Source organism: Trachemys scripta, chromosome 6 (assembly GCF_013100865.1).
Source record: "Trachemys scripta elegans isolate TJP31775 chromosome 6, CAS_Tse_1.0, whole genome shotgun sequence".
NCBI lineage: Eukaryota > Metazoa > Chordata > Testudines > Emydidae > Trachemys > Trachemys scripta.
The window spans coordinates 14,396,045-14,468,133 of NC_048303.1; the positions used below are offsets into that span (position 1 = coordinate 14,396,045).

The 72,089-nt window shown below is 45.5% G+C and overlaps 1 protein-coding gene across 1 annotated transcript; it reads right to left on the reverse strand.

The window, feature by feature from the left end:
- Positions 1 to 20,679: 20,679 nt before the first annotated feature.
- Positions 20,680 to 51,645, reverse strand: MEX3C (mex-3 RNA binding family member C). The gene is made up of 2 exons (XM_034774113.1): positions 50,712 to 51,645; positions 20,680 to 23,804 (listed from the first exon to the last, which is right to left on the reverse strand). The coding sequence occupies exons 1-2, from the start codon at positions 51,397 to 51,399 to the stop codon at positions 22,579 to 22,581; spliced, it is 1,914 nt and encodes a 637-aa protein (XP_034630004.1). The 5' UTR covers positions 51,400 to 51,645; the 3' UTR covers positions 20,680 to 22,578.
- Positions 51,646 to 72,089: the final 20,444 nt, after the last annotated feature.

Here is a 72,089-nt window from a genome sequence, read left to right on the forward strand (position 1 = left end):
CGCATGCGGAAGGGAACTTTCCTTGAACTTTGTGAGTTGCTGTCCCCTGCCCTGAAGCGCAATGACACCCGGATGCGAGCAGCCCTGACTGTCCAGAAGCGAGTGGCCATAGCCCTCTGGAAGCTTGCAACGCCTGACAGCTACCGGTCAGTCGCGAGCCAGTTTGGGGTGGGCAAATCTACCGTGGGGGTTGTTGTGATGCAAGTAGCCAAGGCAATCGTTGATGTACTGCTGCCAAAGGTAGTGACCCTGGGAAACTTGGAGGCGATCATAGATGGCTTCGCGGCGATGGGATTCCCAAACTGCGGTGGGGCCATAGATGGAACTCACATCCCTATCCTGGCACCGGACCACCAGGCCAGCCAGTACATTAACAGAAAGGGCTACTTTTCCATGGTGCTGCAAGCACTGGTGGACCACAGGGGACGTTTTACCAACATCAATGTCGGATGGCCGGGCAAGGTTCATGACGCTCGTGTTTTCAGGAACTCTGGTCTGTTTAGACGGCTGCAGCAAGGTATTTACTTCCCGGACCACAAAATAACTGTTGGGGATGTGGAGATGCCTATAGTCATCCTCGGGGACCCAGCCTACCCGCTAATGCCCTGGCTCATGAAGCCCTATACAGGTGCCCTGGACACTGAAAAAGAACTCTTCAACTACCGGCTGAGCAAGTGCAGAATGGTGGTGGAGTGTGCTTTTGGACGTCTCAAGGGGAGATGGAGAAGCTTGCTGACTCGCTGTGATCTCAGCGAAACCAATATCCCCATTGTTATAGCAGCTTGCTGTGTGCTCCACAATCTCTGTGAGAGCAAGGGGGAGACCTTTATGGCGGGGTGGGAGGTTGAGGAAATTAGCCTGGCTGCTGATTACTCACAGCCAGACAGCCGGGCGATTAGAAGAGACCAGCGGGAAGCGCTGTGCATCCGGGAGGCTTTGAAAGCAAAGTTCCTGAGTGAGCAGGGTAACCTGTGACTTTCTAATTTTGTGTACAGAGAAGCCTTCACCCCACTTCCAACACACGTTTCAAAATAAAAATAGTTCTACTTTGTTAAAGCACACCGTTTTCTTTAATACTGTTTTCGCGGGAATTTTTTAAAACTGGGACGCAGACTGTGGTGCGGAGCGGGTGTAGTGTAGTCGCGCGAATGCAGCTTCTCAACTCAAGGACTGACAGGCTCCGCTGCGGTGGGATGGTTCTTTCAACGGAGCCTGTCACCCCTCCTGATACGGACTGTGTGTATGGGGGGTCTATGTGAGTTTGTGGCAGGGGGGGGACGGTTACAGATCCCCTGCTGTGTGGCTCTGTGATCCTGCCTAAGGACCGCCGCTTAAGATCTCTAACTGCCCTCCCCTGACACAAAGTCACAGAGCAACCCACCCCCCACCACATAACATGAAAAGAACCTCCCAGACTAACCAGGGTAAGTAGTCACTGCATCACTGCACTATGTATGTGCCCTGCTGCTGTGCCTGCCCCCGACTATGTACCCTGCCAAAGGTGACTGTCCTGTCCAATTACCAACCCCCTTTCCCCCCCCCCCTCCAAAAGAACATGATGGAAACAGTAGTTAACAGAAACATATTTTTTATTATCAACTACACATGGGACTGGGAAGTGAAACTTGGACGGGGGCTTGTGTCAGGCGGGAAGGAAAGAACTTGTCAAACTTTGGGGAATGAGAGCCTTCTGCTGCTCGAGCTCTCTGCAGGGGTGGAGTGAGAGTTAGCAGGGACTCTGCCGCCTCTCCTTCTGTGCACTTTGGGTGAAGGGAGTATGGGACTTGGTGGCGGGGGAGGGCGGTTAGAGATGGACTGCAGCGGGGCTCTGTCCTCCTGCCTCCGTTCCTGCAGAACATCCACAAGGCGCCGGAGCGTGTCCGTTTGCTCCCTCAGTAGTCCAAGCAGGGTTTGAGTCGCCTGCTGGTCTTCCTGACGCCACCGCTCCTCCCGATCCATGTTGGCTTGGTGCATTTGGGACAAGTTCTCCCGCCACTGGGTCTGCTGTGCTGCCTGGGCTCGGGAGCAGGCTATAAGCTCTGAGAACATGTCCTCCCGTGTCCTCTTCTTCTTATGCCTAATCCTCCCTAGCCTCTGGGAGTGTGATGACAGGCTAGGTTGTGAGACAGTCGCAGATGGGGCTGTGGGAATGGGAAAAAGGGAGTGAATTCCTCAGAAAGATAAATGTAGTTGTGAACAAAGAACATAGTCTTTCTCTGTGAACAGGACCATGCACAGCACCTATCACATGCGCACTCAGCACAAGGTCGAATTCTCGGCCTTCGCATTCAGTGTCTGGGGTTTTGCAGAGCACTTTCGAGAACCCTGTCAGGACAACGGAATTGCTCTTGCACGCAGACATGGTAAGCCGTAGATTCGTGGCAGCTTAAAACTTTAATATTAGCAATGGCCTCATTTCACATTGAAATCAATGTCGGTCCCTGCTGCCAGCAATCCGGCAAGCAGGAAGTCTGCTCCTGTCCCACACCCTCGCGGCTGTCCCCGGGAACGATCCCTTTCGGCTGACCCTCTCCCGCCTCCACCGCGTGGCTGCAAACCAGCGGTTACAGTTCTGTAAAGGAACGGTAAAGCAGTCCCAACACTAACATTCCCCTACCTCATTCAAAGCAGGTCATCATGAGCGACATCACCCTCATGAGGATCTCTGAGAGCGACAGACAGAGAATGCTCCGGGAAAGCCTTCAAAGACCAGGGCCGTATGCCGCCATGCTGTGCCAAGCAATGATTCCGGAGTAGTTGCTAGTCTCGTGGCGCGGCAACGTGTCCTACTACGGAGGACCCAATAAGGCCGCTCTCCCCAAGAACCTAATGCAGCGGATTTCAAATTACCTGCAGGAGAGCTTCCTTGAGATGTCCCAGGAGGATTTCTGCTCCATCCCCGGACATATAGACCGCATCTTACTGTAGCTGCAGTAGCAGGGACTAAACAGTAGAGCGGCTTGGGCAGGACAATCATGCAAAACCGGACATTGCTAGATTTTTTTCAAATAGTTGCACTGCCCATGACTGAACCGTTAAGTTAATCAAACTAATCATGAGAAACCCATTTTTTAAATTGTTAATAATCATGTTCTGTTACAAATAAATGTTTAGATGTTTACAACACTTACTGGATGATCCTTCACCAGATTCTGTGTCCGGGGTAACGGCTGGGGAGGGTTGGTAGGGGATCTCTGTAAGGGTGATGAAGAGATCCTGGCTGTCGGGGAAATCAGCGTTGTGAGCGCTGTCGACTGCCTCGTCCTCCTCATCTCCTTCCTCATCTTCCCCGTCCGGTAACATGTGCGAGGATCCGGCCGTGGACACTATCCCATCCTCAGAGTCCACAGTCAGTGGTGGGGTAGTGGTGGCGGCCGCACCGAGGATGGAATGCAGTGCCTCGTAGAAACGGGATGTCTGGGGATGGGATCCGGAGCGTCCGTTTGCCTCTTTGGTCTTCTGGTAGCCTTGCCTCAGCTCCTTGATTTTCACGCGGCACTGCGTTACATCCCGGCTGTATCCTCTCTCTGCCATGTCTTTAGAGATCTTCTCATAGATCTTTGCATTCCGTCTTTTGGATCGCAGCTCGGAAAGCACGGACTCATCGCCCCACACAGCGATGAGATCCAAGACTTCCCGATCAGTCCATGCTGGGGCCCTCTTTCTATTCTGAGATTGCACTGCCATCAGTGCTGGAGAGCTCTGCATCGTTGCCAGTGCTGCTGAGCTCGCCACGATGTCCAGACAGGAAATGAGATTCAAACTGGCCAGACAGGAAAAGGAATTCAAATTCAAATTTTCCCGGGGCTTTTCCTGTGTGGCAGTTCAGAACATCCGAGCTCTTACTGCTGTCCAGAGCGTCAACAGAGTGGTGCACTGTGGGATAGCTCCTGGAGCTATTAGCGTCGATTTCCATCCACACCTAGCCTAATTCGACATGGCCATGTCGAATTTAGCGCTACTCCCCTCGTCGGGGAGGAGTACAGAAGTCGAATTAAAGAGACCTCTATGTCGAACTAAATACCTTCGCGGTGTGGACGGGTGCAGGGTTAATTCGATGTAACGGCGCTAACTTCGACATAAACGCCTAGTGTAGACCAGGCCTCAGTCCCTCAATGTAATGTAACACACGGCATAAGTACAAGAGCATATCCATGAGTGCTTCACTCAGTCACTGATTAACGCAAGCCATCATTCAATGCCAGCACAGTGTCAGCAACCAAATCATTTGGATTAAAAATAAAGTGGCTTTCCCCAAGATGGTGACAGGGTTTAGGCTGTTATTAGATATAGATTCATGGCCTAGAGCAGGGGGTCTCAAATATGCGGCCCCGTGGGGTTCTTTCATGTAGCCTGCCAAGCTCCCCCCGCCCCTCTGCCTACCCTGTGACGCCGCGAGCCCCGCACCACTCCCTGAAGCGGCTGGAACTATGTCCCTGCAGCCACGGGTGGAAGGCGGGGGCTCCATGCTCTCGCTTCCAGGAACTGCCCCCCGCAGCTCCCATTGGCTGGGAACGGGGAACTGCAGCCAATGGGAGCTTTGGAGGAGGTACCTGGAGGAGCAAGAGCAGCACATGGCACCATTTCCCCCTGCCCCCCGGGACGCCGGCTGCTTGCTGGAGCGGAGCGGAGCAGAGCGGGGCCAGGGCAGACAGGCAGGGAGCCTGCCCTGGCCAGGGTGCACGGTGCTGCCACCCCGGACCTGCTCTAGGTAAGCAGTGCCGGGCCGGAGCCCGCACCCTGCACCCCAACCCCCTGTCCAGAGCCCCCTGCCACATCCCACACCCCAACTCACTGTCACACCCCTCACCCCTCCTGCACCTACACCCCAATTCCCTGCCCTGAGCCCCCATCACACCCCGCACCCCTCCTGCACCCCAACCCCCTGCCACATCCCACACCCTCCTGCACCTCAACTCCCTGCCCTGAGCCCCCTGCCGCACCCCAACCCCCTGCTGCACCCCTCCTGCACCTCACACCCCAGCTCCCTACCCTGAGCCCCCTGCCGCACCCTGCACATCTCCTGCACCTCAACTCCCTGCCCTGAGCCCCCATTGCAGCCCTCCTGCACCCCCTGGGAGCAGGGAGGGGCAGAGTTGGGGTGAGGATTTCGGGGAAGGGGTTGGAATGGAGGCAGGGAAGGGGCAGGGCCTCATGGAAGGGGTGGAGTGGGGGGTGGGGCTGGGGGCAGCAAGGGGTGTGTGTTACTGATGTGGCCATTGGGCCAATGCACTAGTCCTCATACGGCCCTCGTGGTTATTTGAGTTTGAGACCCCTGGCCTAGAGGAAGTTACCAGTTCATTAATAAGAAAGGTAAAGATTTTGAATGAAATCAAAGAACAAAGGCTGGGATCCTCAAAGGTGTTTAATCCCAATGAGATTAATGAAAAGAAGTGGAGTCAGGCACCTAAACATCTTTGAGGAGTTGGGCAAAAGATGTCTGCAACAACATGCATTTTTCTGACCTGGGCCATATACTGTAAGCACTTACGTGTGTACACTGTGAGTGGCTCCATAGTGCTCATGTGAACAACAAGAACAGCTGCTTACATTGCAATAAGAAGGCAGCACTGTTGCATTTGTGTGTAGATACAGTCTGGAAGGGAACAGGCTGAGCTGAGAGGAGGGAAGGATCTTCGTCTACTAAGTAGCGATGGACTCAAACTAATACTCCAGCTCAGAACACACTGAACTTTGGAACAGTTCCATGCCAGACTCAACCTTCACCGCTCACAATAGCACATCTGCTACAAGTCAGCCCATCTCAGCTGATTGCTAAGATTTCTATGAGCATCTTACTTAATCCTTCGGCTGCCAGATGTGTGGGTCTAGATCTGGGGATGGGACAGGGACCCTTGTTTGATTATTATAGACCCATAGCTTCTCATGAATGCTGGGATGGAAGGGACCTCAAGAGGTTAGCTAATCCATCCCCCGACGCTGAGGCAGGATACCTAGACCATCTCTGATAGGTGGCTGTCTAACCTGGTCTTAAAAACCTCCAGTGACAGGGATTTCCCAGCATCCCTGTCCTGTTTTAGTTCTTAACTATCCTGAGAGTTAGAAAGATTTTTCCTAACAATCCAACCTAAAACTCCCTTGCTGCAAACTAAGTCAATTATGTCTTGTCCTGCCCGCAGTGGACATGGAGAACAACTGAGCACCATCCTCTTTGTAACAGCCTCTTACATAGATTGCTATCCGGTTCCCCTCTCAGCTTGAGCAGCACATGACTACTCCATTTGCGGAGGCCACCTGTGCCTGGACTGTGGCCCCACTCCGTGGCCTGCTCCCCGCTCAGCCTCCTCCCCCCAAAGCCCCAACCAATGCCCCACTCGACCCCCCCCCTTGGACCCCTGCCCCCCTGCCAATCGCACCTCTTTGCTCCCTCCCCCAGCCCCCCCCCCCAACCTGCCTGTTGGCCAGCCAGCTGCTCACATGCCTCGGGGCGAAGCGTGGGCGGGGCCACAGCCAGGGGGCCCACCCTTTCGGCAGCGGCATGCTGCAAAGGCAGCAGGGAGGCTGTTTGAGGAGGCTTAGCCTCCCCTGGCCTCTTCTCCCTGCTGCCTCTGCCCCTCCGGCTTCTTGTCTCAAGACTAAACGTGCCAAAGTCTTTCAACTTTTCCTCGTGGGTCCTGTTTCCTAAAGCTCTTCTTTTTGTTGCTCTCCTTTGGACCCTCCAGTTTGTTCACATCTTTCTCTGGCTGCCCAGCCACTGCTTAATTTGCACTGGGACTTAGCCCCCGCCCCTCTTTCAATACAAATTAAGCACTGCAGGGGAGGGGGAGGCAGCAGGGCCCTGAGGGGTGCGTGGGAGCCCCTGGGAGCCAGGGGTGAGGGAGGGTGGTGAGCCCACAGGGGCTAGGGATGATGGGGGGGGCACACATGAGGGTCAGAGCCAATGGGGGCCACTGTGACCATGAGGGCTGGGGTACCAAAATACTAGTTTTCCCAGGATACCATTTCCCCTAAGGCCGACCCTGGGTAGCTCTTAACATGGTCTGGCTCCAGCTTCCGGCCTGACTGAGGGTAGGGGCTCAGGGGATGCGGGGGTAGAGAAGAAGCAGGGCCCTATGGCAAGGGGTGGGGGGGTGGGTGCAAAAGTTCTTGGTGCCCAGGGCCCCAAAGAATCTTAATCTGCCTCTGACTGTAGATGCAGTTATATCCGTATAAATGTGCTTATACCAATATATTTCCCCAGCTCTGCTACTGATCTGCTGCGTGACCTTGGGCAAGTCATTTCCCCTCCTTGTGCCTCAGTTTTCCCCTCTGCAAAATGGGGATGATGATACTAACCTCTTTTGTAAACTGCTTGGAGATCTACTGATGAAAAGTGCTACATAAGCACTAGGTATTATCATCATCATCATACCAGTATAAGGTACCTTTATTCTGATACTATTGCAGCCATGCTACAAGTTGTACTTGCATAACTATATTGGTTAAAAAATCAGCCCCTCCTACCCACCGGTGCTATTAGTACAAAAACTGCGTGTAGGTCAGGCCTTCGGAGCACCCATCCCACTGATTTTCCATGAGACTTGTGCTCCTAAGTCATTTTTAGACCCTTTGAAAAACATCTCTCCCGCTGTCTCTAATTTTACCTGCTCATAGTACACAGTCCCGGCTTTATCTGGCCTACAGGCAAATGCTACTTTCACATGAACTAATTCCAATTAGCAAACCAGAACCAGAGACCGGACAGTGAAGACCAACATTCTAAATCATACCCATGCTTTTATTTGTTCCCACCGCACTACACAAACATCCACACCCACACAAGGAATAAATAGTAACGCTATTGCCATTCACAAGTCAGAAAATGAGAGCAGCACTTTCAGCATGAACGCGTCTGCTTATAAATCTGGACTTGGGAAATGGAGAGGTTGCTAGGCTATGCTATTATTTAGACCTAATTAAACTCAAATGCTCAAGCCTGTGGCTAGGTCCAACATGAGAATATAGACTTCACGGGGACTTGCTTACTTTAAACGCTAGCACACAGTGGCGAATGCAAAGTGGAATAAGTATTACTTCAATTATAGAGAGAGATTATGAAGCTGCTGCTTCTTCAGGAATACAATAATTTATAGGCATCTGGGGGCTAATCTGATTATCTTTACGGCTGCTGGAAATTCTAATTAACTCTAAATCATTTTTTTTTTTTTGGCAGCAGGCCCCATGCATCCATGTATGTGCTTATTTCATCTAAGATCCCTCTGTCCCATCATACTCCGCCAAGCTAGCAGGGGCTCCCACCGCAGCACCTCATCTTGGACAACGGCTGCCGTTTCTCTGCCGTGATGTGGCACCGCTTTCCATTCGAGGACTGCAGCGTAGAGCTGGCTGACTACGGCAAGAAGTGTCCACAAAAATTCATGCATTGATTGTTGCCTGTTTTGTATGATTTTGCCCTCTCCCAAAGGTTTGGATTTCCACCTCAGCGCAGGACATCGGGACATTTTTGCCCCCACGTTCATACTTGTGATAGTTGAAGAATCAGGAGAAAGTGCTATTCAAAAGTTATTGATCAGAAGATTAACTGGGAGAGGTCTAAGTCCCACCTGTCCCTGGCTGGCTTTACAACACACCTATGAAGTAAGTGAAATATCACGGTTTTCATTTATAGACAGGGAAACCCAGGCTAAAATTAAGGGATATGTTTATGATCAGACTGCAAGCCAACGTCACTACGAGGTTAGAACCCGTCTCGCCTCCCTGTCCCATACGTAGTCCTTTATGATAGCTAGGGAACCCAGGCTGAGTGATGTACATGTGATCATAATGCAAGCCAATGTTGCAATCAGAGCTTGATAGAGAATGGAACTCCATTTCATGGAGGAGTTTGAGATTTGGTTTCATTCCAATGGAGAATGTTGAAATCTTTGGTTAAATGGAAATACTGTCCTCCAGCCAGCTGTATGGTGAGTCCCTGCTCTGGGGCAGTCTGCCTAGGGAGGTGCTACCCCAGACTGGGGGACCCTGGGAGCCCAGGCTGCTAAGGAGCAATGATAAGGTAAGCCAGGACTCCCAGAGCTTCAGGCTCTCAGCTCCATCAACCCATGATGCAGGCTGCTGAGAAGCTGGGCGGGCAAGCTGGCAGCAAACCAGGCAGGGGTCCATTAGAAGCATCCCGTGTTTGCATTGGAAGTGTGTTGAAATCGACAGTCCCAGGCATGTTTCAATTTTGACTCATCGGCAAATTCAGATGAAAAAATGTTTAGTCCAAATTTTTCTGACTAGCTCCAGTCACAGCCAGGATGAGAACCTCTCTTGGTGCCCTGTCCTGTAGCTAATCCGCTAGATGACAGACCCTGACTCCCTGGAGCCTGACGTTCCCTGTCTGGCCAATGGTAGCAAAGCCTAATTAACTGAAGCTTGTGAAGTGCTGTATAAATGTGCAAAACAGCATCAAGGAATGGAAGTTGGGCTCTTCTGCATCGTATCCCTGTGCTGTATTTCCAAGTTTGAGCTTTTGCCAACATCTAAGTAGTAAAAAATAGCATGTGTCAAGTTTCACAGAAATTTTCCCAATGTCTTTTAATATTGCTCCAGTTTCACAGAAGTTTTGTGAACGCAAGCAGGGACATTTAAAAAAACAGACAAACAAAAAAAACCCCACACCCCCTCCCCTCCACCAAACCTAACAAAATAAAAACTTCCCATGCTGGACAGTCCACCCAGCTCACTCTATAAACATTAATTAAGTATTGCCCAGAGGTGAGATTTAACTCTTATTCCCATTTTACAGATGAGTAAACTGAGAGAGAGAGGGATTCAATAACTTGCCCCAGCTCTCACAGGAAGACAGAGCCAGAAGCAAAATTCAGCAGTCCTTCTACCCCTATGATCTAATCACTAGACCAAGTCTCCTCTAGAAACCTTGTAAACCCATTGGCTGAAGAGCAGTGAACCCAAAACACCACTGCTACAACCTGGGTACAAATTAACCACCTTGAATCTGAATAAAACTTCAGCTGCGTGGGGTAACAGAATTTATCAACTGTTCCTAGGCTCATTTTAAATATAGGCAGGTCATACAGGTCTAAAACCAAATGGAACACAGAACTGCTAAAGATGCAGATGAAATTGCAGCAAACACTACAACTGCCTTACTGGGTCCCCTGTAAACATTCAAAAGATGAGAGATTTAATGAATGTGGGTCAATGTTGCAGGTGCTTAAAACAAACAGGAGACCCACACATGAAGTGTCATTTGTGGTCCTTCACCTTAAGTTTGAGTCCATTTTGCAGGAGATCCCAGCCCTGCATATTTCAGATAATTATCTTAAGAACAAAATTTAGATAAGTCCAGTGTTCTGCTAAGATTCTGGAAAGAAACAGTCCCTTACAGTGAAGAACAGCTGTCTTCATTAACCACTTGGGAGCTGCAGCCAGACATTACACTGGAGCTGGGTGAAACGTGAATTGATGTTTCTCGGCTGTGAGATTTGCATAACGTCCATGGCCTTGCAGCACCGTGTGAGCGTGCTCGCGTTTGTGAAAGATGGCTCCATTTTGCGGGTTGTGAGGACAAGGAGTTAGCTCGGAACAGATTGCCTGAGTAGACTGATTGCCAGAAGACGAAAATATGTTGACTTGAAAGCTCTGAAGATTCTCTGGCACTGAGCAGAGCAGACACCTGTATTCTATGGGGACAGCAAGAGTGGAATAAAGGTTTCTTTGTTACATAAAAAGCTGTGTGAACTGTCTGCCTGCTGCTTTTCATGTAGGTTAACCCCCACCTGGAGAGAGAGTTTTGCACCGGCACGTGCTGCACTGGGGTAAGCTGCACCAGTGGAAATCAGTTTGCATTGCAGTGCAGCTGTACTGGGATTTATACCAGTGTAGCCAGACTGATGCAAGCCTCCCCCCCGTGTAGACAAGGCCTACAGCACAACTTTACAGGTGCAGTCCTCTTGCCCGTAGGGAGCAAAGAATCTTCCCATGTTTAAGGAAATAGGTGATGTGTGCCTAGGTTCAGAGCTTCCAGACCAAGCGGCAGAGTGTCCGTGTCATTACACTAATATTACTGTCCATTAGCATATACTGGAGGTTACCACCGTAGCCATCCCTCCTTGCATGAAGTAACTGTTGAGCCCATCCCACACATAGCAGCATCTTAAAGACTGACATAGCCATGCACAACTCCTTCTCCCCAAGGAGGATACCACATTCTGCAGATACACCAGTTTGGAAATGTTCATAAAAACCTGGACCGTTAAGATTCCACTGTGGTCAGTCAACCAGCCATCCTGAACTGAAAGCTGTCCTCCTCCCCAATCCAATAGTATTCACAGATGGGGTAGATCTCAATGTATTTCGCAGACGAAGCATTGTCCCTGTTTTACAGGGGGCAAAGGGGGGAAAGGGGGGGGACTTGAGGGGCAGGGGGCGCAGGTCGCCCCCCCCCCCCCCCGGGTCAGTGGCAGCACCAAGGAATAGAAACCACGTCTCCTCAATCCAAGTCAAGTGCCTGACCATTGAATCATGCTGCTTTTAAATAAGGAGTGTTCATCAGATAAAATACATTGAGGCAACAATCACGCCTGCATATGATTTGGTCATGAATAAAACATTGTAACTGTTCCCTAAAAATGCCTTTTGCCCCATGTCCTTCCCCGGCCCAGTTATCCTTTATGTTTCCCATAAAGTTGTTCTTTGTCTGCCTGACACACAGATGAGTCACCTTACTCAGTACTGACCATCCTGTCACTTCCTTTATAGTTGCCATTAGGTGGTTGCAGCCCATTTTAGCAGTTGAGACAGAAACTCCTCCAGGTACTGCAATACAGCATCAACTACTTAGCAAAAAGCCTCTTTGGGCAATTGCTTATGCAGCATAGGTGAGTCACTGGTGAAACTGCTGACTCCAAAATGCTTCCCCCGCAGACACCCAGGTTTCAGTCTTCTGCCCAGCATATTGTCCTTTCTGAGGCTGCACCACGCCCTGGAATGTGTTAAAGCCCGTACAACAACTACTAAGGGAAGCCCCATGCTGGCTTATTTAAAAAAAAAAAAAAAAAAAAAAAAAAAAAACACAATTCGGTCCCGGACAGGAGTTTGACTAGCACGATCTTTGCTTGAAGTTATTTTTGATACAAGAAATGATATAAACCAAATCTGAGATAGACGTTGATGAATATGCAAGGGATAAGAAGTTGCAATGTCTACAAACAGTTACCAGCAGGTTAGCAGCACATGATAGGATTCTGTTGGAAATACGTATTACACTTTCAGGAATTATTGGCAGTGTTGTCTAATGATTAAAACACAGGACTCCTAGGTCCTGCCACAGACTTACTGTATAATCTTGGATAAGTCACTTAGCTTTTCTGTGCTTCATTCACTGATCTAGGTACTTATACACACCCAGCACCAAAGTATCAGAACACCTCACAAGTATTATCTTCACAACATGCCTGTAAGACCAGGAAGCACTCTCTCTCTTTTACATACGAGGAACCACATCACAGAGATTGAGCAACCTGCCCAATGTTGTGTTGAATGTTAGGTTGAGTTATTTAGGCCTGCTGCCAAAGTTTTGCTGGGCAACACAAATGAGAGAGGGGGGAAAATGGCGATTTTTAACAGTTGGCTAAACTTTAATGAAGTTTCATTAGATTTCTTATCTCTGAGGGTTTTCTCCAGATTTCAAAAGCCTACTGCAAACCATGGAGATGTTAAAGCTTCACACAAAAAAAGGTTGAAAAACATAATGGAAGCATTGGGCAACCTTAATATAGGGGTGTCGCAGATCCATAAGATCTGTGCTGCATCCCAGTTTTTAAACAGTCCATTGGAGAAACACCTTCAGTGTGCCAAACCCCCGAGGGGGCTCCACTTTTCCTTAAGGATAGGCCACATGGCTACACTGCCTTCATGACTGAGTCTCTGGGCTGCAGCACTCGTTTCACACTGTGAACGCTGCCCAGCAAGTCCTGCTGGGATCGTCTCCTGTTCAGACACTTTTACACGCTCCAGGGACCAATGCACCTCAGTAAGTATTTGCAGTGACCCCAGGCAGCCTTTTCAAAACAGAGGAGGATTTATTAGTCAGCTGGAACAAGGCATCAGGCAGTTCTTAGCTTAGCACAGAGAAGCAAAAGCTAAGACATAGTCCATGTTGGCCAAGCCAGTTCTCTTGAGGCGTGCTGCTGAAGGAAACACCTTGGTTTCTTCTCTCTGTCTCTGTTCCTTTGTCTCTCAGTCCCAGGGGAGGTCCCGTGTCTCTACACAAGCCAGCTCTTGTTCTAGCCTCCTGTCACCTCTTGGTCCCTTATCTTCCACCTGTAGAGTTGACATGTTCTACCCGCTGGAGTTTCCTGTTTGCAGGGGTCAGTTGTTCAGTCACTGCGGTTCCCATGATCTTTCTGGATCCCCCAGTGATGCGGGTGGACTTCAGCCGGTCAATTAACAACCCATTCAGACTACCCCAGACAGTTACATGACACAAACCCCTCATGCCTCTGGCTCTACCCTGAGCGCAGCTTTTTAACCCTTGGGCAGCAATCCTTCATCAAATAACTCACGGACGTGCATAGGACTCTCAAAAATAGTACAGAAAATTCCCACTTCAGCACAAGGAGTCTAACTACCAGCTCCCTTTCTAATTTACTCTGATGGACGTCTCACACACGAGCATCGGTTTAGTCCACATTGGCTGCTTGAGGTTTAACGTTCTATGCAGTTATTTGTATCGCCCCATTAGGGAAGATAATTCCCCTCACCCTACTGCCTGTACATACTCGTTTTATTGCTTAGTTTGTCTTGAAAGCAAAGAAAATTAGTTCATAGTCTCTTTATTATCTTCACGTTAGAAACAACACCCCCCCGGGTACCATAAGGTAAACTAATTTAGTCCAGTTTATTCAAGCATTAATGAGGAACTAGAAATACCCTACAATAAAACCTTGAAGATGAAATCTGCATTAAACCACATGCTTACCCCTACTCGGCAGGTTCAGGAGTCTCCTCATTGTAGCGAGAGGGCGAGTGTCATCAGAAACGTGGACCCTTTCCCCTGAGATTACTGAGCCAATAGGTCTCAAATCTAACCCAGGGCAACACAGGAGACATAGATCACGCTGAACTACAGTTGCTTCCCTGCTGTTCTCTCTGAACTACAGGCAAAGCTTCATTCCTCTCTGGCACAAAGCCAAGGCTCAACTCACTCATTTTTTCCACTCTCAAACCACCAATCACTCTTGAATGTCTTGACATATGTATCCAATATGCACCCTGCGGCCCGTGTCAGCTCTAACCTGCTTGGTGCTCACACTCACCAGGAAGATTCTCTACACAGGTTGTTGGGTAAAAACCTCTGATGTGTATTGACCCACTGCCTCCAAATTACTTATGCATCTTTGGCCCCGCTAATTTTATTCTTTTCTGCCCTAGCCCCTCCTCTCTGAGTGCAAAGGCACTTTATGGAGTCTTTTTTCACCTGCTGCTATTGGAGCAAGGGGTTTCCGTTGGCGAGCTGGTAAAGTGAGCTCCACTCAGAGACTGACTACACCCCCTTCTGCTAGGCGATTGTGCATGAATAATCCACAAAATACACTACACAACTGACCAGCTCCTCAGCTAGTGTCAATTCTTCAGAGCTCCTTTGCCCTTCAATTGAGCTAGGACAGTTGGCAGAAGTCAAAGGTCTGACCTATTATGTGTAGCATATTTAAGGCTGTTTATTTAGCCTCTGCAAGCAACAGAGAGCATCTACTGAATGGAAGCTCAGTCCGAAAAATCCTCCCTCCACCTACCTGACTAGAGTGACCGTCAGATGGATGATGCCGTCTAGAGTTCTTCTGAAGCCATTCCCTGGGAGAAACAGCTAGGTGGTTCTAATTCAGCCATGTTCAATTCCAGCATAATACTGCTTTGGGCTCCTACATGTTCAAAACGGGGAAGTTTTGGTGTCCCGTACTCTTCCCTTCACAGGGGATGTGGAATAGAACCCAGGACAGGCAGTTAGTACATTAAACAAGAGCTGGTAGCGTACACAAAAACTGAAAACATTTTAAGTGCATCTTTGGAACAAACCCATTTTTTGTTTTTGCGGATGATACCAAACTGGGAGGGATTGCAACTGCTTTGGAGGACAGGGTCATAATTCAAAATGATCTGGATAAATTGGAGAAATGGTCTGAGTTAAACAGGATGAAGTTTAATACAGACAAATGCAAAGTGCTCCACTTAGGAAGGAACAATCAGTTTCACACATATAGAATGGGAAGAGACGGTCTAGGAAGGAGTACGGCAGAAAGGGATCTAGGGGTTATAGTGGACCACAAGCTAAATATGAGTCAACAGTGTGATGCTGTTGCAAAAAAAGCAAACATGATCCTGGGATGTATTAACAGGTGTGTTGTGAGCAAGACACGAGAAGTCAAAGGGTCCAGAGAAGAGCAACAAGAATGATTAAAGGTCTTGAGAACATGACCTATGAAGGAAGGCTGAAAGAATTGGGTTTGTTTAGTTTGGAAAAGAGAAGACTGAGAGGGGACATGATAGCAGTTTTCAGGTATCTAAAAGGGGGTCATGAGGAGGGAGAAAACTTGTTCACCTTAGCCTCTAAGGATAGAGCCAGAAGCAATGGGTTTAAACTGCAGCAAGGGAGGTCTAGGTTGGACATTAGGAAAAAGTTCCTAACTGTCAGGGTGGTTAAACACTGGAATAAATTACCTAGGGAGGTTGTGGAATCTCCATCTCTGGAGATATTTAAGAGTAGGTTAGATAAATGTCTATCAGGGATGGTCTAGACAGTATTTGGTCCTGCCATGCGGGCAGGGGACTGGACTCGACCTCTCGAGGTCCCTTCCAGTCCTAGAATCTATGAAAAATGTGAGCAGGTTTGTTTTGTTGTGTTTTTTTAAATAATGGGGTATAAAAGGCATCAGGCTGAACCTACCTAAAGATTCTGGAACCACAGATTAATTTGCACGCAGGGTTAATACAACAGTGTGCTGTGGACTGGTTGGTTGCCAGATGCATTTCAGCAGCACTTGCTCTATGCTGTTTGTGTAGCACTTTGGAATGAAAAGGCAAATGTAACACTTTTACACCCTGCCCTGACACTTCAGAGCCCCATAAGCTGCTTTAATTTCCATCTTCACACCATGCCCCCAGCCCCCTTTGTTCATGCAGAGAGCTTTTAATTCTTAACCTACTTGAGATAAGGAGCTGGTTGAAAAGTTCTGAAATTCTTTGCAATTTTGTGTGTGAAAAATATGCCCGTTTTAAGCCAATTCTACTTGGTACTTACAGACACTACAGGTGAATGCTTTGAACAGTGGATAATTTTGCCACTTACCTGATTTTAAAAAAGGAATTACTGCCCTTGTGGAAGTAGATGCATCAGAAAATTAAGCTAGTAGGATATTAGCTCAGAGTTAGCTCCTGAAACTTAAACTCTGTTTGGTGTTGCTCTGTTTCTTTGCCAAAGAAGATCAGCCAGTGGTTTATTTGCTCCCAAACACTGTGTCTGAGATAGGAGATCCAGCAGCCTAGCTCAGGGTAATGAACTGGCATTTTGCCTTCTACGCCCCTCCCCAAATCTGTTCCCTGGGTGTTGAGAAAAAATATTTGGAATCGTGACTAAGCAGTGATTGACAGCACCTTGTAAAGGTGAAATGTACTAACCACTCAAACATCTTGGAGTCCAGCTAGTATTAACGATATCTCTCAATACTAGCAACCTCAAGCTACCACCCAAGGTCTACAGTCCCTAAATACCACAGTAATGGGCAAACTGCAGCCTCCGATCTTGCCACCTCCTCCAAGCTAAATGAAGCTTAGCCAAAACATCTCCAATGCTACCTGTCAATACCCAGGGCCTGGTAAATAACACTGGTGGATCACCTCCTCCTGTCCATAGACAATGGCCATATTTCCATATTCATCTTTGGACTCTGTCATAATAAGCCACCAAGCTCTATCATCTCCTCTGTATTAGTCAGCATCCGTATGAAGAGGATCAGGTGAGAGACCACCAATGGCAGAGCCATCAGTATTTACATGACACTTAGCTCTATATTACACCCACAGAGCTTTCTTGGGGGCCAGTCAAGGTCAACACCTGGAGGAAACGGAATCATATTAAAGAACTTGTCAGCACAGGGGGATGTTAGGGAAGGAGACAGTAGCTGCTTGCTGTTTCGGGGATCAATTGGACTTCTTACTATTGGATGACAGGATGGCCATGACAAATGCTCATTTTCACCCGCATCTGGCAAGAATACCATGCCTCAGCCTATCGGATTCAAACCTGGCCGTCGTGAGCCAAGTCTTCATGAGACCTTGGGCTGAACATTGCAACTGGTCTCAGAGTGACTGTCTTCAATCGTAGGTAATGCTGAGCGGTGGGGAACGTAGCAGCGTATCTACAAGCCACAACAGGATACCACAGGCACAAGTTCCTAAAGGATAGACTCCTGCCTGAGCAGCCTGATTTTCAGAAGTTCAGTGCACAAGCAGCCCCCTCTTGACTTAATTAAGAGTTGCTGAGTGCTTAGCACTTTTGGGAAAATCAGCCCACTTATTCAGAAGCCTAATTTTAGACTTTTTAAAAATCTTGATCGAAGTTACGTAGGAGCAAGATGCTCAGATGGGGGCTGGGCATGCTATAAGAATCTAGATGTATTGAGAGCAGCCCCGCTGCTGCCCCCCCACCCCGCAATGGAATGCTCCGTTCATCGAGTGCTCGTATTTGCTAAGCCAGACCATGTTCTAACTGAAATCGTACTTAAGATCATCCCACTACCAGGCAGACTAAGTGTTCTTGCATATCAAGTCTTGGCTCTTTGTATAAGTGAATTATAATCTTTACTATCACTTTTGCTTACCTCGGCCATAACCACCGAGTAGCCCGATATAATTCTTCATGTTTAGGGAGCAGCTTACATTATGGTTTTATGAAAGCTAAATGAAGACATATCAAACACTATCCCTTGCCCCTCCTCCCCAAGTTTCCCTTTGCTATTTTCAGAAGGGAAAATAAAAGGGTCAATTCTAAAAGTTCTGATTATAAATCACTTTTATGTAAGTACAGAAACTCATTCAGGTCTTTCATTGGCGATTCATAAAAGATGGTTGCTGACAGCGCTGAAATATATGTACTGATGGCACTTTAGATCACTTTAAAAACACTAAATTAATCCTCAACACCCCTGTGAGGCAAGTATTAGATCCATTATGCAGATGAGGAAAACGAGACCAGAGGTTTGAACTCTGGAACTTCTGGTTCTGAGTTCCGTGGTACAGGATTCATTTTTTGTGCCTCAAATGATTTCCAGACCAGCAGATTTTTGAAAGGTTAATACTGCAGCTACCAGTGAGAGTTCAAAATTGAATGCGTTTATCAAAACTTAAGACAAAACTATCCTTTTTCACCCCCTCTACCGCCCCCACGCAGAGGAATGGAAGTAACACGCTCACATGTAACTTGAGTAAACAACACACATGTTGCAGCTGGGCACATTTGTGGCATCCAAATGACATGACCAACTCAAATTTGGCTTAAAATTTGCATGACCTTAAAACAAACATCTACAAAACTTAGGACACATTTAAAATCTACTTTTTTTTTTTTTTTTTTTTTTTTTAAACTGACACTCCCTTAGTGTTTGCAATTTTATTATTTAACACCAACATCTGAAAGTAAAATGGATTTGACTGTCTATTGCCCAAGCTGAACTAAGTAGATTAAAAAAAGTGTTCAGTTTTAATAACCATTTTATTACATCGGTAAACAAAAGCTATGGGATTTTTAAGAACTGTCAAACACTGACTTGCCAATGAATTAAAGATTCATGGAAATTGTTTTACCTCTGTCTGAACAGAAGCTAAAATTCTGAACTTTAGTCACTGATCAGAAGTGTTTCTGATGCAGAGAAAATAAAGTGTAATACAATAATAAGAAAATCAAAATTAGTCTTAAGCTAATTCCAGCCTTGCGCAATCTAACATAGCTGGAACGCTAACTGGTTAAGAAACAGATTTTATTGGAAAAATCAGCTGTGTATTTGGATATTATAAAACATGTCTAATTGTGGCATCTTCTCAAAGCCTGAAAGGTAAATTATTCCCTTGCCATATGACACACTAAAAGAGAGCAGGGGGTGAAGTCAAGTTTTATTTGTCCTCTTCAGGGTTCTATCAAGAAAAAAAAAAGTGAATGAGAAAAGAGGACTCTTTCATTCCAATCTGAAGGTGGACAGCAACATCTTCTGGGTGTTTCATAGCAGGGGGCCTACTGCACAAGAGGCTTGAGCATCTATAGAGACGCCGAGGAATACGGAAGTCAGGGTAGGCGATGATTAGAGAGTGGTAGGCTGTCTCTAAAATAATCAGGGCCCAGCATGTTTAGAGGCTTGAAGATAAATAGCATGACTTTTATTCAATACACTTGTTATTGCTGCTGGCAGAGAGCAATCACTTCAACAATGCCTACTGGATATTGATTACTATAAGAGCTACATCATCATTTCATAAGAGCTTGGACTGAAGTACATCGTGGTGCTCAAACAACCAAGTGCTGCAGATTCCAGTCCCTTCAAATGGAGAGGTCAACAGAGAACTCCTTTTCTTTACAGGGACATTTGTCTTCACTCTTCCCTTTTAATCCTAATGCAGCAGATTGATACCCTGAGCAGCGGCAGCCTGCACCAGAGGCATCAGAATCTGGCCGGGTGGTAGAAATCCTTTACTGCCCAGTTAGATTATACATATTTTTAAACACACACACACACACACACACACACCCCCTTCTAGTTCTGGACAGTTTCTGAAGGCAATTTAGAGCCAAGTTCTGCATTCTTACTCACGTTGAGTTACAGCTCACTGAAATCAGAGGAAGGGTGGCCCAGTGGTTAGAGCAGCAGCCTGGGTTTCAGGAGGCCTGGATCCAATAACTCACACTGCCTCAGGATTCCTGTGTGACCCTGGGCAAGTAGTTGAATTGCTCTGTGCCTCAGTCCCCATGTGTCAAACCAGGATCATAGCACTTCCCTACCTCTCAGGGGCATTGAGAGGATAAATGCATTAAAGTTTGAGATGCTCAAACACTACAGTAATGGGAGCTATAAACTCCTAAAATGGATCAGAACTGGGTGGCTTGCAGAGCGATTTACGGATCAAAATGAGGGTGAGCAACAGAATCTGACCCTTAGTAAGTAGAACAGATACCATGCTTGAGACCTCAACGTATCTGTGTTCACATTCAGTTTAACACCAAATGCAATGCACCTGATATTGTTTAAAAATTTCAATTAAATGGGAAAGGCAAAAAAAATTATACCTGCAACTTGAAATCAGCAAGGAATTGACACTGCTGAAATAATGAAAGTAAAACACTAGTTCAAACAAATATGTGATCATTCTCTTCTGCTGCATTTGTGTGTATCTTAGATGGGCTTGGAACAGAAAATTTCTAAATTATTTTGACTCTGCTCTCAGATATTACCAGTCCTACAACTTTTCTGAAATGTGGTCAGTCATTGCTATTTTTTTTTTTTTTTAAAAGATTATGTGTAAAATTAAAAACTATTCACTTGCAAAGCACTTAAGCAATACAACCCCCAAGTTTTAAGGGAGGGAAAAGGAGCTAAGTCAGATTATAGTTTCCCAAACGTGGCTTGAAATGAGAACCATGAAGACAGCAAAAATCAGAAAACATTCAAGTTAATGGAAACAAGTCTTTATTAAGTAACTTTTAATATCAGAAAAATAAAACTCTTATAATTCTCTTTACAGCAAATATATAATATCAGTGCTTTGGCCATCATAAGTTAAAGGCCCTTTATCATAAAATATATGGTTTTTAAACTTTACTCAAATTGAATTTATAATCCCTATGACCTCCCTACATATACATAACAAAAAGAGTGTAGTAAAATTAGCAAATACTAAACTATATTGATAGTTTGTCATTGTTAGTTTGTGGTTTATAGAAATGGTACACGCACCTAATATCTGTCGATTCCTTGGCTTATTAGTTGCAGTGTACAATGCAATAAAATACAAAATACATGCTTGGTGAACATTTGTTCACATCTACAAGACTGCAGCTAAAGATTAGGTTTCAATACTGACATTTAACTATTCTACAAGCAATTAGCATTAAAGTTATGCATTACATAATATGCCATCAAGGCAACTCTTATACTGAAAAAATCGTCAAATAAAAACCATTATTTGTAAACTTTTATACGAAATGTAACTCTTCAAGTGGAAATAAAAAATAAAATTTCTGTATATTTACTAGTTCAATACATAGAATTTGTTTTGCTATACTGAGGAAAAAAGCTTGTGTGTGTCTTGGGAAAATAACGCTTAAAAAAATAATAGAAAATTCCACTTTTTGTGTGTGGGGGTTTCATTTTTTCATATGCCAGCACAGATTTTGGAACATACTGAGGATGAAGAAGCTAGAGACATCCACAGGTTGAAATGTAAGCAGCACATTCGAAAGACTTTGTTTGTTGGGATTGGAAACAGTTTTGAAATGACGTAAAACGATTGAAGGGCCATGGTCACAGCTGCTTTCAGGAATTATACAAGAGCACATACACGCCTCCCCCATTTTCCTTTACCTTACTAAAATAAAATATATATATATTTATATAATGTGCAAGACAAGTATGGATTGAACATAAAAATGCTTCACATTTTGAACTATATAATCTCTAAAATGTAATTTAAGAACACCTTGATCAGACTAGTGAATGGAATGTTAGCATCCTCACTATTAGCCAAAGTATGTGCACCCCAAAGCCCTTACTGAAATGGGATCAAGCCACAGTCAGGCTACTCCACATTCCATTAAGAAAAGCAATGGGTAGGAATTCACAATGAAGGAGACCAAATCGTTCCTGATCCTCTGAACATACCATTGTTCACAAACTGGGTGAGATGAAGGTCAATTTGGCAGTCTGTCCCATTCTCCTTCCCCCCACCCCCCGCAATTAACAGTGATCTATTTAAAACTGCCAACAACCTTACCCATTCAAAAAAAAAAAAAAAATCAAACTGTGCATTAAAAAGTTATTTGCAATACTGAAGAATTAGGCGTAAGTTGTTGTAAAATAAAACTAAACAAAACCCAAAACCTATTTCAAAACTGGCAGTGTAAAGAAGGCAGCATTGGAAGTGTTTTTTGATACATCAATAATACCATGAACCCTCCCGCGCAGACAAATTCTCTGTTTAGGCTATGGGGTTCATTGCCTCCGGAACATAGACATTACCAACACTAATACAGATCACTAAGAAAACCAGTAAAATTCATTTGTTTTCTTGGTTATGAAATTGATCTAAAGTTTCCCCCCTACTGTGCCTTAGCCTTATACCAGATGTATCTCTGATAAACATGCCATCTGTTTAAACCAAACCGGACAGAGACCATCTAGGTTTAGTGTTACCGTAGCAGCCTTTTAGAAAGTATAAGTTTACTAACAACTTTAGCCTAATCCCAAGAAAGCCCAATAACAGTCAGAATTAATTAGGAAGTTTACTGGGGGGGTACCATTACACCCATGCCTTTAAGAGTTTAAAAAGTCCATATATAATATCTATATATATTTAAGAGTGAATTTGGATTGCCTGAGTAACAGCGGTCTGGCAAACTGGACATGATGGAGTTTCTTTTTCACAGATCTTGTTGGCACATTCCATACAGAAGAGATTGTGGCCACAAGGAACTAGGGCAGCAATAACTTCATTCTCAAAGCATATCACACAGTCATGCTTTCGTCTAGACTCGGGTGGCGAACTGGATGTAGAACCGCCATTGGAAGAGGAGTAGCTGTTGGTACCATTAGAAAAAGCAGGGATGTATATTGGAAGGCCAACCTGGTTGCATGTACTGGGTGGGTCACTTCTCACTCTCCTAGCAAGCGGATGTTCCAAAGTTTCAGGAAATGTAGGTGACAGACGAGGAGTGGATGGCTGACTCCCTCGACGCTGAGTCTTCATGTTACCAGTAGGGTCGCTACCAAAGCCAGATAGCGGGTTTACTGGTTCAAAAGGGGTCCAGATAGTTTGGGAAGGCGTTGGTAAGGAGTCATATGCAGGAGAGTCAACTGCAAGATCTTCTGTGCCCACTGAAGGCAACGTTTCTCCAAACCAAAAGTTTCCTGTGCTGAATGGACTTGTTGGGCTGAAGTCAGCCAATCTATTGCTTCCAAAATAGGAATCAGTGGAGCCACTTCCTAAGGAGCTGGAGCTGTCATTTCTATAATTAGAAATCATTCTGGTGCGGCTAGGAGGGACAGGATTGGAAGTAAGCCAAGCAGATCCAAGAGTGCCGCCTTCAAAGCTCACATCTGTACCATTGTAATGGAAATCATTTTCTTCATTCAGCTCAATGTAGTTTCCAGTGCGCATGGCAATATGCATTTCTATTTCTTCACGTGCACGGTCTACATTTTCAGGCATCCCTGTAACCTCAAAGACTGGCTCCTTGTCTCTGCTGGGAGTAACAATGTATGTGTGTGTCTGCTGCTGAATTCTTTTGATTGTAGCTCCTTTGGGTCCAACCACTAGCCCAACTACACGGTAAGGCACCCTGACTTGGACTGTAGTCTGACCTGGCAGGTTGGGAGTACATGGCAACCCGCCCAGAGCAGGACCATTTTTGTTGCGTGATGCTCTGATCATGGAGAAGTGTTCAGCTGCTGAGAGAATTTCCCTTTTAGCCATGGCTACATCCTCTTTTCGTCCAGTGACGACAAAAATGGGTTCTTCTCCACGAACAGGGGTCTTAATGTAGGTATTCGTCTTGGCCCTTAATGCTTTTATTTTGCAACCTGTTTAGAGGAAAGAAACACATATTTAGTAAAGAATGATTTTAAAAAACCACAAGAAAACAATCTACTGTTTTAAAATGCTTGCAAGCTTCAAGGAACTGCAAGGGTGAAACCTGAAGCCATGTGGTCTTCTCACAAGTCACGTCAGTGAAAGCAGCAAAAACTTCTCTCTCAATTATTTCCACGCTGATCTGTGGTGACCACAAGGGTGAGACTAACACACTGTGCAGTAACATTATTCAATTGATTTTTCTTAATCACTTAAAAAAGTGTTTTTACATTATTCCTTAATACTACAATCTATTCTGAAGGCAATTCCCCTAGTGCTTGGCCTATTCGATGAGGCTGTGTTATTTTCTATAGTTTTTTTTTTTTATTAAAACAAACACATTATTAAAGATAGCACCTTTCCAATGTTTCCTAGAGAAGAAAGTGAAATTAAACTCACTGAGATATCAGAGTTGTAAGTGATGCAATAAAAGTTTTCATCTCCTCGAGCACAGCGTTTACCGCACCATCGAGAATTTTATGGAATGTCAGTTCTACTAACAAAAGCAATCTAACAAGGTGTCAACGTTTAAGATGAAAAGAAATTCACTTGCTTAGGTGCACGCTAAGGGTTTACCTGTGACAACGTTTGGGGGGGGGGGGGGAGGAGGGGGAGGGGGGGTAGAAATTTTGCTACTCAGCTGTTCAATTCAACTCTTTTCAGCCCTGTCTACATCAGTTACTTTGTGATGAATCTTCAATGTTAGTACTGGTAGACCTCCACGAGTTGTAGTAATAGTGGGAACACCAGGCAAGATGCTGGCAGCCTTTCAACGCTGTGTCAATTAGGCCTACGTACCTGTAGCCTTGTCTACACTCGTGCTCCATGAGTTGTTAAAAACAAAAAAACAAACAAAAACAAAACACACACTCTGGATAAATGCCCTCACATTACAGAGCAAAAGTCAGGTATACATGGCTCTACCACCACCACATGGCACTTATTACATTTACTGGCACTGTGGAAATTAACTAGAATTCTGTGCGTTTCTGGGTTTGTGGGGTATATTTCCTCAATCATTTCAAGATGCATGCTGAACACCTACAGGAACAAGCTAAACCCTCAAAAAACAGAAAAACAAAACAAACAAGGCACACCAGCTTGCATTAACACACAGTCCACTGACTTCTCCTGCCCCTCCCCCCCCACCACATCAGAAGTGTTCAGTACAGAGAAATCCAACACTGACAGGAGTTAGGGAACAGACAATGCACACACGTACTAGGTACTTAAATCAACATCCTCAAAACATGACATGACATTTCCCAAGAAGGGTCATTGTTACCAATGAGTACTGGTCTCATTTATGCTTTACTCTTGCCTCATTTGATAAGTGGAGACTTCCCTCCCAGCCTGTTGAGTCTGCCAGTTTTCTCCTTATACATAATTTGGTATAATCTTTGTACATTAGGCGCCTGCTGGGATTTTCAGGCTGTATTTACACAATGAATGCTGAAGGAGTAGAAATGAATAGTTAAAGAAGCTTTACACTTGTATAATTCAAAGTCTGAGGACAAAATGGCAGGCAGGCCTCTTCCGAAAATACATGAGGATTTTTAGCATGTTGCACACACAAGCAACTTGAACTCCTGCTGTACATCATCAGGACCCAGAAGTAGCCAACAGACTCGGTCAGGGAGCTGCAGAAGTTCTTTAGGACACAAGGTATGTCTACACTGAGCTGGGAGCAAGCCTCCTAGCCCAGGTAGACAGACTCCAGCTAGCAGATAAAAAAATAGCAGTACGGATACTGTTACTCAGGCTGCAGCTCCGATTCCCTAGGCTTGAAAGCCCAAGCCACAATGGTCACACTGCGCTAGTTTGAGCCCCACTCGTGTAAGTCTGTCTACCTCAGTTAGGAAACTTGCTTCCAGCTGCAGTGTAAACATACCCGAAGAGGCCAACTTTAACATTAGCCCTTAACGGCCGTAGGGGGGAAAAACAATTCAAAGGGCACTTCGGCAAGGGAAACGATCAATTTAAGCTCCCCAAACATTTCCGTCTCAAAACATTACCTACTACTGTTTCAAGTAACACTTCTGATGATTAGAATCAGGAGTGAGTGTGTGTATATGTTGGGAGGGGGGAGATCATTACCTCTTGGGGCTCCTCTACAGATCCTTTCTAGGAGTTTAGAAGCCCAGGGGATGTCAGGTCATCTGACTTAGGATTGTGGGTCTTGGGCCAAAAAATTGGTGTGCAGACATTTGGGCTTAGGCTGCCTACAAGGGTGGAGGATCCCGGCCCAAGCCAGAACATCTACCCAGCAATGTTTAGCCCCAAATCCCGAGCCAGCGGCTCACGCCCTGGAGCTTTTATCCTCACGTAGATGTGCCCTAAGAAGCCCTACATTGCAAAGCTGCTGTCAAGGCCAGAAAGCAGGCAGGTGAGAAGAAGAAACAGGTACAAATGGTGTGGGTGGCACTGGGTTTGTGCCCAACTGCTCTCCTTTGCTGAGCAGGCCCCTTAGTGTCAACCAGAAAACCTTAGAAAAGACTTTTTTTTTTTTTTTTTTTATAAAAAGGATTTTCTATCAAATATTCCAGGCTATACTATGTACAAGAATGCTTGCAGAAAGTGAAATTTTAAATTAATTTAGTAAAAAAACCAAACTCGCCAAAAAGCGATGATGTGTCCCTTTCATTTACTTTGTAAAGAAAGATTTTATGCAAGTGATTTGGGAGTGGAGTCTGCTAATATTCAAATCCATCTAGCAGGCCAACTGCCACACCAGCAATTGAATGGGAGAACTCAGAAAAAGTCAGATGTCACAAGCATTATGGGAGGTTGTAGGGATCAACTTTTGGAGAAAGGGTCAATTTCTCTGCTAACAACATTAATGGACAATATAGCTCCTAATTTAGGTAATTTCCTCTTCTCCCTGTACACCCTAGATTGTGTTGTGGGCTTCCCACTCTGAATAAGTGCCCAGCCTGCCCTTGGTTTTGGATGTCACCACAAACACTAAGTTGACAAAGCAACATGAAATTTGCCTCTGGGGATAAACTAACCCACTGTGAGTCTAATATGTTGCTGCTTAGCTTTTCAATCCAGTCAAGTCTTGTTTATCCAAATGCCCCCAAACTGAAGTCATACCCTCCTCATGTGCACCAACTATCCCCCCACACCCACACACACTAGCAAGAATTACTTTAATTTCCTTCATTCCACTTGGATAACTGATACTATGTCTTTATTTCATAGAGGGTATGAAACATGAACATGTAAAGAAAGCCTTAAACACTTTAGAGTAGATCTGGCACAAAATGTGATTTAAAAATAGCAGATTTGAGCCTATTGAATACTAGTTTCCATGGTGCTTTACCAATCTGAGTAAGTTACACATTCAAAACAAGTTTCCCTGGTAGCTAGTCTTCTGTCTCCAACACCCAATCCCCGCAACCTGCAGGGACTTGTCATGTCAGCTGAAAACTCATAAAAATGTTGCTTTTAATAAACTTCAGTCCCAGTACAATTCACATTGATAAGAAGGTTTCATAACATGTCAGCCTTCAGAATGGTGCACTGACCAAGAGGAGCATCGCTTTTTTTTTTTTTTTTTTTTTTTTAAGATGACTCATCAGCCTCGAAAAAGCAAAGCCCCAGATCTGAGTCTTGCCAAAAGGTGGCAGAACAATATCTCAGACATTTAAAAATTGGCTTCACAAGAAAGCGGTTTCCACCAAATCCAAGGTATACTCTTAAACTTTATCTAAAGGATAGAAAAAACTGCCACTGAAGGAAATCATTCATACCAAATTCATAGTCCATTTTGGCCAATTTCACAGTCATAGGATTTTAAAAATAATCAATTTTATGATTTCATGGGGGTGTAATTGGGGGATGGGGGGTCCTGACCCAAAGAGGGTCATGGGGGTTGCAAGGTTGTTGTAGAGGGGTCATGGGATTGCCACCCTCACTTCTGCACTGCTGCTGGCAGGGGCGCTGCCTTCAGAGCTGGGTAGCTGGAGAGCAGTGGCTGCTGGCTGGCTACCATACATACAAGATTAGGTTTGGAAGAGACCTCAGGAGGTCATCTAGTCCAACTCCCCGCTTAAAGCAGGACCAACTAAATCATCCCATCCAGGGCTTAAAAACCTCTAAGGATGGAGATTCCACCACCTCCCTAGGTAACCCATTCCAGTGCTTCACCACCCCTCTAGTGAACCAGCCTCTAAAGCCAGTGCCACTACCAGCAGCAGCACAGAAGTGAGGTTCACAGAGTATGGGTGGGGTGGGTTACCATAGGTCCACGTTTTCCCAGAAGCCTCCCGCCTGGATCGGAGGCTGTCCCAGCCAGCAGCCGCAGAGCTTCTTGCAGCCGGGTGAAGTTAGAACATAAGAACAGCCATACTGGGTCATACCAAAGGTCCATCTAGCCTAATACCCTGTCTTCCGACAGCGTCCAATACCAGGTGCCCCAGAGGGAATGAACAGAACAGGTAATCATCAAGTGATCCATCCCGTCGCCCATTCACAGCTTCTGGCAAACAGAGGCTAGGGACACCACCCCTGCCCATCCTGGCTCACAGCCACTGATTTTATCTAGTTCTAGGTTCCCAGAGGTGGGTCTGACCTGGCTCCTTGAGTGGCCCCTGCAGGGGAAGAGGAAGTCCCGTCTTTCCCTAGCCCTGGCCAGGATCACCCCGACTTTGTCCCTCCCCTACAATAACCAGATTTCACAGGGGAGATCAGATTTCATAGTCTGTGATGCGTTCATGGCTGTGAATTTGGTAGGGCCCTAAATCATCATGTACAACACCAGAGACCTATGAATGCAATCAATCAATACCAACTCAGTTTAGTTTGCTAGGAAAGCTGGAAGACACCCATAATAGACTATTGTAAAAGGCAACTGTGTCATAACAAGGTCGTTAAACCTCATTATATAGTTCTATTAGAACGATTTTTCTATTTGTTTTTACTTGGCTGTTCTGGTTCCCTACCCTCCTCTATTAGTCACTGCAGAGGTGATGATGCACAGCTTGGCTGATTCCATTTCCTTGTACAGTATGCTGGATCTGAGCACGTTGCCTTCAGTCTGACATGGAATCATTAAGCTATTAAGAGTCATATGGCCACTGTACAAATCAAGAGGTTTCTCAGCCTGTTGAGTCAGGGACAAAAACGCATGCATATGAAGAAAAAATCCCCCAACCCTCCTCCGCCCTGGTGTCTCCTAATTCTTGAATTGAATAGAAATTCTGATGCAAGACAATGTAGAACAGGGGTCCCCAATGCGGTGCCTGTGGGAGCCAAGACGCCCACTGGGGCATCTAAGTGCGCCCGCATACTGGCCGCCGGACGAGCACCCGCCAAAATGCCACTGACCAGCAGCAACATCAATAGGCGTCGCTGCCGAAATGCCACAGATTTTTGGCGGCATTTCGGCGGTGACACCTCCGGAGGATGCTGCTTGTCGGCGGCATTTCAGCAGCGACGCCTATTGACGTTGCCGCTTGTCGGCGGCATTTCGGCGGATGCTCGTCTGCCACCACGGTCCTCCGTGGCTCGTTGTCTGGCACCTGCCAGACAAAAAAGGTTGGGGACCACTGATGTACAATATCCCAGTAACAAATGTAAACAGACATGAACAGTGAAGTCTGACAGCCAAGGAGTACTGTAGACTGAGGCCTGGTCTACACTTAGATTAACTTAGTTGCATCTTCAGGGCCATGAAAAATTTCTCATCCTGAGAACAGTAGTAAGGTTGACCTAACCCATGTTGTAGACACAGCTAGGTTGATGGAAGAATTCTTCCACTGACCTAGCCACCACCTCTTGGAGAGGTGGACTAACTGTATTGACCAAAAAAACACTTGTATTGATACTGTAGTGTAAATATATTGGTAACTTGAGTAGTCCCACTGATTTTAAATGGGCCTACAACTGTGCTTAGTTTTATCATGCCTTACTCAGTGGTAAAGTTAAGTGTAGACTGGCATAGCTGTTGGCAAGGGGTGAGATTTTGTTTTGTTTAAACTGACATAGTTATGCCACTAAAAGCCTCTTGCAGATTAGGTTACACCAGATAAGAGGGTTTTATACTGGTATAGTTTATTTTGCTTTGCTGAACGTGAATAACGTTATACCAGTACAGTAACACCTCACTTAATGTTGTTACATTGCTGATCTATTAGGGAACAAGCTCGTTTAAAGTTGTGCAATGTTCCCTTATAATGTTGTTTGGCAGCCGCCTGCTTTGTCCACTGTTTGGAGGATTCTCTGGAAAAGCAGCCCTCCTTGTGGGGATTAGAAGCGGGGGGGGGGGGGGGTCCCCCCCCCCACTTAAGCTCCCCTAAATTCCCTGTAAGGTACATGGCTCGACAGCTGCCCAGCAGTAGTTCAGGTGGCCCTCCCACCACTGCCATGCCCTCTGCCTTGGAGCTGCTCCCGGGAGCTTCCTGGGGAGGGGGAGAGAGGGGTGCTGATATCAGGATGTCCCCCTGCTCCTGTCCCCCCTCTCCACAAAGCAGAGGAGGGGGACAGGGCAGAGCGACAGAAAGGAGGGAAGCTGGAAGCTGTTGCTTCCTGTTTGATCTGCTTAAAAGGGCAACATACTTGAAGTGGGGTCAGCGTACTTAAAGGGGCAATGCACCTCTCTCTCTCATGTACGCACCCCCAGCACTTTGGAAAGTCAGCACTTGTGCAGCCATGCATGTGCTGTCAGGAAGAGGCAGTGGTGCGCTCCAGTTGGATGGCGTGGGTTCATCATCATGTTCAGTTTTTGCAGGGAAGTGTTTGCAGCTACTGCCTTGCGTCTATTGTGTTTCCTCCCTCCTGCCTCAGTCCATGCTGCCTTGTAGAGTGAGGCTACATTAACAACAATGTATTAACCTTTGAGGACTCAACGGAGTGCTAGTTCATCATTTAGCAGCAAGGCATTCCCTGGGAAATATCCCACCCTCCGACTCCACCACCTCAACCAAGCTTCAGTCATTCATTGCTGTGTACAATATTAAACGGTTTAAAATTATTTAAAACATATACTGTATATGCAAATAATGTCTTGTGTGGTGAAAAATTTCCCCTGGAACTTAACCCCCCTATTTATATTAATTCTTATGGGGAAACTGAATTCACTTAACATTGTTTTGCATAAAAATCGCATTAAGTGAGGAGTTACTGTATAAGACCTTTTAAAAAAATTTTATTTATATATATATGTGTGTGTGTGTGTGTGTGTGTGTGTGTGTGTCTCTCTCTCTCTCTCTCTCTGAAGGCTTGTCTACACGGTGGGATAATGCACATTATAAGGGTATGATTTCTAAAGTGCATGAACATGCTGCACATTAATTGGTCCATGTAGACCTGCTGGTGTGCACTTAATGTTCTGTAGTGCACCTCAACACAGTGCTGTTACGCTATGTTAAACTGCACTAGAAAACTTTTAGCGTGCACTAGCATGGTCAACACAGACTAATTAATTAATGGGCAACACGTTGATGCACTTTAGAAATCACACTCCAGTATGTGCATTATTATAAAGCATAGAGAAGCGCTAAGATTTCCCACCCCCTCCTTTTTGCTGTCATATTTAACACCACCTAAGTCTTTGAAGGATTGGGGCCTTAACTATTTGCTGGTTGCTTTGTGCTGGTCATATACAAAGAAGTATGTTAAGCCTGAAGTTGATACTCCAAGGAAAAGGAGAACACTTGGTTTGGCTCATCTTTCTCAAACCTCCTCCCCTTTTTCTTAAAAGACAGACTTGTCTGACCAGGAATTTTACAAGCTATAAATATTATACTTCCCCAAGAAACGCAATTTCCTCCTTTAGAGCAGGTCTTCTCTCTCAAATAAACACGTGTTTAGGCTCAAATAAATATCTAAAGGACAAAATAGGTCTTTGGCAACATAAACAGTCTTAAAGCCTAAAAACAGATTTGGCATGTGTGTTCATTAATCAGCTAGGGCTGGGTGGCTATTAAATCATGAGTTTAAGCAAAAAAGTGTTGGAAACATGGCTAACTCTAATGGCTTCAAGTGAGGTAGCATACTGCATTAGACAAATATTTATCATACAAGTGCTGATGGCATGCTCAGCCTTATACAATACACAGAGGCATTGGAGGGGTAATATTTTAGGAAAATATTGCCCAGGTAAAAGGCCTTAGCTAGCTGCCTGATCTAGTTAGTTTTTCCATGTACATATATTTACAATACACAACCCAGGGCATTTGGGAAGAGAGCTCAGTTCATAAAAGGAAGGGAAGATAATTTGTGATAAATAAGCCTGTCAGGATTACACTAAGACTGTCCTTCTTTACCCCATGCAATCATTTATTAAGTCTTTTTAAAGGGCAAGAATTATTTTATAGTAATAGCTCCTTCCAAGATGTTCTGTGTTTGTTTCTACCAGATTCTGCCACTGTAGATAGGGCAACTCCAGATTCAGAACTGATATGTACCTAGCGATTTTACTGAGCTTTTATTTGTTCAAATCGGAACCTCAAAATATGGGCGTGGAGTGGAGATGTCTCAACTGTCCTATAGCTAGAGTGATGCCTATAAGGAGCACAGGAGCAGGGCTTTGGAGCTGTACTCCAGCTCCAGGCAAAAACCTGCAGCTCCACTGCTCTGGAGCTGCTCCACACTCCAGCTCCGGGCTCCGCTCCAAAGCCCTGCAGGACAGTCAAACAAATTTTAAAAGACATATTAAATTTCAACTTTTGGTTTCAAGTATTTAAAAAACAAAACAATAAAAAACAAAACAAAAAAACCCACCAAATAGTTGAGGAGAAAACACTGATGTTCCTAAATGTAGCAGCTGAAATGGTAATACTAATGCCCTACCAGTGGCCCCCAAACTATGGGGTGTGCCCCCTGTAAGTGGGTGCAGAGGAACATTTGAGGACATGCACACAGCAGGGCCCAGGCCAGCCCCATGGTGGGCAGGGAGGGAGCACCACTTAGCCGAGTTGTGCCCTCTGCTTTGCCCCCAGCCCTGCCCTCATTCCCTCTCTACCTCTAGCCCCAGCTATTCCCCCAGCCCAAGCGCCTCTGCTGCAAACTGTGTGGCAATGGAAGGTGTGTGTGTGTGTGTGTGTGTGTGTGTGTGGACACATTCAATTACTGGTATGGGGGGCTGGGCAGGAAAAGCTTGGCACCACTGCTCTAGACAGTTCTTATCTTTTGTTAATAGGCAATAATAATCATGTTCTTATGGACTTCGACATCATAAACCAGATGAGACAAACTGTTAAGATAACAAGTTTCATGCACCAAGATTTGGAAGGGGAAACCTCAAAATGACTTGATAAAAGAATCATCTAGAAAAGCAACGACTACTGGAGCCTCTTCTCATGCAGCCCAACACTGAGGCCTGGTCTACACTTAAAAAGAAATTGACCTAGCTATGTTGCTCACAGCTGTGAAAAATGGATGTGCCCTCAGCTCTGTAATTGGGTCAACCTAAACCCTGGTGTAGACACAGCTAGGTTGACCTAGCTGCCGCCTATTGAAAAGGTGGATTAACTCTCCTGACAGAAAAACAGCTTCCTTCATTGTAGAATGTGTCTACACCAGTGGTCTCCAACCTTTTTACGCACAAGATCACTTTTTGAATTTAAGGGCAACCCAGGATCTATCCACCCATTCCCCAAGACCCCACCCCTTCCAGCCATCCTCCCCCCACTCACTTGCTCTCCCCCACCCTCACTCACTTTCACCAGGGGTCAGGGGTTGGGGTTCAGGAGGCGGTGTGGGCTCTGGGCTGAGGGGTTTGCATTGTGGTAGGGGGCTCCAGGCTAAGCCTGAGGCAGGGGGTTGGTGGTGCAGGAGGGGGCTCCGGGCTGGGACAGAATGTTGAGGTGCAGGAAGGGGTATGGGGTGCTGGGTTGGGGAGGGGGCTGAAGGGCTGGGGCAGAAGGTACGGGATGCTGGCTCACAGAGGGGCTCAGGGCAATGGGTGCAGGAGGGGGTATGGGGTGCTGGCTCTGGGAGAGGGGCTCAGGGCTGGGACAGGGGTTCAGGGTGCAGGCTTGGGGGGCCCTCAGGGCTGGGGTGCAGGAGGGGGTTCAGGGTGTAGACTCCAGGAGGGGGCTGAGGCTTGGGTGCAGGAGGGGGATCGGGGTGCTGGCTCTGTGAGGGGCAGGAGGTTGGGGTCCCGCCGGGCTGCAGTTACTTGAGGTGGCTCCTGGTTGGTGGTGCAGCGGGGCTAAAGAAGGCTCCTGCCTGTCCCAGCCCCACGCTGCTCACAGAAGGGGCCAATTCTCCCCTGAGGCCCCGGGCGGGGGGGGAGGGAAGGGGAGGGAGGAGGACAGACATGGCTCCACATGCTGGCCTCTCTACAGGCACCGTCCCTGCAGCTCCCATTGGCCAGAGTTCGCAGTTCCTGGCCAATGGGAACTGCATGGGTGGTGCTTGCAGGTAGGAGCAGTGCACGGAGACCCCTGCCTCCCCTCCCCCGGGGGCATGATGGCCGCTTCTGGGAGCAGCATGGGGCTGGGGCAGGCAGGGAGCCTGCCTTAGCGACAGACCCACAACACCAGACTTAGCGACCAGAGATCGTGATCGACTGGGAGAGTCTCCAGGATCAACCAGTTGGTGACCACAGGTCTACACTAGAGCACTGCAGTGCCATTGCTATAAACATTAAGGAAGGAACTCCAGTCCCAATCTCCCTCAATTATTTCCTTCCACTAAAATTGAAGTGACTCCTCCGAAGTAATTCTTCAGAAGTGGGAAATCGGGCATGGATCTGCAGAGGCAATATAGTCAAAGAACACTTACTGTTAAGTAATCCTTCTCTCCTTCCAAACGGTCTCAGAACATCCCCAACGATGGGTGGTTAACAAGCAGTCACTACCCTGTTGTGAGGTGAACATAAAAATGGCCATACTGGGACAGACCAATGGTCCATCTAGGCCAATATCCTGTCTTCCAACAGTGGCCAATGCCAGCTGCTTCAGAGAGAATGAACAGAACAGGGCAATTATCAAGTGAACCATCCCCTGTTGTTCAATCCCAGTATCCGGCAGTCAGAAGCTTAGGGACACTCAGAACATGGGTTACATCCCTACCCATCCTTGCTAATAGTCATTGATTGACCTCCATGAAATTATCTAATTCTTTTCTGAACCCAGTTATACTTTTGGCCTTCACAACATCCTCTAGCAAGGAGTTCCACAGGTTGACTCTGCGTTGTGTGAAGAAGTACTTTCGTAGGTTTGTTTAAAACCTGATGCCTATTAATTTAATTGGGTGACCCCTGGTTCTTGTGTTATGTGAAGGGGTAAAACACTTCTTTATTCACTTTCGCCAGACCATTCATGATTTTATAGACCCCCCCTCCCTCCAACAGGGGATCTGACAGAAGTCTATAAAGCTGAACAGTCCTAGTATTTTTAATTTCTTCTCATATAGAAGCTGTTCCATATCCCTAATCATTCTTGTTGCCCTTCTTGTAACTTTCCCAATTTTAAAATATCTTTTCTGAGATGGGGCAACCAGAAATGCAAACAGTATCCAAGGTGTGGGCATATCATGGTTTTATATAGTGTCTTTATGATATTTTCTATCTATTCCCCTTTCCTAATGGTTCCCAATATTGTCATAGTTTTTGACTGATGCTGCACATTGAGTGGATTTTTTCAAAAACACACACTATCCACGGTGATTCAAAGATCTTTCTTGGGTTGTAATGGCTAATTTAGAACCTTTCCCATTTAAAGAAACAGTTGTATCTGTACAGTTGGCATTATGTTTTCCAATGTGCATTACTTTGCATTTATCAACAATGAATTTCATCTGCTATTTCGTTGCCCAGTCATCCAGTTGTATGAAATCCCTCTAACTCCTCACAGTCTGCTTTGGCTTTAACTTTCTTGAGTAATTTTGTATCCTCAGCAAACTTTGCCACCCCAGTTTACACCTTTAACCAAATCACTGATGAATATGTTGAGCAACATTGGCCTCACTACAGACCCCTAGGGGACCCTGCTATTTAACTCTCTCAATTATGAAAACTGAACATTTATTCCTACCCGTTGTTTCCTGTCTTTTAACCAGCTACTGATCCATGAGAGGATCTCCCCTCTTCTCCCATGACTGCTTACTTTGCATAAAAAGACTTTGGTGAAGGACCTTGTGAAAGGCTTTCTAAAAATCCAAATACTCTTATTATTCAAACCCAAGTACACTGATTGACTGGATCACCCTTGTCCACATGCTTGTTGACTCCCTCAAAAAATTCCAATAGATTAGTCAAGTATCAGAGGGGTAGCCCAGTTTAGTATTTAGACTTCTAGCATTTGTATACAAGCATTTATACTATTTGTCAACATTAAGTTGTGTGCCTTCATGTGATTTAATTGAATGAGACACTTTCATTTGACTGTTTCCCCTCAATTCCTACCTGTACTTTATCAACATCTACCCTCAGGGATGTCTCTGCCCAAACTGTGTGCTCCTCTGCATCTGTTGGCTTTCCCTTAGTTTAAAAAAAAAAAAAAAAAAAAAAAAAAAAAGAAATCCTCTACAATTTTTTTAAAATTTTACACGCCAGCAATCTGGTTCCATTTTGGCTTAGGTGTAGCCCATCCTTCCTGTATAGATTCCTTTTCCCCAAAAGGTTCTCCAGTTCCTAATAAGCCTAAAACCCTCCTTCCCTATACCATCATCTTTTCCATGCATTGAGACCCTGAAGTTCTGCCTGTCTAACTGGCCTCATGTGTGGAACTGGAAGCATTTCAAAGAATGCTACCATGTGGATCCAGGACTTTAATCTCTTACATAGCAGCCTAATTTTGGCCTTCAGGACCGCTCTCATATCTTTCCCTATATTATTGGTATCTGCACACCAGAACCATTGGCTCTTCCCCAGAACTTCACATAAATCTGTCTAGAGGTCTTGAGATCGGCGCAACCTAAGGTTATGTCTACACTATCACTTTTGTTAGCAAGCCTTTTGTTGGTCAGGGTTATGAAAACCAAACAAACCACCTCGACCAACAAAATCACTGGTGTGGACAGTGCTATGTCGGTGGGAGAGCGTTTCCCACCGACATAGTTACCGCTGCTCATTGGGGGTGGTTTAATTATGCTGGGGGAGAGCTCTCTCCCATCCGGCGGCATAGAGCAGCTACACATGAGACCTTACAGACGCACCACTAGAGCGGTACAGTTGTGCTGCTGTAAGGTCCGTAGCGTAGACATAGTTTAAATCTCCAATATTTTTTTTATAGTGAGAAAAATAAGATTAGAACCTTTTCCTCCTTCCCCTCCCCGCAGACTACTGAGGTTCTTCTACATTTCCCATTTAAAGAAACAGCTACCGTGACAGCTTGGTGGATGTATCTGTGTCAACTGAAATTCCATTTTTGCTTTGTGAAAGCCATGTTGTATTACAACTTCCATTTTCAATGGAACTGTACCATGCCTGTGAGCATTCATTGTGCCGCAGGAACTTCCTACCCAATGTGTCTGGGAAACTGTTACAGTGCAATCAAGGGGCATCAACCTTGAATGGCTCTACCTCAGTGGAACAGCGAGTATGGCAGCAGGGCCATGGATGCTGAAGAACTCTGCCCAGAATCTGAGGGGGTTGCAGCCTGGAAATTCCCCAAACAGAAGCGCAGAAAGGAGTCAGAGGCTGGAATGTTCTCTATGCAAAGCAGGCCATTTCACTGCCAGAAGGTTGGAAGAGTTGCAAGGTCTAAAGGATTCATGGAGGCAGTAAGGTCACAAAGGACTGCATTCAGGAGTGGTGTTGTTTTACCATACTCTGTACTCTTAAAGGAGTTTGTATGTATATTAAATTCTTTTGCTAAATGGTTTCTTGCTTTACTCTCCTGCCACACTGTGCCAGGGTGTTCCCAGAAAACCAGAGCTCCTGCAGCCAGGTGGACTCTGGAGGGGAACATGTCTAAGCAGCTAGGGGGAAGAGGGGAGTCAGGACGGCAGATGTATTTGTTTCAGGATCCAGGCAGCTGGACTTCAGGGTCTCATTGCCATAGAAAGGAATCAGACAGGGAGTGTGTCCTTGAGACACCCTGAGGCAGAAAAGTGATCAGTCGCTTCAAGTCCCAGAAGACTTAGAAGCACACAGAGAGCAGGCTTGGCACTGGTTGTAGCAGCTACTTTTAAACAATTTTCCAAGTAAAGATAAGCAGCACGGAGTGAACTTTGTTTAGATGACAGTAGCACAGAGGTGGGCAAACTACGGCCCCCGGGACCCTCCTGCCCGGACCCTGAGCTCCCCAGGAGGCTAGCCCCCTGCCTCTCCCCCACAGCCTCAGCTCACCCTGCTGCGGGCACAATGCTCTGGGCGGCTGGGCTGCGAGCTCCTGGGGCAGCGCTGTTGCAGAGCCAGGCCTGACCTGGTGCTTTGTGTTGTGCGGTGTGTGGCTGTAGCGCCGTCAGCCACTGATTGGTGCTCCAGGCAGCGCAGTAAAGGGGCAGGGAGTGGCGGCGGGGGGTTGGATAGAGGGCAGGGAAGTTCAGGGTGGTGGTCAGGGGACAAGGAAAAGGCATGGTTGGATGGGCTAAGGGTCCCAGGGATGGGCCATCAGGGGGTGAGAAGTGGGGGGGAGGCAGGCCACGCCCTCCCTCCCCTAACCAGCCCTCCATACAATTTCTAAAACCCGATGCGGCCCTCAGGCCAAAAAGTTTGCCCGCTCCTGCAGTAGCGCCTACAGACCTCAAAAACTGGGGCTTCCATTGTACTAGGGACTATACAATCGCATAGTAAGGTTACTGAAAATCTCACAATCTAAATCAGACCAGACAAAAGGCAGGAAGGGAGAGAGGCACAGAGAGGTGAAGGGACGTGCTCAAGTTCACAGCAGTTTGTCCCAGAACTGAGACCAGATCCCAGGGTGCCTCCTGTGTCCCAGGCAGCGACCTCCTTCTGTACCATGCTGCCTCTTGAGTGGACTGCACTGTCAGCCTCTAAAGTCTAAACCTCAATGAGCCATAGCAATTGCACTTCATTCCATATGGATCAGACGGTACTCAAAAGAAGAGGGAAAAAGACGGACTCTCAGGCCGCCTTTCACATGTGATGCTTTAAAGATGGTGCAGACGTTGACAAATTTGAAGGATCAGATATCTGCCTATCTTGTTTTCCTTTATGCTATCATCTACACTGCTGATTCCTGGTAGGTAGTGACTTAAGACGATGACACGGCAGACAAATGGTCAGGCCTTTTAACTTTGTCAGTGTCACACCACCACCCATGTCGGCAGTCTCTTTCATAACTTTCCTCTGAATGTTTGAGCCCACGGTCGCGACTCACACAGCCCCAACTGGCAGTGCTCTTCTAGATGGTTCCAAGCTTGTTGCAATGGGGGTTTTCACGACTCATGGAAGCAGTTCTTGAGTAATTTATTTTCAAAATGTGTGATGTCAAGGTAGACATATGGATCCCTTTGCCATCAAGTTTGAGGTGAAATTAGGTTCAGCCTGTTTTTGAGAGAGGTGGCTACAGAAACAGGAGATGCCTCCTCTTTTACTTCTAGTTGCAAATACAATAGTACCACAAAGTACAGCCCTGCAGGGGATTATTTTTTAATCCCGCTTCCATCTTGCCCTGCAATATCCACTCCCACCGGCTCCCACATTGTTTCTTGAATTTTTATCCTGCTCCCCATGGCAGTGGGTTCTACGATACCCCAGTCCCACTGCAGAGCTCTACCATAAAGGCAAACAATACTAGAGGAAAGTAAGTTATTGAAAGGTACAAAAAAGAGGAAGTGGAGCTCTGGAGGGACTTTTCCAAGTGGGAGAAAGACAATGTGTGGGTCTCGCATGCTAAAAAAGTTAAAATAACTTGATAAAGATGACATTCTGGTCCCTCCACTCATTAAACACTTAATTCTGATTGCAGTGGTAACTTAATTACACTGCATTATCTGGAGTCCTTTTACTGACCTGTGGAACATTTCTATACTGATTCATTCTTTGCATAGCTATTTACAACACTTTCATTATAATTTAGTCATGCTTAGTTGTTTCCTTTTTATAACGCATCAATGTCCGCTCTTTTGGACTTTGGCCTTATATTTGAGTACTTTCAGTACAAGCCAAAAATGCATTGGGCCAAAGGGTTTTATCCAAGATTTTAGATTGTAAGCTCTTTGAGACAGGGCTTTTCCTTACGTGTGTATAGTGCCTACTGCCAGGAGTTCTGGCCTTAGCTGGGGCCTACAGATGCTACAAATAAATAAGGGATCTATAGTGCTGAACTCCCTATTGGTTTTGATGACAACTGAAAGCACTCTGTGTCTTGTAGGATCAGGGATCCTCTAACTCTTTAAGATGGACTTGTGAAGGCTCCTTGCAAAACATCCAAGTAAAAAAAATTTGGGGGGGGACGGGGACAATGGAGAAATCACTTATTTACCATGGCAACGGTGGTTCTTAAAGAATTTTGCTTCTGTGGGTTCACAGTGGTGGGATATGGCCCCAACTCCACCCGTTAAACCTGTGGTGTCTGCACAAGTGCCCTCTCATAGCACTGAGCAGCTGGGGTAAGTTTATGTAATGGTTGTGTTGCCCCAATCACGCTAGCAAGACTAAAGAATACAGAAGACATGATGGGACTAGATAAAGGCCACACTCTCAGAGAGCTACTAATTACGAACAACAGATTCTTTGAAGGAGCCTCTACTTTCCCCATAGGAAGTGTAGCACAGAGTACAATTCTAGCAATTCAGGAACGTGTGCTGACAACTTCTAGTTTACACAAAGATAGTAGAACCGCTCTCTGAAAGTGGGCTCTAGGTGCCCACGTCAGGAGAGTAATGCTGTGTAAGTCTGTGTACAGAACAGGTAACAGCCCAGCAGACTGCTATGATAGACATGTTATGAGGTGAACATTCAATACTGCCTTGCCCTAGAAGTGTAAATTCGAATGTCATGAAGTAGACACCCAAGCCCAAAGCATAAAGTCCTATACAGGCACTGATTGAATGAAGCAGTTTTCTTTACACTGTGCCCTTTATACACACCAAGTCTTGCGGATTTCCTAACTGACTTAATCAAATAAAAACTCAAAGACCTTTTGACATCTACGGCATACATAGAGTCATTTCCTTCACGTGAGAATGAAATTTTGGAAACAACTCCACATGATTAATGGTCTGATTCAGGTTATTTCATAAAGCAAGGATGGTCACTGAGGCACTAGCCTGGGACTGTGAATTGAACTTGGCCTCCTCAGCTCTACCACAGACTGTGTGACCTTGAACAAGTCATTTAACCTGTGCTTCAGTTCATCATCAGTAAAATAGGGGTAATAGTACCTGACCACTTCAAAGGAGTGTTGTGAGGAGAACAATGAGTGCCTAGACAGAATTCAAACACCACATTTGGTATAACTCAGGGATGAGGAAAGTCTGCAACTCATTCTTCTCAGCTGTAAGTGCAAATAAAAATATAAGTAGAATGATAAATATTCACCTACAAGGTAAACACCTAAACTGGCACCCATCAACCTTGTCAGCACCAGCTGGGGTCCCATTGTATATCAGATTATTTGACCAGTGGGAAGACTAGACCTCTACAGTCATCCCACCACAGATGCTTGAAAACAGGGCTGTCCACTGGAAGACAATATGCTGAAGTAATAGATACCCTTGACGTAAGACTAGAAAAGGCTGAGACTTTCAAATCCACTAAGATGTCCATAATACAGTAACTCCTCACTTAACATTGTAGTTATGTTCCTGAAAAATGCGACTAAGTGAAACAATGTTAAGTGAATCCAATTTCCCCGTAAGAATTAATGTAAATGGGGGGTTAGGTTCCAGGGCAGCTTCCCCTACTCTGCAAGCACTAGGGGCAGGGGCTCAACCCTCAGCCTGCCCACTCCACCCCTTTCCCCAAGCCCCCACACTTAACCCGCCTCCTCCCCCTTTACTTCACACGCTGCCTCCTGGCTCCTCCCTTCCCTTCTAAAGGCCGCAAACCAGCTGATTGCCGCATTCGGGAGGCAGGGGAGGGAGGAGGGAGGCACGCCAAGTCCTCGCTCCTTCCCTCTCCCTCCTGCCCAGGGCAATCAGTTGGCTTGCGGCATTTAGGAGGCAGGAGGGAGGAACGAGGACTTGGCGCAGACTCCCCCTCCGTCCCCCCCGCCTCCTGCCCAGGGCAATCAGCTGGCCTGCGGCGTTCAGGAGGCAGGGGAGGGAGTGGGAGCCTGCGCGCCAAGTCCTCACTCCTCCTCTCTCCCTCCTGGCTCCAAAACACCGCAAGCCAGCTGAGTGCCGTGGGCAGGAGGCGGGGGAAGGCGCTGATCTGCGGGGTCTGCCGGCGGGTGGCGCACGTAGGGAGGCTGCCAGCTGTGGAGAAAGCAGGCAGCCAAACAACGTAAGGGTGGAGCATTGCACAACTTTAAATGAGTATGTTCCCTAATTGATCAGCAACCTACCAACGAAACAATGTTAAGCGGGACAACTTTAAGTGAGGAGTTACTGTACAGGATATGGAGGTAGTATGTAGATATGGGCTATTTAGAAAAAGCCTTTTCCATTTCTGAAAGTAAAATTTCAATGAAGATTATTTTCTAAACTGCAGCAGAATTTTCTGCACTTATATAAGACATGTCAGGTCAAAAGTAATTAAATGTCTCATGATTCAAACAGCAAGACAAAGCAATTCCAGACTGGAATGGAAGGCAAGATAGCAGGTCTGAAGATAACGGCAAGAAATACTGAGGCTCCACAAAAATATTGTGTAATAATTACATTTGGCCTATGTTGCAGCAACCAGTATAACTCAGGCTCTGTCTCTCTTTATGACTAGTGGTGGAATAAATAGACAATCAGCTAAGGACATGCACGGAGGCTCATCACAAAGAGGGCTATGGATGCACGGCCCTACTTCTTGAACAGTAGACCCATCTGTTTAATCTATCAACTGTGATGTTCCTGAAGCCTATGAACTGATACTGTGTTCTCTTTGCCTTCCAGACTGAGAAATAGGGGATGCACTTGGGCAGTCAGCAATCCCACAAAGCCAATGTCTCCTGCCAGAATTGCACCTCCTTTTTTGTTGATGTAATATACAGCTGTAGTTCTGTCTATTTGTTAGCATTTGAACAATGCAGCCATTGATCTGTGGCAGAGATTTTAGAGCTCACTTTATAACTTTCAGCTCCTGAACACTTATACGGAACTTAGTCTCCCACACATTCCACCAACCCTATCTGGTCAGCCTCCGGTGATAGGATCGTCAACCAAGAAACATCTGTTACAATTACAATAGCTGGGGATGAAATACTGAAAAAAAACTCACTTCAACACATGGTGGCAGCTTGCAGACAAATTGAAGAATAATCAGCAGAGCTCCAATGTCATCCATATTTAGAGTGAAATTTGTTGCTAACTAACCTTGCTAACTTGAAATAAGTTTTTATAAAAGTGTCTCACATGAGGAGCGGCCATCTACTCCATTAGCCTGAGGTAAGAGCTCACTGATTTTAGATTAAGCTCTCAGAGGAAGACTGATTCAGGGACACTTAAGCTCTATTCTGGAAGAAATGGCCCTAGGGCAGTCCATGCTAGCCCTTCTGAAAAGTTATTTGGGTAGGTACAAGGCCCCATTCAACTATCAATACGTTATAAATCTGCAGACTGCATCAGTCTGCAAGTCTCATGAGAAGAATATGCTAATACCAGAGATGAGTGGCAACCAGTGCCAGGCACTCTGAAAACACCTTTGGCCCAACAGAAAAACCAGAGAGCGACACCTTTTATTATTTGTATTACTGTAGCACCACAGAGCCCTACTCACAGACCAGGACCCCACTGTACAGCGCCTAGCACCAACAGAACGAAGACAGTCCCTGCCCCAAAGAACTTGCAATCTATTTATAAAGGTCATCTTCCACATAAAAACTGAGGTATTTTCTGTGAGTCACTCCAATAACTATACAAAAGTAGGCACCTTTAAGCCAAGAGGCTTAATTCGGTCTGGAGGGAAAAGGTAGGAAACAATGGACGCGAGCCTGAACTGACTAATGAAGTTCTCCAAGGTGCCACAAGTACTCCTATTCTTTTTTTCTAATGAAGTTGGTCAGTTTTTGGAGGCCAACTGTGGGAAGAAGGCAGTCTCAATATGCACCAGTTGACAGTTGGGCCTTCTGACCTCTCAACGGCCTTGACTAGTACGGATGCGTTTTCAATTCAAACCCCCATAGTGCACAACTTCCAAGTCATCAATGACAAAAAAAGGGATACTGCCCTCTTGCATTTGAGGGCAGTAGAGTTTCCTGGCAGTTTGCTGCCTAGGACACAGAGCCTCATATGAAACAGCAGTAGCATATGGTTTGTACCATCAACCTAGGAGATTTAAAGTATGCAGATATAATGTATTATGAATTCAGGAAAAGTGTGTGTGTGGGGAAAAATATGGACAGTTAAATACCTGGATAGACAGAGGGTATCTGGGGAGAGCTTCCTTTTAAAGAAATATCTGAAACTTGAAATGAAGTAGAATTTTGAATTTCCTGGACTTTTTACCCTTTAAAACAAACAAACAAACAACAACAACAAAACCCTGAAGCTTCCAAGACCCAACAAGATTTTTTAAAATGATAAACCTTTTAAGCTGGCATTGGGTTGTAAACTTATGGGGTTCCCCCCAAATTATCATCTTTTTCATCTGCATATGAGAACTGGCCCTTGACCTTTCAGCTCAATTCTTACAAAATAGGTTTTAAAAAGAGGCACCTTACTGATCCCGCTGAAGCACTGCATCTAGAGGTACACTGGGGTCAGGGTCTTGCTCAGATTGTTGAGTCCATATGTAACATATGGGGAAACGTTCAAGATCCGGTAGATTTGATGATGCAGCTTGTGAAATAGTTTCCCCCAGGACCAGTTAGTCCAGTGTGGTTTAGAAGTACATTAGTCTGGACTTGTGGATTTTCATGTGTGAACATCTACGCAAGATCTTTGGCAAGCTATATAAATGGAAAATCTGTACACTTCAGGTGTGAGCTGGATGGGAAGGTCTAGATGTGAAAAAAATATTACAATATGTTAACTACTGCAGGTGGTAAAATGGTTCCCACTTTTAACAGTGACAACAGTTTGTTTGTTTTTAAGCACTAGCAGTTATATATGTTATTTACTCTGTCTACACTAGAGCTTTCACCAGGGGAAACGTATCCATGGTAGCAACAGGAGGAAGTTTTAGGAGGTAAATAAGTCTACTGTGGACAAAACTTCTGTAGTTTATTTTTCCTCCTCAAAATCCTGTATGTCTGGAACCTCTGGAAGGCTTCACCCAATCTCCTTCCACCACTGCCCCCAAACCACATTTTTGCCCTGTTTTTGTTTTTTAAATCCCCACTTCTATTAGCAATGTTGGGGCCCAAGTAGGCAGCCCAAGTCAACAGTTTCCTGAGTTTGGCTACAGACTTATGTGACCTCGTGCAAGTTATTTAACCCATCCTTTGTCAAGCCAGCCAGCAGGTCGCTATCCTCCCCTCCTTTCTGCCAGTGCTCAGTAAGCCTGTGGAAATCTTAGGGGTTTCAGAATTTATAAGGAAAACGTATTGTTTTGGGAAACAATGCATGAATTCATTGGAACAAATGGGTTATACCTTCCTCCACGTGTTTTCTAATGGGACGTGAATGCTCGCAGTATGAAGACTAGGACTGAAACGTATACGACTAGGTCACTAAGGCCACGTCTAAACTACGGGTGCTAGAGAGACATAATATGGTGCCATAGCTACGCTGCTATAACCCCGTAGTGTAGATACAAACTACAACAACTGGAGGGGTTTTTCTGTCACTGTACGAACACCAGCTCCCTGAGCTATGGTAGCTAGGTCGACTTAAATGTTCTTCCACCAACCAAGCTGCATCCACATCAGGGATTAGATTGGTTTAACTATGGTGCTATGGGGTGTTGATTTTTCACACCCCAAGTGCAGTACCTATCTTGACCGGTTTTAAGTGTAGACCAGGCCTGAAGTAGGAGCCCTCAATGAAGCATTGTCTACACAAGAGAAGTGCAGATTTGCAACTTACATCAACAGAACCTCTGTAATTTGCAGTAGTGCAGGGTGTCCACTCTAGTGTAAACCTGATGAATATATCGACACAACACAGCTCCTTCAGCTTGAACTACACTTTAAAATGAGGTCAACACAGTACAGCACTCAGGGGTGTGAATGCACACCCGAGCGCCACTGCTATGCCAACCTAACCCCTGGTGTAAACCAAGCTAGGTTGACAGAAGAATGCTTCAGTTAACTTATAAAACTTAAAAAGTTATTTTTCCTCCCTTGGTATCCTGCTGTTAATTGAATTGTCTTGTTAGACTGACCTCACACTTGGTAAGGCAACTCCCATCCTTTCATGTATTTATACCTGCTCCTGTATTTTCCACTCCATGCATCTGATGAAGTGGGTTCCAGCCCACGAAAGCTTATGCCCAAAAAAATGTGTTAGTCTCTAAGGTGCCACAAGGCCTCCTCATTGTTTTTGCTGATACAAACTAACACAGCTACTACTCTGAAATCAGTGAAGTTAGCTCCTGTTGCTCAGGGAATTGGATGAAAAAATCCCTCCCATTGCTGTAGTTATTTATCAGCGCTATGGAGTTACAGCAGCATCGCTATGGAGCTGTACTGATGCCGTTATACTGTTTGCAATGTAGACATGGCCTCCAATTGCTCCAGTATCTAGGCATTAAGGATATCTGTCAGTTCCCAGCACAAGTCCCCAAAGTGGGAGGGTTGTGGGAATAGCAATCCAGAAGGGTAAGTGCTGTATCAATATTTTAAAAGTACTGCATAAGTTAGCATTTTTAATATATAATACAAGTATTTTGTAAGTTTAAACTGACAAATAGAAGTCAGCTTACACCTTTTTTGCTTTGCTATGGTATATACAGAAGGCTGGTAGTCCATTCCCCCTCCACCCATTAAAAATTCAGCTTGGCTAAAGAACATTTTTGTTAAGTTCCAATCACCCTAGCTCTTCCTTTTAAATACACACAATAAACATGCTCCTTAGACTCCTATGAGTCCTCCAGGAAAACCCACACCAGATTTGACATTCCTGATATTGCAGCGATTAAACAATCAGGAAACAAACACCTTCCAGGTTCTCTTTGTACATACACACACACACACGAATACACATATACACATATATATACACACAAATCCAATTGTAAGAGCATTCACAGGTCACCTTTAAATTGCATCAGCACTGCATACAAATATTCTTTTTATTAAACAAAAATATTATAAAAACAGGAGACCCCTGCATAGTATTATAGAAGCTGTATTAGTTCAAAATCAGAAAGCAACCAGATTTTCAGGAGATGATGGGATAACCACATTCAACAGTGCAGTTGCAGTGTCCTTACTAATACTGGAATGGACACAAGGAAGGCAGAATGTAGCATCAAAAGCAGTGGTTCCAAACTGTTGTGTGTGAGCTTGATGTCCTATCCATTCCCCTCAACACACTTTTTTAAGAAGGTGGTCCATGAACCAATCAAGTTCGGGATCACTGCTCTATCAATACAAGGGTAGACTGTGTCTGCGCGTGAGAACAGTTCTATTTAATAAATAGAGATACTAGAAGAGTAACAGGTATTTCTAAATACAACTTTGAAAATTCCTTTGATAAGTATACCACTTTTAAACCAACTATTTGTTTAGCAATCTGAAGTACAGACTTCCTTTAATGAGTTGCCAATACACCTTTAAGAAAAGCAATGCTTTTATGCCAGTGTTTTTGGAGAAGATAGTAATGAAAATCCTGAGTTCTCTCTTCTGCTACTTGTCCTCTTCTGAAGCCATCATTCAGTTTTTGGCATGATCTTCTCCACAGCAACTAAGTGTTTTATCACAAACTAAAAAGTATGATGTCAGCTGAGGAATAAAGGAGGCAGAGCAGATGAACACTTCAGGAACAAAGATCCTGTTTTCATGCAAACTCCATTGTGAGAGACATTTAAAACAAGAAAAAAGTACTGAAGAATATACTACAAGGAACAATCTTAAACCGGTGAAGAATAGACTGGATACCTAATGAGTCTTTCACATCTAATTTCTATGATCCTCTGAAAGAGGAAGAGAAATACAGAAAACATTTTTCAATTCTGTTTTCCGTTATGCGTGACCAAGTCATCAGTCACTTGTGTTTATTTCCTGGAAAAGCATTTTCACTTCTGAATACGGAAATTATTTGTTGCTTTCATGGACACGCTTTTAAAGAAAGGATCTCAGATCTGTGTAGTCAACCCTGTCCCATGGGGAATCAAGGGGCATATTTCTACTCTAATAATCTGTAAACATTTGATTTTGAAGTTTGTTAAATGAACACTTCAATTACTTATACCACAGAAATGATTAAATAAAAAAGGGTATTTGTGTATAGGCTTTTCATGAACAAATAAAGAGAAAACCCTTGACCTGAGCAGCTTACACTCCAAACAGATAACAGACAAAGGATAGGGAAAAGTACACCCAGTGAATGAACTGTGTTTAGAATGCATCTTGTTAGCGCCACTTATTTCGTATTAATTATTTTTACTATTTAGTTAACTTTGTTTTGAGGAAATACCATGGACTGTGTAGTTTAACTCACCATTTGACTCAATCAGAAAATGTAAACAATGCAATACAAAAAAGGGAAGGGAACAGAGTGCTTTTGTCTAGGCAACTAACTTTAGGCAACCACGTTTGATCATTTAGTCCCACCCCCTTTACAAATTAAAAAAATGCTTTTAATTTTCTTACCAGAAACACTTGTGCATGAAATGATCTTACGAACACCCCCATCTCTCTCTCCCACCTTGATACCACAAGAAAGTGACAATACTGAATCTGTGACATCACAAGCATGACCTTATCATGAAAGCATGATTTGAAAAACAAACATGTGACTTTGCAGTAAGATCAACAGGAAGCAAAAACTGGAGTGTGAGGGCAAGAACACTTAGTCAAACAAGCAACAGTTAAAAATAACAACAAGGGAAATAACACATTTATTCCCCGTTATGTTTGCTAACGGTGGAAGTCTCATCATCTTATTTGTCTGAATGAGCATGAATGGAAGTTTGTCATAATAAAGGACTAAGCATGCAATTCTGGAAACATTCAGGCAAGTGACTATCTTCATTTACATACCCACAGAAGCCAAAGAGACTACTCACATGCATGTGTTTGCAGAAACTGGCCTAAAGTTAGTAAATTTCAAACTCAATTTTACCACAAATTGTATTTTAAAAAACCACCACACTGAAAGTAAAAAGCTATTTGTACTCAAGCAGATTATATTGAAATTTCTGGTTTAAAGTTTAACACACACAAACAAGTAATCACCACTAAATGTATGAGCCTGAACTATTCTTGCACTCGGCTCTTTATGCAGGCTTCCCAGGCCATTCCAGTCTCATGTTTTATTACATGCAAAGTCCTGTTCCCACCAACCCCGAGCCCCAGGTATTGTATCCCCAAACAAAAAGATACTCATAGAATATCAGGGTTGGAAGGGACCTCAGGAGGTCATCTAGTCCACCCCCCCCCGCTCAAAGCAGGACCAATCTCCAACTAAATCAAAGACTGGGGGAGTTAGTTTAAGGGACTGGTTGGAGAATTTACCCCACTGACTGAGAATGAAGAGAGGCATTCATTCAGCTCTTTCGTGCCATTATGCAAACCTGAATAGCTGCAGTTACTAAAACTGAAAAAAAAAAAAAAAAACCTTATCAAGTTTAACCAAGCAGTCTTTGATTCTAACAGCCTGCCCAGAAGAAGAGATTACAGCGCTACCCCTTCACAACCGTACCTCTGCCTCCCTACAGTGGCTTGTGCTGGTTTATACTCCAGCAGTTGTCCAGCATCCCCTCTCCCTGGAATAAGCTATACTATACCCCTCCATGTCTAGTTAGTAACGCCAATCTGTTAAGCAGACTCCAGTTTCCCCATTTTACCAGAGCTGTTCTGTGCCAGCTCAGTTCTGCCATCCTGTCCCATTGGTGCACCCATACTTCAGGCCACTTGACTGGTAAATTTCACCTCCCCACAGTCCTATTCCTTTTAGTATAAATGCTCACCATCACCTTGCCTGACAGTGATTCCAGTGGCTCTGGCATTCCTCAAGTTTCCCCACCCCAGGCACTACTGCCCATTGCCCGGGCAGAACTTGCCCTACCAACCTAGTGCTCACCCCTCAGAAAGCTCATCCCACCCAACTCCCGGCAGGAACTGTGGCCCGGTCCTCACAGAGCTCAGCTCACCCATCCGGCATGCTATTGCCTAATCTCCTGGCAAGGCTCAACCCTCACCCTGCTTCTCCTCCGGGGATACCAAGTCTCCTGGCCAAGGTTCACACCAACACACGTCCCCTCTTCAGGGGCTGGTCGCCAGCCATCTTCCGTGGAAAGCCCCCCACACCCTAGCAGAGCCTCATATGGGCATCCACCTCGCTAGGGCACCCCCTCCCGCAGGCCCAGAGTCCCCAGCCCCCCTTATAACATCCTCCCACGGTCACCTGCCAGGCTGGCCACACCTCTACCCATGACTAACCCCCTCAGGGGGCTCCCCCGGGATTACCCCATCCCCAGGAAGCCTCCCCGAGCCCGCCCCAGCTTCTCAGTCCCAGGCACCTCACCGGGGCCTCGTTGCTCCGGGCGAGCCCCAGCCTCACCTGCGAGGCTTAGCCAGGCCTGCTCTCGCACAGCCGGGCCCGGAGCCTCCCCCTTCGCCGGTGGCCTCCCCGCCCGCACCAGGCTCTCTCCGCTCCCCCCCAATCCTACCAAGCGGGAAGGCCTCAGCCCCGCACCTCCCCTCTCCCGCTGGCCTCGCCCAGGCCCCGTGCCCCTCTCCTCGGGCGCGACTCGCCGCAACGTCCCGACTCCCCTTTGCCCGGGCGGGACTCACCCTGACGGCCGACGATCTCGGCCACATGCTCGGAGCTGGGCACCGGGACGCACTCGGTGGTGTTGACGCTCTTCCTCCGCAGCAGCGCCGCCTGCTCGCCGTTCAGAGCCGGGGCTGCCGCCGCCGCCGGCCCCCCGCCTAGGCCGCCACCGTAGGCGTGGGACAGCATCGCCGCCATCATGCCCTGGGGATCGTCCGCCCCGTACAGCACCCCGGCCACCGCCGTCTCCTGGGCATCGAAGGCGGCGGCGGGGGAGAGCAGCACGGAGCCGAGCCCGGGCAGCAGCGGGTGAGGCGGCGGCGGCCCCCCCGGCGGCAGCTGCGAGGGCGAGGAAGAGGAGGACGAGGAGAGCAGCAGCGAGACCGGGTCCTCCTCCTCCTCCGCCGCCAGCAGCTCCTCCTCCAGGTCCCCTTCGTCCTCGACCTCCTCCGCCCCGTCGGGCCCCGGCTCCCGCGCCGGATCCGGCAGCGGGGGCAGCCCCGCCAGCCGCTCCCGGGCCTGCTGCCGGGCGGCCGCCTCCCCGCTGCCCGCTAGGCCGTGATCGTGGAGGCCCAGCCCGGCCAGGCACTCCCGCAGGAGCAGGGTGTCCGGCTGCTGGAGCAGCAGCAGCGGCGGCGGGGGCAGACGCTGGGCCTCGGGGGGCTCCTCCTGGGGGCAGGCGGCGGCGGCGGCACTGCCGCTCGGCATGGCCGGGGGCGGGGGGCTCGGCTAGGTCCGGGTCCTACTGCCGCCGCCGCGGAGCCTAGAGGGGCAGCGTCCCCTCCATGCCGCTGCCGGGGACACCGAGTGACGCGGGGCAGGGGGCACCGGGCGCGGCCTGGGCGCTGCTGCCGCCGCCGCGTTCAGCGCTTCTTTTGTTCCATCGCTTCCCACTCCAGAAAGAGCCGCAGGCGGCGGCGAAGGCAGCTGCAGCCCCGCCCCGCCCCGCTCTCCCCGCCGAGCGATTGGATGGTGGAGCCGGTGCCGGGGCAGGACTGGGAGAGGAGGAAAGCGTCTGTCCCCCCCCGCCCTGGAGCATGAGCAGGCGCTGATTGTTGGGGCGGCCCAGCGCTTATTGTGACGGCGAGGAGGCCGTACTGGATCTCCCTTCCTCCGCCTCCTCCCCCGGCCTGGGTCAGGTCAGGGCGGCCGCGCAGGCGGCGGCGGCGGCTCTGCGGCTAGGGGAGGAGGCATCGGGGCTGGCATAGAGAAAGCGCCCCGGCGGGGGGGAGCCGCCTGCGAACACGTGCGCGGGGAGCGGCCACAGAAGAGGTTCGGTCGCCTGAGCCTGTGTGTGGCTGGCTGGAGAGCGGCCCTTGGGGGCTGCCTGTGCCCGGAGTCCGCGTGTCCTTAGAGTGCGGTGCTGGGTGTCTGTCTGTGCCCGGGCTCGTGTGTCCTGGGAGTCCGCCGGGGTGTGTGTGCCTGGGGCATCCACAGTAGTAGCTGTGAGTTTTCCCCGAGTATCCCAGCACCTTCTTATTTCAAATGCGGAATACCTGTAACAAGCTTTTCCAGTCTGTGTTCAGAAAGTCTGAGTCTCTGCCGATGCGGGCTGTGTGCTGAGGTACTGCATTGAGGTCTGGGTCTCATTGGGCTGCTTTTGTGCTCCACCATCACGAGGTTTACTCCTGCAACAGTAACAACACTAACTGTACACTTTGAGAGTGGGGTTGCCCCTTTTTGACACGAGCCACTAGTAAAATTTCAGGACCCTGGGGATGCTCCACTTCAAAGCAGAAATTGATGAAGTCGGGTATTCGCTTTGATGCATCTGCATTTATTTACAAGGAATGCATAAAGTCCTGCTTCTCAGCGCACAGCAGGAACTAAGAACAAAAGGAGCACTTTTGTAGCTTATACAGACTCAAGCCCCTTTAGCTAACTGCCTCCAAAGCTCTCTGTCTCTTGCTTTTCCCAGGGTCACACTACCCATCAGCTACTGTTTGGCTTTCTTGCTGTCTTTACTTCTGCCTCTTGCTCTGTTCTTGTCTGTCATTGGTGTCTGGCTGTGTGTTCTCTCTCTCTCTCACTCAGGCACAACCTCCCTCCCCTCCACCCCCACCTGTTTGAGGTATGGGCCTTTAACCTTCTCTTACTATCTTAAATGAAGGGCACGTTCACATATCAGTTTGAACAAGTTTTTAACTCTGCCTATAACAAGGCTTCACCCAGCTCATAACAACAAGGAGTCCGGTGGCACCTTAAAGACTAACAGATTTATTTGGGCATAAGCTTTTGTGGATAAAAACCTCACTTCTTCAGATGCATAGAGTGAAAGTTACAGATGCAGGCATTATATACTGACACGTGGAGAGCAGGGAGTTACTTCGCAAGTGGAGAACCAGTGTTGACAGGGCCAATTCAATCAGGGTGGATGTAGTCCACTCCCAATAATAGATGAGGAGGTAGGTGTCAATTCCAGGAGAGGAAAAGCTGCTTCTGTAATGAGCCAGCCCCTCCCAGTCCCTATTCAAGCCCAGATTAATGGTGTTAAATTTGCAAATGAATTATCTGGCTATTTGGACTCTCTCCTCAGACCCTACGTTACCAGCACTCCCAGCTATCTTCGAGACACCACCGACTTCCTGAGGAAACTACAATGCATTGATATTCTTCCTGAAAACACCATCCTGGCCACCATGGATGTAGAAGCACTTTACACCAATATTCCACATGAGGATGGACTACAAGCTGTCAGGAACAGTATCCCTGATGAGGCCACAGCACGCCTGGTGGGCTGAGCTTTGTGACTTTGCCCTCACCCACAACCACTTCAGATTTGGGGACAACTTATACCTTCAAGTCAGTGGCACTGCTATGGGTACCCGCATGGCCCCACAGTATGCCAACATTTTGATGGCTGATTTAGAACAATGCTTCCTCAGCTCTCGTCCCCTAGTGCCCCTCCTCTACTTGCGCTACATTGATGACATCTTCATCATATGGACCCATGGAAAGGAGGCCCTTGAAGAATTCCACCTGAACTTCAACAATTTCCACCCCACCATCAACCTCAGCCTGGACCAGTCCACACAAGAGATCCACTTCCTGGACACTACAGTGCAAATAAGTGATGGTCACATAAACACCATCCTATACCAGAAACGTACTGACCACTATACGTACCTACATGCCTCCAGCTTCCATCCAAGAGACATCACACGATCCATTGTCTACAGCCAAGCCCTAAGATACAACCGAATTTGCTCCAACCCCTCAGATAGAGACAAACACCCTACAAGATCTTTATCAAGCATTCTTAAAACTACAATACCCACCTGGGGAAGTGAGGAAACAGATTGACAGAGCAGGATGGGTACCCAGATATCACCTACTACAGGACAGGCCCAACAAGGACGATAACAGAACACCACTGGCCATCACATACAGCCCCCAGCTAAAACCTCTCCAGCGCATTATCCACGATCTACAACCTATCCTGGAAAATGATCCCTCACTCTCACAGACCTTGGGAGGCAGGCCAGTCCTCGCTTACAGACAACCCCCCAACCTGAAGCAAATACCAGCAACTACACACCACACCACAGAAACACCAACCCAGGAACCAATCCCTGTAGCAAACCTTGTTGCCTACTCTGTCCCCATATCTACTCTGGCAACACTATCAGAGGACCTAACCACATCAGCCAGACCATCAAGGGCTCATTCACCTGCACATCTACTAATGTCATATATGCCATCATGTGCCAGCAGTGCCCCTCTGCCATGTACATTGGCCAAACCGGACAGTCCCTCCGCAAAAGAATAAATGGACACAAATTGGACATCAGGAATGGTAACATACATAAGCCAGTAAGTGAACACTTCAATCTGCCTGGTCATTCTATTACAGATTTAAAAGTCACTATCATTGAACAAAAAACCTTCAGAAACAGACTTCAAAGAGAAACAGCAGAACTAAAATTCATTTGCAAATTTAACACCATTAATCTGGGCTTAAATAGGGACTGGGAGGGGCTGGCTCATTACAGAAGCAGCTTTTCCTCTCCTGGAATTGACACCTACCTCCTCATCTATTATTGGGAGTGGACTACATCCACCCTGATTGAATTGGCCCTGTCAACACTGGTTCTCCTCTTGCGAAGTAACTCCCTGCTCTCCATGTGTCAGTATATAATGCCTGCATCTGTAACTTTCACTCTATGCATCTGAAGAAGTGAGGTTTTTATCCACAAAAGCTTATGCCCACATAAATCTGCTAGTCTTTAAGGTGCCACCAGACTCCCTGTTGTTTTTGTAGATACAGACTAACACGGCTACCCCGGGATACCAGCTCATAACAGTATTTTCAGCCTTTCACGTATGCTGTGCGCCAACGTTCATTCTAAACATACTTGTGGCCATTTTCCTTGAACCCTCCAACAGGTTTCACAACTCTGAAACAGTACTCTCTCAAAAGTAAATGAAAGCCCCTGGCTAATATTCTGGAATTTTCCAGTGGCATTCCTCACCAAAGGACATCTCCCGTGTAGCTGCTCTATTAATCACCCCCAATGAGCGGTGATAGATATGTCAGTGGGAGAATGTCTTCTGCCAGCATAGCACTGTCCACACCACTGCTTTTGTCAGTGAAACTTACATTGGTCAGGGGTGTGGTTTTTTTTGACACCCGTGACTGACAAATATTTTGCTGACAAAAGTCCTAGTGTAGACAAAGCCTAATGTGTACGAATGTTTACAGGATCAGGGCTATGATAAAAAATTAATCTCACATTAAAAAAAAAAAGTTCTTACATTATTATTTTTCTTCTTCCTCATTCTGGGCCTTTGACCCGCATTGGGATGTTTACTCAGTATAGAACCAGAGGAGGACCAATTGTTCTTTCCGCATGGGTGGAAAGAACAAGCATTTTCCCTGCACTTTTGTTGGGCTAGTATATGCACCCTCTTCAGTTTTTCCCTAGCACAAACAGTGTTTTTTGTTCATTCCCAGTACAAGAGCCTCAGTAAATCCACCCTATTTAAGGCATATTATTGAATACAGCAAAAAAGAAAAAAGTAAAGCTTATTATTACATTTGCTTTTGTTATAGTTTCTAATGCAATAATAGACAGTTGGCATACAAGTGTTGGTGGGTGTACAGTTTATCTGTCTCTCACATTTGTCCAAACATTTCAAGTGTTTGTCAGCCATTAAAGGGAACCGCAAGTCTGAGCTGGAGAACAGAACACACAATCGAGAGTGAAACACCTTCAGCAGGCGAGAGTCCCACATCTGAATAGCCCAGTGGCTAGAGCATTGTCCCAAGAGATAGGAGACCTTTTTCAAATCCCTTCTCTCATTAGGTAGAGATGAGGAATTGAACTGAGGTCTCCTGTATCCTGGGTGAGTCCTTCAGCCATTGGGCTAAAGTTATAAAGGAGGTTTCTCCTCCAGCATTTCTTGTAAAAAACAACTTAAGTGCTTGACTCCAGGCAGGGCCGGCTCCAGGGTTTTGGCTGCCCTAAGCAGCCCAAAATAAATAAATAAATAAAATAAATAAAGCCACGATTGCGATCTGCGGCGGCAATTCGGCAGGAGGTCCTTCGCTCCGAGTGGGAGTGAGGGACCGTCCGCCGAATTGCCGCCGAATACCTGAACGTGCCGCCCGTCTCCGGGGCAGCTGCCCCAAGCACCTGCTTGCCAGGCTGGTGCCTGGAGCCGGCCCTGACTCCAGGAGAGGGTTCCCAAAACTCAACTCTACCCCCACTCTGTAAAAGTTCTTAGTGGTGATTGCATTTCTTGGTTTTCTAAAGGGACCTTCCTAGCCTTCTCTGAAGTAATCTCATTAATTAACTCATCCCAGTCTATCTGTTTTGCTTCCAAGTTCTCTATTGAAATAACTGCCAGATCATTTAACCTTTTTCTGCCCTGTGGATGCTCTTGCTTAGTTTTAGCTCACTGAAATTCCTTTCATTAGCAGCTACAGTTACAGGAAGACCACAACATTATGCAGTGCTGTTTCTTGCATCTAAAGACCTTTTGTGAATGTAGCTAAGGAGACCAATGGGTGCCTTCATTTCCAAGTCATCCTTAACAATTTGCTTGCAAAGACTGGTGAAAAGCTCAATCTTGTTCTCAACACTCCAGAGTTTACATCCTCAGGATAGCTGCTTGGTGAGTTGTGTGTGCTTCTTTAGTCTTCACTCCTGATACTTTCAAGTTTCTTGCCCATGAAAAAAAACAAATCTTCCTCTGACTCCATCGTACTTATGAATCCTATTCTCTAACTGTGTTGATATTGTGTCGGATGACCTTCCATCTTTTGCAAGTTTACCTGGCTTTACTCTCCTCCTTTGAGATAATTTCTCTTTGAACTGCATGGATATTGCTAAATGTTTCAAAACAATTATGAGCCAAACCAACTGGGAGGAAGAATTCAATCAGAAAAATGTGAATGGTAATTGGCAATTGTTTAAGAAAACTTTACTAGCTGTCCAGAAACACAATCCCACAATTGAGGAAAGCCACATATATATATTTTTTAAATCAATCTGGTTTAGAAGGGAAGTGAAGGCAGCTATAAAAATATAATGCAACAAATGGAAGAAAGGGGAAGTTGACAGTAATTAATATAATTCGGAAGCTGTGAATTGTAGAAAATTGATAAATGAAGCAAAAGGACACAATGAGAAACCTATGGCTAACAGATTTAGAGGACAATATGAAGGAGTTTTTAAAGTATATTAGGAACAAAAAGCATCCTGACGATGGTATTGGTCCATTACGAGAGGGAAATGGTAGAATTATCAATAATAATGCAGAATAGACAGAAACTTTCAATAAATATTACTGTTCTGTATTTGGGGAAAAACAGATGATGTAGTCATATCATAATGCTCTTTCAATTCCGCTAGTATTGCAGGAGAACGTTAAATAGCAGCTACTCAAGTTAGACATTTTAAAATCAGCAGCTCTGGATAACTTGCATCCAACAACTTTAAAAGAGCTGTCCGAGTTGTTCACTGGACCATTAATCACTGGACACCAGGCAAGTTCCAGTAGACTAGAAGAAAGATAATGTTGTGCCAATATTTTAAAAGGGTAAATGAGATGACCTGGGCAATTATGGGCCTGTTAGTCTGACATTGATCCTGGGCAAAATAATGGAGCAGCTGCTATGAGATTTGATTAATGAAAAGGAGGGTAACATAATTAATGCCAGTCAACGTGGGTTTATGGAAAATAGCTCAAAGTAACCTAATATCTTTTTTTATGAGATCACACATTTGATGCAATATTCTTAGACTTCTGTACAGCATTTGACTTGGTACTGCATGATATTTGGATTTAAAAAAAAAGCCTAGTAAGATATAAAATTAACAAGGCATATATTAAATGGATTAAAAGATGGCTAACTGGTAGGTCTCAAAATGTAATTGTAAATGGGGTGTCATCATCAAACAGGTGTGTTTCTAGTGGGGTCCTGCAAGGCTGTGTTCTTGGCTCTATGCTATGTAGAATTTTTATTAATGACCTGGAAGAACATGTAAAATCATCACTGAAAGTTTTCAGATGACACAAAAATTGGGGTAGTGGTAAATAATGAAGAGATCAGGTCACTGATATAGAATGACCTGCCTAGTAAGTTGAGTGCAAGCAAACAATATGCATCTTAATATGGCTAAATGCAATTGTATACCACTGGGAACAAAGAATATAGGCTATACTTATGGGATGGAGGACTCTATCCTAGGAAGCAGTGACTCTGAAAAAGATTTGGGGGTTGTGGTAGGTAATCAGCTGAACATGAGCTCTCAGTACAACTCTGTGGCCAAAAGGGCTAAAGCAATCCTTGGATGCATAAATACAGGAGTCTTGTGTAGGAGTAGTGAGGTTATTTTACCTTTGCATTTGGCACTTGGTGCAACAGCTGCTGGAATTCTGTGTCCTGTTTTGGTGTCCAAAATTCAAAAAGGATGTTGAAAAACAGGACAAAGTTCACAAAAGAATCACGAGAATGATTAAAGGATTAGAAAATGTGCCTGATACATTGACCTCCTTGAGTCTCTAATTATTTAGCTTAAAAAAGAGACGGTTAAGGGGTGACTTGATCACAGTGTGGTGCTGGTAAACCAACTGTGAGCTCTGGCCAAGGCTTTAGGCGTTAGCTATGACAAAGTCATAGCTGGAAACCAAACCAGCTCACCTGTATGTTAGTTTTGTTCAAAATAGGTATTAGCTTTATAAGAACGCAGTTAGTGATTAGAGTCTATAAAATATTTATAAGTTACTGCATGCGTTAATCTCACCTATAATGTCTGTATTCCATGCTGCAAGGTAACATAAGTTTGTTTTATAATTGTAAAGATGCCTGCTCTGCACTTGTGAACTCAGACAGGAAAGTGGTTCCCCCCACGCATCAAGAAGGACTATCAAGACTTAATGGGCCATCTAGCACAAAAAGCTTTGTTGATTGCTGCATCCACCCATGAAGAAGTTGAATGCAGGAGTCCTTGTACCATCAGTTGAATCCAGGAGAAAGTGATATAAAGATGCTCACAAGAAGAAATGGTTCTCTCACAGGGCCAGAGACACTAAACTAAGGCAGAGATCCCCAGGGGTTATCCCTGGGTCTGCCCTGAAAGATATTTTGAAATGACAGATTACTACATCTCTGTCATTGTTAGGAACCATAGATAGTAATTCATTTGTGTATATGTTTGCTTGAATCTGTAAATAACTCTTTTATTTGTTTTTCCTGGTTAATAAACCTTTAGTCAGTTTATTACAGGATTGGCTACACGTGTTGTCTTTGGTGTGAGATCTAAGTTACAAATTGATCTGGGATAAGTGACTGGTCTCTTGAGACTGCAAGCCACCTGAATATTTTGTGATTTTTGGAGAAAGTTAGGCAGGGGACAGTGGGGAGAGGAAGGGGAAGAGACTGGGGCAGGGTCCCAATGGGGAGAGAAAGGGGGAGGGGATAGGGAAGAGAAGGAGATGGCGGGCAGGGGATGCAGGAGCCCAGCATGTGGCATCCCCTCAGCAGCAGCTGGGGCTGCCCCATTAAGCAGGCCCATCGAACCCCCACTCTGATGAGCCCCACCCCCCTGAACCTGGACCACTTCAATGAGCCCCCCCTCCCCCCCCCCCGAGCCATCACTCCACTGAGTCCCAACCAGCTGCATTTGGCACCACCCCACCAAGGCCCACACCCCAGCACCCAGACCCCCGCTGTTGAGCCCCAACCACCTTCACCTGGACTCCCCTGCAGAGTCCCATTACCCCTGCACCTGGAACCCTGCAACGAGCCCCTGGGTATCCAGATCTCCCACGGAGCTGCCCACACCCATATTGCCCCACACAAAACCCTCTTACGCCACACCTGGATCCCCCCACACTAAGCCCCTCCACACTTGGATCCTGTTGGGCTGAGCCTGCTAACACCTGGTGCCGAGGGCAGGGCCCCGAGGTGTTTCTGGGGCAGCCTCACCACCGAGTCCGTGTCCTTGAGGGGAGGGGATGGTGGCTGCAGGATGATCTCCCACCTCCATGCAGCAAGTGGCCTGTGCGCCCCACTGCCATGCTGGAGCCTCCACATTTATTTATTGACAAATGAATTTTGCAGAATTTTAAAATGTGTGCAGAATTTTTATTTTTTGGCACAGAATTTCCTCAGGAGTAAAAATGGGGTGTTTCACTAAAAGATGCTGTAGGAATCATTTGGGGAAGTTTTGTGGCCTGTGTTGTACAGGAGGTCAGATGACCACAATGGTCACTTCTGGCTTTGGAATCCATGAATCTTATTCTGTGAAGTAGCAGATTCCTTACATGAAATGAACCCAGAAGACCATAATTCCAACAAAGCATCTCAAAGGCCACCAAGTAAACTGCAGTAAATGTTTTAATATCACGGTCTGGACTCGGCAATTTTTTGCTCACAACGTTAACTTTTGGACAGAGAGTATACCATGTCTCAGCCAAAACAAGGAATGAAAACTCTGAAATGTTCGTTGGCAAGCTATCAACTTCCGACTTAATTCTGGCATAAGAGTGTGTGAAGCGTTGATCTTATCTAAAGCATCAAGAACACACTCAACCTGATTTTGAAGTGGATGGATTGCCACAAACCTTGCTAACCATCTTGTCATGATTTGGCATTTTAATGTAATGCTAATATGCTTGTTGGAATTATTAATATTTGAAATTATTAATATTGATATGGGAAACCACGAAACATTAATTTAATCCTTTATTAAATCCAAAGGCCAAATGGCATTTATACAATTGCTCTAAACATTCCTAAAAACCTAAATAAGAAGCAATTTACTACACCCAGTAGATTAACAAAACATTTATAGGCATTTGATAAGATACTTACAGTGTGGTCAGACAAGTATTAGCAATGAACCCTTTAAGACTTTACTTTTTTTATACCCCTTAACAAACAAGTGATGTCATTGCCAAGTACTGACTTTAGCTAAAAACCAAGTCTTAATTCAGATAAGATTTACAACCTCCTTTCTTCCCAAAGCCTTTCCTCCCCTCCTTTTTGCTCCCTCACAGTTTTTCCATTTCACCTGGCTTCACATAGGCTTTAAGAGTGGTGCGTGGTTTGGTAAGGGCCATGTTGGCTTATTTTAAGACATATTCTCTTTGTTTTATTTAAAACAATCTGTAGTCATCTGTAGTGGTCAGAGGCCTTCTTTTTAGAAATTTCCCTTCTCATCTAGTTACTCTTTCAACCAGATATTCTCCCTACTTTATTCCGTCTGGCTTTATAAGTTATTATTTTCAGGACCTCCTACTTTCTAGTCAGGGGCTGTCTTTACAACACACATATTTCGTTAACCAATCTTAAGGTAACTAACTCTAATTCTTTAAGTTCACATTTATCTTACAATGCTTTCTCAACACATCCCAAAAACCAGCAGAAAGCCAAAACCAGGATTTATAATCTTTGAACAATTCCAAAAAATAGAACAATTTGTGAATAACCATTACAGCAGCGAGTGTTTGCCGCCACATGTTCTTTTGAATGTTCACATTGGCATACTCATGCGTTAAAGTGGAAAAAGTTTCTGAACCCGGTTTTATGGTTTGCAGAGGAAGATGAGGAATTTGACTGGAAAAGCAAATAAGTGAAACAGAACAAGGAAGCAAGAGTCAAACTGTGCTTCTACCAAGACTTCTGGAGTAACTCCCCACTAGGAGTTTTGACAAAGAACCATGCTTTAATACTTGCCTTTCTTTGTGTTTGCTAGGTGAAAAACCTTTTTCTAAATTAACAACAGGTCCATTTTCTACCAAAAACAAACAAACAAAGAAACAGAATCTGTCACTTGTGGCAAAAATTCCACCCCACACTTTCAATAATCAAACCAGTTTCAGTGCCCCCATCCATAACAATTGCATTAGCAACCAAAGGGCAACTGTCTGTCCCAGAATCAGAGACTCCAGGACCCAACAATTCAGTGCCAAGTTGTGTGTTGGAATCAGACTCCAGCACTCAACAAGCCTGAAAAACCCAACTCAACGTCCTCACTAGCTAAGGACGGCTCAGAAGTGCAAGTAGCAGAACCATCGTCAGACTGTTCACCGTGTACATGGCCAAACTTCACACGTTTCAAGAAACTTTGCAGATCAAGCCCACTTTTCTGATCTTCTTTTTCGTAAGCCTGCTGCAGCTTGTGCTTTTGAGCACCACTCTTGTGTTTGTAGGTATTCATGGAGGAAATTATGATTGGCTGTAAGAATTCTCCAACAAATGAGTTACTAGGTTTGAAATGACTGTGGTAGCAAGTAGAAGGTGTAACCAAAATTCTGAGAGAAATCAGGTGAAAGGTCATAATATTGCTGTGAAACTCAGACTTATATCAAGTGAAACTAATGGCCCAGAGTCCAGGAATACAGATAAGGTCAATTGAGGTCAAGTGAAGGAAGCAGTTACAGAGAAGGCTAGCGACCCATGGCCGAAGAAAAGAGCAAGTAGTATAAAAACAGGGCCCTTTATTGGTCCAGGCCTTGTTCCACTGGGGCTGTTTGAACTCTCCTTTGCATGGCCCTGTTTACTTCAGGACCTATCCCCCCCCTACCTGTCATCTCATTCAGTATCAAAAGGTTGACTGTCACCTCTGATTAGCCCATGATGTCAGCCTCCATCATGCAGTTGTTAAATTTTTAAACACCCACCTTTGTGCTTCCTCCCGTGCTGACCCAGAACACTTAGGAGGAGCTCCGCATAAACATCTGTAAAACTAACTCATTCTCCTCCTTCAAATCAATCCTTTGAACTGAAACCTACAAACATTTTGACAATGATTAGGCTGATGGTGTGCTGAGACCATACAATCACACTGACCAGTATTGTCTCATTGTTTCTTTGTACTCCCCAGTTGGTCTGTTTGTTGTCTCCATCTGTTGTTTCTTGTCTTAGACATAGATTGCAAGTTCTTTGGGGGCAGGGACTGTCTTTTTGATCTGTGTTTGTACAGCACCTAGCACAATGGGGTCCTGGTCTATGAACAGGACCCCTAAGCACTCCAATAATACAAATAATAATAAAATAATGATCATTTAACATTCCCTTGTGCATCCATATTCTCACTATAGGAAACACTTCCAATGCCAAAGCTATCTAGCTACTAATATTTTGCATTTAAGTCCATTGTCAAGTTTAAGGGCTACCACCGTAATTACTTTAAAAATAATTCTTTTACTACAAACACTTTTTTAGCCATGCAGATAGATAATCATTACTTATAACAGATCAGAAGTAAATTTATAAAAAACGTGTACTACAATAGGTAACTTTTCTTACTCTTCCCATTCAAATCTCCTCCCTCCACCCTTCAATACACGTCAGCAAGAACCATTTCAACACAAACTTTAGAGTTCTTTAGGTTACTTTTCAAGTGTACCTGATTAGCAAGGCCATCAATCATTTTTTTAAAAATACCTCTTGGCCACAGATCCCTGCTGAAATCTCCTTGTTTATAAAAGGGATGAACTTGAACATTACATACTGTACGGACTGGATTTGTAGAGTCAGCTGGGAACAGCACCTGTTCACACCAGTGTAACATTTCTTCTAATATATTAATGAATCTCACCTAAATTGAAGATTCTCCTTCGAATATTTTATTGTATGCTTCATTTGGTGTCTGTGGTATATATTTTATGTATATGGAACCACAGGTGTGTATTTTCAAAGCTAGAGAGGTGCTTTATGGGGGCTCTTCTATTGGGGTATTCATGGAGGTGAGTCCTGATTCAACAACAAAAAATACACAACCATGGCCCTGTAGAACAACATTTCGGTGCTTGGGTCCAGGGGCGGCTCTATGTGTTTTGCTGCCCCAAGCACGGCAGTCAGGCGGCTTTTGGCGGCGTTTCTGCGGGAGGTCCGCTGGTCCCGCACCTTCGGCATACCCACCGCCGAATTGCCACCAAAGCTGTGGGACTGGCAGACCTCCCGCAGGCACGCCGCCGAAGGCTCCCTGACTGCACCCCCACTGTGACTGGCAGGCCGCCCCCGCGACTTGCCGCCCCAGGCACGCGCTTAGTGCGCTGGTGCCTGGAGCGGCCCCTGCTTGGGCCACAGTTGGTGACCTCCACAGAGCTTGATGCTGTACCTTTACCTGTGATAGGGTGACCAGACAGCAAGTGTGAAAAATCAGGATGGGGGTGGGGGGGTCATAGGAGCCTATATAAGAAAAAGACCTAAAAATCGTGACTGTCCCTATAAAATCAGGACATCTGGTCACCATAACCCATGGTCACATACGGACAGCAGCCCAACTGATAATATCATATTCATAAAACAGAGTATGTTTGGATTTTTCAGAAGCTGAAACTGAGCTCGCTTAGTGGGGAACACTTGATATCCTATTATACACCTGCCTTAACCAGATCATATGTATTTACAAGCAGAGGATTATGAGATTTGCAAATGTCCTTCACCTTGGATGACCTGGAGTCCTGTTCAGATAGTTGTCACTGTAAGCTGGAATCCATGCACCATGTCACTTAAAATCACCAGAATTAGTATCATCACCCTTAGACCCTTTAACTTACTCAGGACTGATTCACTATGGCCTTACAGATAGTCATTTGTGAACTGGAGAAATAAGTAACTTATCTTTGGACTCCATTCTGTCCTTTGGGAGGGAAAACGTGTAAGGAGGGAAGACTTTAGGAGATGAAACTTGTGATGTTGTCTATGTGTGAGGATAGAAGGGTGGAGTGGTTTCAAACGCACGTGAATGGAAGAAGCTGGCAGTTCTGCTTTCTTTCAACGTCAGGTTGTATTGTGCTGTTTCCTCTGTGAGTTTTGGAGGGAGAGAAGCCTAACCAGCTACCAAAGGAGCCTGAGCCACTTTAATTTAAACAAAAGACAGACCAGGCATAATACAAACATTTCAAAGGCTTTCATCGGTGCAGAGAGACAGTAACCAGGAGGCAGGTTTCATTTCCATCCAGGCTATGGGGACCATACGTCCTGTTTTGGCCAGGACAGTCCTCTTTTTAAGCTCTGTCCTGGATCTCACAACTTTTATATAGACTCATAGACTTTAAGGTCGGAAGGGACCATTATGATCATCTGGTCTGACCTCCCGCATGATGCAGGCCACAAAGCCGTCCCTACCCTTTCCCTTGACTCTGCTGTTGAAGTCCCCAAATCCTGTGGCTTAGAGACTTCAATTAGCAGAGAATCCTCCTGCTAGCAATCCCTGCCCCATGCTGTGGAGGAAGGCGAAAAACCTCCAGGGCCTCTGCCAATCTACCCTGGAGGAAAATTCCTTCCCGACCCCAAATATGGCGATGAGTAAAACCCCGAGCACGTAGGCAAGATTCTCCAGCCTGACCCTCATTAGCCATTATACTATTTACCTGCCATGGCATGCCCTACGTTGGGCATGGAGGAATATTCGGGCAAGAGCAAATGGGACAAATGCCCAGTTTTGCCAAAAAAGTCATGATGTCAGCTCAGGCGAGTCACAACACCAGGTGGCTTGGGTTGTCAGCCGGGGGGGCTAGAACTGTCAGCCCCGCACAGTGGGGCTTGGGCGAGCGGCGACGCCAAGTGGCTCGGGCTGGCACAAGCCACCTGATGTCGCTGCTTACCCAGTGTCCCATTTTCACTTTAGTGAAATATGGTCACCCTAGTTCAGGCAGGTTTCTCACTTTTTTTTTTTTTTTTTTTTGGGCTACTTTCATTTTCTCCCCAGTTTTGCAGTTCTAGCCCTTTTTCTTTCTCCAAGTCATGTTCACATCCCTTTCCCTGTTCTTCTCACATGTTTACCCAGCTTCCTGTTAGTTTATCTTCCCTGACTGTTTGCTTGTCTCCTCAGGGGATCTCCTCTTGAAGACAACCTTTCTGAGACTGCTCTGCCAGGAATCTAACCCTGCAGGAGAGCCAATCTCTCTGGGCAACCTAATGAGCGCAGCTGGCCTGAAGTAGGCTGCCTGCTTGGCTATTATGTATGATTGGTTGGCAGAGTCAGCAGACTGCCTCTTAAGCCCAGCAGTCATTCAAAGCATTTGCCCATGGCTGTGATAGCACCTGCTCTGGCCCCAGACTTGCCTCGCTGCAAATAACCTGATTCTGACCTTTGGCTCAGATCCTGATCACTGACTTTGGCTGGGACTCTTGGCTTTGGCATCTGGCTCCCGACTCCGACTGTGACCTTTGGCCTCTGACTCTCACCTGGGCTCTGATTCCTGTTGTAACCACTAAGCCTGACTCCTGCACCAACCACTAGGCATGACCACCCACATCCTGATCACTTTCCTTAGCCCTATCCAAGAACCCCACTCCCATATGACATGTAACAATCCGTTTCTAATATTCTAATCTCCTGTTTAAAGGGATATTATCCAAAACATGAACTCGCTGTTTAAATACCGGGCAGAGTGGAGAAGAATATCATTCCAGCTGCACCCTGTTGGCTTTCACTGGAGAAAACGCATCTCTCTGTAGTGGAAACTAAACCTGTGCTGCTATTGTATTATAGTCATATTTTTTCTTTGTGAATTTAAATAAGTTTCTTATTCTCAATCATGTTCGCAAGTCAAGTAAGTTATTATCATAGTGCAACTCTCCACAGATTCCAGCACTTGGTCATAATTTGCATAATCCCCTAAAGAGAGCTGGTCAAAAATTGGTGACAAATTTGTCTTTTTTTTAAAGTTTAACAGTGACGGTGATTAACTATTGGAACAAACTTCTGAGGGACATGGTGGATTCTGCATATTTGAAGTCTTGAAATCAAGACTGGGTGCCTTTCTTGAAGATATGCTTTTAGTCAAACAAGTTTTTGGGCTGAAAAGAGGGGCATCTGGGTGAAATTTTATGGCCTATGTCATACAGGAGCTCAGACTAGATGATCTTGCATTCAAGAGTTTTAAAAGAGCTGGATGAGGAACTCACTGGACCATTAATGTTGATTTTTCAATAAGTCTTGGAACACTGAGGCAGTTCCAGAAGACTTGATGACAGTTAATGTTGTGCCAATTTTTAAAAAGGGTAAATGGGATGACCTGGGTAATTATAGACCTGTAAGTCTGACCTTGATCCTGGGCAAGATAATGAAGCAACTGATATGGGACTCAGTTAATAAAGAACTAAAGGAGGGTAATGTAATTAATGCAAATCAACATGGATTTATGGAAAATAGATCATGTCAAATTAACTTGTTTTTTTTAAAGAGATTACAAGTTTGGTTGATAAAGGTAATAGTGATGTAATAGACTTCTGTAATTTGACTTGATACTATATAACATTTTAATTAAAAAATAGAACAATCTAAAATTAACATGGCACCCATTGAATGGATTAAAACTGGCTAACTGATAGGTCTCAAAATGTAACTGCAAATGGGGAATTGTCATTGAGTAGATGTTTCCAGGTGGGGTTCTGCAGGGTTCGATTCTTGATCCGATGCTATTTAATATTTTTATTAATGACCTGGAAGAAAATATAAAATCATCACTGATAAAGTTTACAGATGACACAAAGATTGCGGAATTGGTAAATAATGAGGAGGACAGGTCACCGATTCAGTGTGATCTGTATTGTTTGATAAACTGGGCAGAAGCAAACAATATGCACTTTAATATAGCTAAATGTGAATGCAGCTCATAGTTCAATGATAGCAGTCATGAGATAAGAGGGAATGTTCTCTCATTGATTGGTAACTGGATAAAAAGATAGGAAACAAAGGGTAGGAATAAATGGTCAGTTTTCAGAATGGAGAGAGGTAAATAGTGGAGTCCCCCAGGGATCTATACTGGGCCCAGTCCTATTTAACATATTCATAAACGATCTGGGAAAAGGGGTAAACAGTGAGATGGCAAAATTTGCAGATGTTACAAAACTACTCAAGATAGTTAAGTCCCAGGCAGACTGTGAAGAGTTACAAAAGGATCTTACAAAACTGGGTAACTAAGCAACAAAATGGCAGATGAAATTTAATGTTGATAAATGCAAAGTAATGTACATTGGAAAACATAATCCTAACTATACATATACAATGATGGGGTCTAAATTAGCTGTTACCACTCAAGAAAGAGATCTTGGAGTCATTGTGGATAGTTCTCTGAAATCATCCACTCAATGTGCAGCGGCAATCAAAAAAAAAAAAAACCCAAACAGAATGTTGGGAATCATCAAGAAAAGGATAGCTAATAAGACAGAAAAATATCATATTGCCTCTATATAAATCCATGGTATGCCTTGAATAGTGTGTGCAGATGTGGGGGGGTCTCCCCATCTCATAAAAGATATATTGGAATTGGAAAAGGTTCAGAAAAGGGCAACAAAAATGATTAGGGGTATAGAACAGCTTCCATATGAGGAGAGATTAATAAGACTGGGACTTTTCAGCTTGGAAAAGAGGCGACTAAGGGGGGAATATGATAGAGAGGTCTATAAAATCATGAGTGATATAGAGAAAGTAAATAAGGAAGTGTTATTTACTCCTTCTCATAATACAAGAACAAGGGGCCACCAAATGAAATTAATAGGTAGCAGGTTTAAAACAAACACAAGAAAGTATTTTTTCATGCAACGCACTGTCAGCCTCTGGAACTCCTTGCCAGAGTGTGTTGTGAAGGCCAATACTATAACAGGGTTCAAAAGGGAGCTAGATAGATTCATGGAAGATAGGTCCATCAATGGCTATTAGCCAGGATGGGCAGAAATGGTGTCCCTAGCCTCTGTCAGACGCTGGGATTGGGTGACAGGGCATGGATCACCTGATGATAACCCTGTTCATTCCCTTTGGGGCATCTGCCATTGGCCACTGTCAGAGGACAGGATACTGGGCTTGATGGACCTTTGGTCTGACCCAGTATGGCCGTTCTTATGTTCTTATAGGAGAGTCTATCCTGGGAAGCAGTGACTCTGAAAAGATTGGAGGTCATGGTAGATAATCAGTGGAACATGAGCTCCCACTGTGACACTGTGGACAAAAGAGCTAATGTGATCCTGGGATGCATAAACAGGGGAATCTTGAGTAGGAATAACAAGGTTATTTTATCTCTGTGTTTGGTATTGTTGCAACCACTGTTGGAATCCTGTGTCCAGTTCTAGGGGCCAGAATTAAAAAAGGATATTGATAAATTGGAGAGGGTTCAGAGAAGAGCTATGAGAATGATTAAAGGATTAGAAAACCAGCCTTATAATGGTAGACTCAAGGAGCTCCATCTATTTAGCTTAATAAAGAGAAGGTTAAGGGGTGATCTGATTACAGCCCATACATGCCTACACAGGAAACAAATATTTAATAATGGGCTCTTTAATCTAACAGAGAAAGAAATAACATGATCCAATGGCTGGAAGTTGAAGCTAGACAAAGTGAAACTGGAAATAAGGCATACATTTTAATGTAACCATTGGAACAATTTACCAACAGTCAGGGTGGATTCTTTATCCCTGACAATTTTTAAATGAAGATTGGATGTTTTTCTAAGAGATATTCTCTAGGAACTACTATGGGAAGTTCTATGTTCTGTATAACTCAGGAGGTCAGACTAGATGATCACAGTAGTCCCTTCTGGCCTTAGAATCTATGAATTTGTTGGAATTAATTTTCCTAGTCTTTATATGAAGTATCAACAATCCCTGGAAATGTTCATATCCCAGGGATATTAATTCCAAAGAGGAACATTGCGATGGGAAATAACACTGCTACATCCCTAATACACTATTCTCTTATTTCAGGCTAGGAAATATTCACAATGGTTAAAGTGTGTGACTACCATTGTGGCTGTGTTCTGCCAGTCACGTTGTGACCCTGGGAGCCCCTCAATACCAACTGGCAGAGGGCATACCCTACTGTGACTCACCTCAGGCCTGACACACTCATTGCTTCAATACACTGTTGTCATCTGTATCTAAAAGGTGTCACGTAAAGTATGATATGCAAACTGGTAACACACTGGTCCCCAAAATAATTATGTGGTGTATGTACGGGGTGTATACAGAGAGTTATAGATGCATGCTGGAAATCTATTCTCAAAGTGTGTTTGGCAGACAGCACATAAGCCCAACCTGCCCTAAACAAAATAATGTGTATTTACTTGTCTGACCAGCTTGATCACAGGCTGAGGACAATGTAAGTATATTTACATATAAGGCAGTGTGACCAGATGTCCCGATTTTATAGGGACAGTCCTGATTTTGGGGGCTTTTTCTTATATAGGCACCTATTACCCCCCACCCCTTTTTTACACTTGCTATCTGGTCACCCTAATATAAGGTGAACAAAGACATCAAGCTAACAAGCAGGGGAGAAGAGCATTTAATCATCACGACGAGGGATGGAATCTGTACCCGAGGAAGCCAATCTGGCTCTTGAGACAAACAATGAACTTTGGGGAATATAAAGACAAGCAAAAAACCATTTTGGTTATATATCACTGAGGGCACTTCGGGTTCAGCACCCTCTGAGGCTATGAAAGATGGATCCTTTTGGCCTGGAAGACAAGAGTAGCTAGAAATTGACTAGGTGAGATCCTGCTCAGACAAAGATAATAAATCACTTGCTGAAATTAAGGTTTAGTCACTAGAAAGTGGGTTTGGTTTTGTTTTACTTGTAACCTTACCTGTTTCTTTTATTCTTCTTATCACTTAAACTTCTGTTCTTGTTAATAAACTTATTCTTGTTTTATTACAAAACCATCTCAGTGCTTTGTATTACAGTGACTCATAAGTCTTCAGCTAAACTAACAGGCTACTGTGCATTTTGTCTCTTTGGAGGCAGAGAACTTAATGTCTGTGAATGTCCAGTTAGAGCAGTGGTTCTCAACCTATTTACCATTGTGGGCCGCATGTGGTGCCCACAATGTGTTATGTGGGCCGCATCCAATAATACCTGTATGACCCTGAGGATGTCACATGGGCCATAGGTCTGTGCTGACTGGGCCGCAGGTTGAGAACCACTGAGTTAGATCATAAAATTGGAAGGGACCTCAGGAGGTCATCTAGTCCAACCCCCTGCTTAAAGATTTTTACCCTATTTCCCTAAATGGCCTCCTCAAGGATTGAACTCACAACCCTGGGGTTAGCAGGCCAATGCTCAAACCACTGAGGCCAATGCTCAAACCCTCCTCCCCCAAGGGACTGGACACTGCAGAGAGATGTCTCTGGGGGAAGTTGTGAATTGGGTTCACTGTCACCTGGAAGGCAAAGTTTGTATGACAGCGTCCTGAAGAGTCTGCTGTCAAGGAGGATGAGCTAGTGTGTCAGGGAGATGATACATAGCTTTGCAGCTGCAAAGCTCTCACTTGCTGAAGCTGAAAGGGGCAACATAGTGGCTCACAGTTCTCGGTATCCCAAGCAAGACGACATATGCACCAAGATGTGACTAAGCATGGATGACACCAGAGTCCTCTGATACTGGTAGCTGTGACCTTGAACCTCACAATGAATGACACAAAAGCCTCAGTTTGAGTGTGTGACTCCATGAGCCTGTTCACCCTTTCAGCAGAGCTGGCTAGATACAGTTTAAGGCTCCAAGCTTCCCCTACCCTGCATCCATGTGGAAGGAGCCTGTGCTTCTTTGTCTCCCACCAAGAACTGAAGGGACACATAGCCTGAGGCTATATTAAGTACTGCTGGCTCCACGCTAGTCCCCCACGTTGTGGGGAAGGACTCTGGCAACAGTTATTATAGTCAGTGAGTCTCTGATAGCATGGCTCCAATGGGCCAACACTTCCTGGGAGCTAGGACTGAATGGGCAGAGGTTTCCAGAGATGGCACAGAGCCTCCAAATGACTGACCCTGTGTCTCTGGCAGCTCCCCTGAGATTTGCCCCAATTCCAGAGAATCTCCAGCCAGCACCCTGATGGAAGATTTCCCAGCAAACCATGTGAAGGGCAGCCTGGGGCCCTTAGTGATTAGAATTTGCTCACTGGAGAAAAATAAGTTATCCCGTTTACACTTTATCGGG

Coding starts and splice junctions, on each gene's coding strand:
- MEX3C (XM_034774113.1), bottom strand. CDS start 51,399: ATGCCGAGCGGCAGTGCCGCCGCCGCCGCCTGCCCCCAGGAGGAGCCC. Junction 23,805..50,711: donor CGAGATCGTCGGCCGTCAGG/GTGAGTCCCGCC, acceptor TCCTCTAAACAG/GTTGCAAAATAAAAGCATTA.